This window comes from Triturus cristatus, chromosome 1_1, assembly GCF_964204655.1.
Source record: "Triturus cristatus chromosome 1_1, aTriCri1.1, whole genome shotgun sequence".
Taxonomy (NCBI): domain Eukaryota; kingdom Metazoa; phylum Chordata; class Amphibia; order Caudata; family Salamandridae; genus Triturus; species Triturus cristatus.
In genome coordinates this window covers 997,305,195-997,377,283 of record NC_140579.1, presented here as the reverse complement: position 1 = coordinate 997,377,283, position 72,089 = coordinate 997,305,195, and positions in this window count along the sequence as shown.

The following is a 72,089-nucleotide window of genomic DNA, read 5'->3' as shown; positions in this document are numbered from 1 at the left end:
AATCCGTCGAACTACGAATTCCGATTTACTAACCTGTTATCAGGAGAGAACCCAGGGCTGCATCTTTTAGCCCAGCACTGACCCTGGAAAGTAATTCTAAGCATACTTACCAGTAAATTGTATTTCCTTCCATGGGAATCCATTGTGTGGTTTTCAGCAGAAAAGTTTCTAAATGTCCATTTTTGAAACGTACAAATATTCCTCCAAAATTAGTCGAACTACGAATTCCGATTTACTCAATTGTTGTCAGGAGAGAACCCAGTTCTACATCATTTAGCCCAGCACTAACCCTGAAAAGTAATTCTAAGCGTACTTACCAGTAAATTGTATTTCCTTCCATGGGAATCCATTGTGTGGTTTTCAGCAGAAAAGTTTCTAAATGTCCATTTTTGAAACATACAAATATTCCTCCAAAATCAGTCGAACTACGAATTCCGATTTACTCACCTGTTATCAGGAGAGAACCCAGTGCTGCATTTTTTAGCCTAGCACTGACCCTGAAAAGTAATCCTAAGCGTACTTACCAGTAACTTGTCTTTCCTTCCATAAGAAGCCATTGTGTGGTTTTCAGCAGAAAACTTTCTAAGTGACCATTTTTGAAATGTACATATATTCCTCTAAAATCAGCCGAAGTACGAATTCCGATTTATTCACCTGCTATCAGGAGAGAACCCAGTGCTGCATCTTTTAGCCCAGCACTGACCCTGAAAAGTAATTCTAAGCGTACTTACCAGTAACTTGTAAATCCTTTCATAGGAATCCATTGTGTGGTTTTCACCAGAAAAGTTTCCAAGTGTCCATTTTTGAAACATACAAATATTCCTCTAAAATCAGCCGAACTACGAATTCTGATTTACTCACCTGTTATCAGGAGAGAACCCAGTGCTGCATCTTTTAGCCCAGCACTGACCCTGAAAAGTAATTCTAAGTGTACTTACCAGTAACTTTTATTTCCTTCCATAGGAATCCATTGTGTGGTTTTCTCCAGAAAATATTCTAAGTGTCCATTTTTGAAACGTACAAATATTCCTCTAAAATCAGCCGAACTACGAATTACGATTTACTCTTCTGTTATCAGGAGAGAACCCAGTTCTACATCTTTTAGCTCAGCACTGACCCTGAAAAGTAAATTTAAGCGTACTGACCAGTAACTTGTATTTCCTTCCATAGGAATCCATTGTGTGGTTTTCTCCAGAAAATATTCTAAGTGTCCATTTTTGAAACGTACAAATATTCCTCTAAAATCAGCCGAACTACGAATTCTGATTTACTCACCTGTTATCAGGAGAGAACCCAGTGCTGCATCTTTTAGCCCAGCACTGACCCTGGAAAGTAATTCTAAGCGTACTTACCAGTAACTTGTATTTCCTTCCATAGGAATCCATTGTGTAGTTTTCAGCAGTTAAGTTTCTAAGTGTCCATTTTTGAAACGTACAAATAATCCTCTAAAATCAGCTGAACTCCAAATTTCGATTTACTCACCTGTTATCAGGAGAGAACCCCGAGCTGCATCTTTTAGCACAGCGCTGACCCTGGAAAGCAATTCGAAGCGTACTTACCAGTACCTTGTATTTCCTTCCATAGTAATCCATTGTGTGGTTTTCAGCAGAAAACTTTCTAAGTGACCATTTTTGAAATGTACATATATTCCTCTAAAATCAGCCGAACTACGAATTCCGATTTATTCACCTGCTATCATGAGAGAACGCAGTGCTGCATCTTTTAGCCCAGCACTGACCCTGAAAAGTAATTCTAAGCGTTCTTACCAGTAACTTGTATTTCCTTCCATTGGAATCCATTGTGTGTGTTTCAGCAGAAAAGTTTCTAAGTGTCCATTTTTGAAACGTGCAAATATTCCTCCAAAATCCTTCGAACTACGAATTCCGATTTACTAACCTGTTATCAGGAGAGAACCCAGGGCTGCATCTTTTAGCCCAGCACTGACCCTGGAAAGTAATTCTAAGCATGCTTACCAGTAAATTGTATTTCCTTCCATGGGAATCCATTGTGTGATTTTCAGCAGAAAAGTTTCTAAATGTCCATTTTTGAAACGTACAAATATTCCTCCAAAATTAGTCGAACTACGAATTCCGATTTACTCAATTGTTGTCAGGAGAGAACCCAGTGCGGCATCATTTAGCCCAGCACTAACCCTGAAAAGTAATTCTAAGCGTACTTACCAGTAAATTGTATTTCCTTCCATGGGAATCCATTGTGTGGTTTTCAGCAGAAAAGTTTCTAAATGTCCATTTTTGAAACATACAAATATTCCTCCAAAATCAATCGAACTACGAATTCCGATTTACTCACCTGTTATCAGGAGAGAACCCAGTGCTGCATTTTTTAGCCTAGCACTGACCCTGAAAAGTAATCCTAAGCGTACTTACCAGTAACTTGTCTTTCCTTCCATAAGAAGCCGTTGTGTGGTTTTCAGCAGAAAACTTTCTAAGTGACCATTTTTGAAATGTACATATATTCCTCTAAAATCATCCGAAGTACGAATTCCGATTTACTAACCTGTTATCAGGAGAGAACCCAGGGCTGCATCTTTTAGCCCAGCACTGACCCTGGAAAGTAATTCTAAGCGTACTTACCAGTAACTTGTATTTCCTTCCATAGGAATCCATTGTGTGGTTTTCTCCAGAAAATATTCTAAATGTCCATTTTTGAAACGTACAAATATTCCTCTAAAATCAGCCGAACTACGAATTCCAATTTACTCTTCTGTTATCAGGAGAGAAACCAGTTCTACATCTTTTAGCTCAGCACTGACCCTGAAAAGTAAATTTAAGCGTACTTACCAGTAACTTGTAAATCCTTTCATAGGAATCCATTGTGTGGTTTTCACCAGAAAAGTTTCCAAGTGTCCATTTTTGAAACATACAAATATTCCTCTAAAATCAGCAGAACTACGAATTCTGATTTACTCACCTGTTATCAGGAGAGAACCCAGTGCTGCATCTTTTAGCCCAGCACTGACCCTGAAAAGTAATTCTAAGTGTACTTACCAGTAACTTTTATTTCCTTCCATAGGAATCCATTGTGTGGTTTTCTCCAGAAAATATTCTAAGTGTCCATTTTTGAAACGTACAAATATTCCTCTAAAATCAGCCGAACTACGAATTACGATTTACTCTTCTGTTATCAGGAGAGAACCCAGTTCTACATCTTTTAGCTCAGCACTGACCCTGAAAAGTAAATTTAAGCGTACTTACCAGTAACTTGTAAATCCTTTCAAATGAATCCATTGTGTGGTTTTCACCAGAAAAGTTTCCAAGTGTCTATATTTGAAACGTACAAATATTCCTCTAAAATCAGCCGAACTACGAATTCCGATTTACTCACCTGTTATCAGGAGAGAACCCAGTGCTACATCTTTTAGCTCAGCACTGACCCTGAAAAGTAAATCTAAGCCTACTTACCAGTAACTTATAAATCCTTTCATAGTAATCCATTGTGTGTTTTTTACCAGAAAAGTTTCCAAGCGTCCATTTTTGAAACGTACAAATATTCCTCTAAAATCAGCCAAACTACGAATTCCGATTTACTCACCTGTTATCAGGAGAGAACCCAGTGCTGCATCTTTTAGCCCAGCACTGACTCTGGAAAGTAATTCTAAGCGTACTTACCAGTAACATATAAATCCTTTCATAGGAATCCATTGTGTGGTTTTTACCAGAAAAGTTTCCAAGCGTCCATTTTTGAAACGTACAAATATTCCTCTAAAATCAGCCAAACTACGAATTCCGATTTACTCACCTGTTATCAGGAGAGAACCCAGTGCTACATCTTTTAGCTCAGCACTGACCCTGAAAAGTAAATCTAAGCGTACTTACCAGTAACTTATAAATCCTTTCATAGGAATCCATTGTGTGGTTTTCACCAGAAAAGTTTCCAAGTGTCCATTTTTGAAACGTACAAATATTTCTCTAAAATCAGTCGAACTATGAATTCCAATTTACCCACCTGTTATCAGGAGAGAACCCAGTGCTGCATTTTTTAGCCCAGCACTGACCCTGGAAAGTAATTCTAAGCGTACTTACCAGTAACTTGTATTTCCTTCCATATGAATCCATTGTGTAGTTTTCAGCAGTTAAGTTTCTAAGTGTCCATTTTTGAAACGTACAAATAATCCTCTAAAATCAGCTGAACTCCAAATTTCGATTTACTCACCTGTTATCAGGAGACAACCCAGTGCTGCATCTTTTAGCACAGCGCTGACCCTGGAAAGCAATTCGAAGTGTACTTACCAGTACATTGTATTTCCTTCCATAGTAATCCATTGTGTGGTTTTCAGCAGAAAAGTTTCTAAGTGACCATTTTTGAAACGTACATATATTCCTCTAAAATCAGCTGAACTACGAATTCCGATTTATTCACCTGCTATCATGAGAGAACGCAGTGCTGCATCTTTTAGCCCAGCACTGACCCTGAAAAGTAATTCTAAGCGTTCTTACCAGTAACTTGTATTTCCTTCCATAGGAATCCATTGTGTGGTTTTCTCCAGAAAATATTCCAAGTGTCCATTTTTGAAACGTACAAATATTCCTCTAAAATCAGCCGAACTACGAATTCCGATTTACTCTTCTGTTATCAGGAGATAACCCAGTGCTACATCTTTTAGCTCAGCACTGACCCTGAAAAGTAAATCTAAGCGTACTTACCAGTAACTTATAAATCCTTTCATAGGAATCGATTGTGTGGTTTTCACCAGAAAAGTTTCCAAGCGTCCATTTTTGAAACGTACAAATATTCCAATAAAATCAGCCGAACTAAGAATTCCGATTTACTCACCTGTTGTCAGGAGAGAACCCTGTGCTGCATTTTTTAGTCCAGCACTGACCCTGAAAAGTAATTTTAAGCGTACTTACCAGTAACTTGTATTTCCTTCCATAGGAAACCATTCTGTGGTTTTCAGCAGAAAAGTTTCTAAGTGTCCATTTTTGAAACGTCCAAATATTCCTCTAAAATTAGTCGAACTACGAATTCCGATTTACTCAATTGTTGTCAAGAGAGAACCCAGTGCTGCATCATTTAGCCCAGCACTAACCCTGAAAAGTAATTCTAAGCGTACTTACCAGTAAATTGTATTTCCTTCCATGGGAATCGATTGTGTTTTTCAGCAGAAAAGTTTCTAAATGTCCATTTTTGAAACGTACAAATATTCCTCCAAAATCAGTCGAACTACGAATTCTGATTTACTCACCTGTTATCAGGAGAGAACCCAGTGCTGCATTTTTTAGCCTAGCACTGACCCTGAAAAGTAATCCTAAGCGTACTTACCAGTAACTTTTCTTTCGTTCCATAAGAAGCCATTGTGTGGTTTTCAGCAGAAAAGTTTCCAAGTGTCCATTTTTGAAAAGTACAAATATTCCTCTAAAATCAGCCGAACTACGAATTCCGATTTACTCAATTGTTGTCAGGAGAGAACCCAGTGCTGCATCATTTAGCCCAGCACTGACCCTGAAAAGTAATTCGAAGCGTACTTACCAGTACCTTGTATTTCCTTCCATAGTAATCCATTGTGTGGTTTTCAGCAGAAAACTTTCTAAGTGACCATTTTTGAAATGTACATATATTCCAGTAAAATCAGCCGAACTACGAATTCCAATTTACTCTTCTGTTATCAGGAGAGAACCCAGTGCTAAATCTTTTAGCTCAGCACTGACCCTGAAAAGTAAATTTAAGCGTACTTACCAGTAACTTGTAAATCCTTTCATAGGAATCGATTGTGTGGTTTTCACCAGAAAAGTTTCCAAGCGTCCATTTTTGAAACGTACAAATATTCCAATAAAATCAGCCGAACTAAGAATTCCGATTTACTCACCTGTTGTCAGGAGAGAACCCTGTGCTGCATTTTTTAGTCCAGCACTGACCCTGAAAAGTAATTTTAAGCGTACTTACCAGTAACTTGTATTTCCTTCCATAGGAAACCATTCTGTGGTTTTCAGCAGAAAAGTTTCTAAGTGTCCATTTTTGAAACGTCCAAATATTCCTCTAAAATTAGTCGAACTACGAATTCCGATTTACTCAATTGTTGTCAAGAGAGAACCCAGTGCTGCATCATTTAGCCCAGCACTAACCCTGAAAAGTAATTCTAAGCGTACTTACCAGTAAATTGTATTTCCTTCCATGGGAATCGATTGTGTTTTTCAGCAGAAAAGTTTCTAAATGTCCATTTTTGAAACGTACAAATATTCCTCCAAAATCAGTCGAACTACGAATTCTGATTTACTCACCTGTTATCAGGAGAGAACCCAGTGCTGCATTTTTTAGCCTAGCACTGACCCTGAAAAGTAATCCTAAGCGTACTTACCAGTAACTTTTCTTTCGTTCCATAAGAAGCCATTGTGTGGTTTTCAGCAGAAAAGTTTCCAAGTGTCCATTTTTGAAAAGTACAAATATTCCTCTAAAATCAGCCGAACTACGAATTCCGATTTACTCAATTGTTGTCAGGAGAGAACCCAGTGCTGCATCATTTAGCCCAGCACTGACCCTGAAAAGTAATTCGAAGCGTACTTACCAGTACCTTGTATTTCCTTCCATAGTAATCCATTGTGTTTTTCAGCAGAAAACTTTCTAAGTGACCATTTTTGAAATGTACATATATTCCAGTAAAATCAGCCGAACTACGAATTCCAATTTACTCTTCTGTTATCAGGAGAGAACCCAGTGCTAAATCTTTTAGCTCAGCACTGACCCTGAAAAGTAAATTTAAGCGTACTTACCAGTAACTTGTAAATCCTTTCATAGGAATCCATTGTGTGGTTTTCACCAGAAAAGTTTCCAAGTGTCCATTTTTGAAACGTACAAATATTCCTCTAAAATCATCCGAACTACGAATTCCGATTTACTCACCTGTTATCAGGAGAGAACCCAGTGCTGCATCTTTTAGCCCAGCACTGACCCTGAAAAGTAATTCTAAGCGTACTTACCAGTAACTTGTATTTCCTTCCATAGGAATCCATTGTGTGGTTTTCTCCAGAAAATATTCTAAGTGTCCATTTTTGAAACATACAAATATTCCTCTGAAATCAGCCGAACTACGAATTCCCATTTACTCTTCTGTTATCAGGAGAGAACCCAGTGCTAAATCTTTTAGCTCAGCACTGACCCTGAAAAGTAAATTTAAGCGTACTTACCAGTAACTTGTAAATCCTTCCATAGGAATCCATTGTGTGGTTTTCTCCAGAAAATATTCTCAGTGTCCGTTTTTGAAACGTACAAATATTCCTCTAAAATCAGCCGAACTACGAATTCCGATTTATTCACCTGCTATCATGAGAGAATGCAGTGCTGCATCTTTTAGCCCAGCACTGACTCTGAAAAGTAATTCTAAGCGTTCTTACCAGTAACTTGTATTTCCTTCAATTGGAATCCATTGTGTGTGTTTCAGCAGAAAAGTTTCTAAGTGTCCATTTTTGAAACGTGCAAATATTCCTCCAAAATCCGTCGAACTACGAATTCCGATTTACTAACCTGTTATCAGGAGAGAACCCAGGGCTGCATCTTTTAGCCCAGCACTGACCCTGGAAAGTAATTCTAAGCATACTTACCAGTAAATTGTATTTCCTTCCATGGGAATCCATTGTGTGGTTTTCAGCAGAAAAGTTTCTAAATGTCCATTTTTGAAACGTACAAATATTCCTCCAAAATTAGTCGAACTACGAATTCCGATTTACTCAATTGTTGTCAGGAGAGAACCCAGTGCTGCATCATTTAGCCCAGCACTAACCCTGAAAAGTAATTCTAAGCGTACTTACCAGTAAATTGTATTTCCTTCCATGGGAATCCATTGTGTGGTTTTCAGCAGAAAAGTTTCTAAATGTCCATTTTTGAAACATACAAATATTCCTCCAAAATCAGTCGAACTACGAATTCCGATTTACTCACCTGTTATCAGGAGAGAACCCAGTGCTGCATTTTTTAGCCTAGCACTGACCCTGAAAAGTAATCCTAAGCGTACTTACCAGTAACTTGTCTTTCCTTCCATAAGAAGCCATTGTGTGGTTTTCAGCAGAAAACTTTCTAAGTGACCTTTTTTGAAATGTACATATATTCCTCTAAAATCAGCCGAAGTACGAATTCCGATTTATTCACCTGCTATCAGGAGAGAACCCAGTGCTGCATCTTTTAGCCCAGCACTGACCCTGAAAAGTAATTCTAAGCGTACTTACCAGTAACTTGTAAATCCTTTCATAGGAATCCATTGTGTGGTTTTCACCAGAAAAGTTTCCAAGTGTCCATTTTTGAAACGTACAAATATTCCTCTAAAATCAGCCGAACTACGAATTACGATTTACTCTTCTGTTATCAGGAGAGAACCCAGTTCTACATCTTTTAGCTCAGCACTGACCCTGAAAAGTAAATTTAAGCGTACTTACCAGTAACTTGTATTTCCTTCCATAGGAATCCATTGTGTGGTTTTCTCCAGAAAATATTCTAAGTGTCCATTTTTGAAACGTACAAATATTCCTCTAAAATCAGCCGAACTACGAATTCTGATTTACTCACCTGTTATCAGGAGAGAACCCAGTGCTGCATCTTTTAGCCCAGCACTGACCCTGAAAAGTATTTCTAAGTGTACTTACCAGTACCTTTTATTTCCTTCCATAGGAATCCATTGTGTGGTTTTCACCAGAAAAGTTTCCAAGTGTCTATTTTTGAAATGTACAAATATTCCTCTAAAATCAGCCGAACTACGAATTCCGATTTACTCACCTGTTATCAGGAGAGAACCCAGTGCTACATCTTTTAGCTCAGCACTGACCCTGAAAAGTAAATCTAAGCGTACTTACCAGTAACTTATAAATCCTTTCATAGGAATCCATTGTGTGGTTTTTACCAGAAAAGTTTCCAAGCGTCCATTTTTGAAACGTACAAATATTCCTCTAAAATCAGCCAAACTACGAATTCCGATTTACTCACCTGTTATCAGGAGAGAACCCAGTGCTGCATCTTTTAGCCCAGCACTGACTCTGGAAAGTAATTCTAAGCGTACTTACCAGTAACATATAAATCCTTTCATAGGAATCCATTGTGTGGTTTTTACCAGAAAAGTTTCCAAGCGTCCATTTTTGAAACGTACAAATATTCCTCTAAAATCAGCCGAACTACGAATTCCAATTTACTCTTCTGTTATCAGGAGAGAACCCAGTGCTACATCTTTTAGCTCAGCACTGACCCTAAAAAGTAAATTTAAGCGTACTTACCAGTAACTTTTAAATACTTTCATAGGAATCCATTGTGTGGTTTTCACCAGAAAAGTTTCCAAGTGTCCATTTTTGAAACGTACAAATATTCCTCTAAAATCAGCCGAACTACGAATTCCGATTTACTCACCTGTTATCAGGAGAGAACCCAGTGCTGCATCTTTTAGCCCAGCACTGACTCTGGAAAGTAATTCTAAGCGTACTTACCAGTATCTTGTATTTCCTTCCTTAGGATTCCATTGTGTGGTTTTCAGCAGAAAAGTTTCTAAGTGGCCATTTTTGAAACGTAGAAATATTTCTCTAAAATCAGTCGAACTATGAATTCCAATTTACCCACCTGTTATCAGGAGAGAACCCAGTGCTGCATCTTTTAGCCCAGCACTGACCCTGGAAAGTAATTCTAAGCGTACTTTCCAGTAACTTGTATTTCCTTCCATAGGAATCCATTGTGTAGTTTTCAGCAGTTAAGTTTCTAAGTGTCCATTTTTGAAACGTACAAATAATCCTCTAAAATCAGCTGAACTCCAAATTTCAATTTACCACCTGTTATCAGGAGAGAACCCAGTGCTGCATCTTTTAGCACAGCGCTGACCCTGGAAAGCAATTCGAAGCGTACTTACCAGTACCTTGTATTTCCTTCCATAGTAATCCATTGTGTGGTTTTCAGCAGAAAACTTTCTAAGTGACCATTTTTGAATCGTACATCTATTCCTCTAAAATCAGCTGAACTACGAATTCCGATTTACTAACCTGTTATCAGGAGAGAACCCAGGGCTGCATCTTTTAGCCCAGCACTGACCCTGGAAAGTAATTCTAAGCATACTTACCAGTAAATTGTATTTCCTTCCATGGGAATCCATTGTGTGGTTTTCAGCAGAAAAGTTTCTAAATGTCAATTTTTGAAACGTACAAATATTCCTCCAAAATCAACCGAACTACGAATTCCGATTTACTCAATTGTTGTCAGGAGAGAACCCAGTGCTGCATCATTTAGCCCAGCACTGACCCTGAAAAGTAATTCGAAGCGTACTTACCAGTACCTTGTATTTCCTTCCATTGGAATCCATTGTGTGTGTTTCAGCAGAAAAGTTTCTAAGTGTCCATTTTTAAAACGTACATATATTCCTCTAAAATCAGCCGAACTACGAGTTCCGATTTATTCACCTGCTAGCATGAGAGAACGCAGTGCTGCATCTTTTAGCCCAGCACTGACCCTGAAAAGTAATTCTAAGCGTTCTTACCAGTAACTTGTATTTCCTTCTATAGGAATCCATTGTGTGGTTTTCTCCAGAAAATATTCCAAGTGTCCATTTTTGAAACGTACAAATATTCCTCTAAAATCAGCCGAACTACGAATTCCGATTTACTCTACTGTTATCAGGAGAGAACCCAGTGCTACATCTTTTAGCTCAGCACTGACCCTGAAAAGTAAATCTAAGCGTACTTACCAGTAACTTATAAATCCTTTCATAGGAATCCATTGTGTGGTTTTCACCAGAAAAGTTTCCAAGTGTCCATTTTTGAAACGTACAAATATTCCTCTAAAATCAGCCGAACTAAGAATTCCGATTTACTCACCTGTTATCAGGAGAGAACCATGTGCTGCATCTTTTAGCCCAGCACTGACCCTGAAAAGTAATTTTAAGCGCACTTACCAGTAACTTGTATTTCCTTCCATAGGAAACCATTCTGTGGTTTTCAGCAGAAAAGTTTCTAATTGTCCATTTTTGAAACGTACAAATATTCCTCTAAAATCAGCCGAACTACGAATTCCGATTTAATCACCTGTTTTCAGGAGAGAACCCAGAGCTGCATCTTTTAGCCTAGCACTGGCCCTGAAATGTAATTCTAAGCGTACTTACCAGTAACTTGTATTTCCTTCCATTGGAATCCATTGTGTGTGTTTCAGCAGAAAAGTTTCTAAGTGTCCATTTTTAAAATGTACAAATATTCCTCCAAAATCCGTCGAACTACGAATTCCGATTTACTAACCTGTTATCAGGAGAGAACCCAGGGCTGCATCTTTTAGCCCAGCACTGACCCTGGAAAGTAATTCTAAGCATACTTACCAGTAACTTGTATTTCCTTCTATAGGCAACCATTGTGTGGTTTTCACCAGAAAAGTTTTTAAGTGTCCATTTTTGAAACGTACAAATATTCCTCTAAAATCAGCCGAACTACGAATTCCAATTTACTCTTCTGTTATCAGGAGAGAACCCAGTGCTACATCTTTTAGCTCAGCACTGACCCTGAAAAGTAAATTTAAGCGTACTTACCAGTAACTTGTAAATCCTTTCATAGGAATCCATTGTGTGGTTTTCACCAGAAAAGATTCCAAGTGTCCATTTTTGAAACGTACAAATATTCTTCAAAAATCAGCCGAACTACGAATTCCGATTTACTCACCTGTCATCAGGAGAGAACCCAGTGCTGCATCTTTTAGCCCAGCACTGACCCTGAAAAGTAATTCTAAGTGTACTTACCAGTAACTTTTATTTCCTTCCATAGGAATCCATTGTGTGGTTTTCTCCAGAAAATATTCTAAGTGTCCATTTTTGAAACGTACAAATATTCCTCTAAAATCAGCCAAACTACGAATTCCAATTTACTCTTCTGTTATCAGGAGAGAACCCAGTGCTACATCTTTTAGCTCAGCACTGACCCTGAAAAGTAAATGTAAGCATACTTACCAGTAACTTGTAAATCCTTTCATAGGAATCCATTGTGTGGTTTTCACCAGAAAAGTTTCCAAGTGTCCATTTTTGAAACGTACAAATATTCCTCTAAAATCAGCCGAACTACGAATACCGATTTACTCACCTGTTATCAGGAGAGAACCCAGTGCTGCATCTTTTAGCCCAGCACTGACCCTGAAAAGCAATTCTAAGCGTACTTACCAGTATCTTGTATTTCCTTCCATAGAAATCCATTGTGTGGTTTTCAGCAAAAAAGTTTATAAGTGTCCATTTTTGAAACGTCCAAATATTCCTCTAAAATTAGTCGAACTACGAATTCCGATTTACTCAATTGTTGTCAGGAGAGAACCCAGTGCTGCATCATTTAGCCCAGTACTGACCCTGAAAAGTAATTCTAAGCATACTTACCAGTAACTTGTATTTCCTTCCATGGGAATCCATTGTGTGGTTTTCAGCAGAAAAGTTTCTAAGTGTCCATTTTTGAAACGTACAAATATTCCTCCAAAATCAGTCGAACTACGAATTCCGATTTACTCACCTGTTATCAGGAGAGAACCCAGTGCTGCATCTTTTCGCCTAGCACTGACCCTGAAAAGTAATCCTAAGCATACTTACCAGTAACTTGTCTTTCCTTCCATAAGAATCCTTTGTGTGGTTTTCAGCAGAAAAGTTTCTAAGTGTCCATTTTTGAAAAGTACAAATATTCCACTAAAATCAGCCGAACTATGAATTCCGATTTACTCACCTGTTATCAGGAAAGAACCCAGAGCTGCATCTTTTAGCCCAGCATTGACCCTGAAAAGTAATTCTAAGCATACTTACAAGTAACTTGTATTTCCTTCCATAGGAAACCATTGTGTGGTTTTCAGCAGAAAAGTTTCTAACTGTCCATTTTTGAAACGTACAAATATTCCTCTAAAATTAGTCGAATTACGATTTCCTATTTACTCACCTGTTATCAGGAGAGAACCCAGGGCTGCATCTTTTAGCCCAGCACTGACCCTGAAAAGTAATTCTAAGCGTACTTACCAGCAACTTGTATTTCCTTCCATAGGAATCCATTGTGTGGTTTTCACCAGAAACGTTTCTAAGTGTCCATTTTTGAAACGTACAAATATTCTTCTAAAATCAGCCGAACTACAAATTCCTATTTAGTCACTTGTTATCAGGAGAGAACCCAATGCTGCATCTATTAGCCCAGCACTGACCCTGAAAAGCAATTCTAAGCATTCTTACCAGTATCTTCTATTTCCTTCCTAAGGAATCCATTGTGTGGTTTTCAGCAGAAAAGTTTCTAATTGTCCATTTTTGAAACGTACAAATATTCCTCTAAAATCAGCCGAACTAAGAATTCCTATTTACTCACCTGTTATCAGGAGAGAACCCAGGGCTGCATCTTTTAGCCCAGCACTGACCCTAGAAAGTAATTCTAAGCGTACTTACCAGTAACTTGTATTTCCTTCCATAGGAATCCATTGTGTGGTTTTCAGCAAAAAAGTTTTTAAGTGTCCATTTTTGAAACGTACAAATATTCCTCTAAAATAAGTCGAACTACGAATTCCAACTTAATCACCTGTCATCTGGAGAGAACCCAGTGCTGCATCTTTTAGCCCAGCACTGACCCTGGAAAGTAATTCTAAGCGTACTTACCAGTAACTTGTATTTCCTTCCATAGAAATCCATTGTGTAGTTTTCAGCAGTTAAGTTTCTAAGTGTCCATTTTTGAAACCTACAAATATTCCTCTAAAATCAGCCGAACTACGAATTTCGATTTACTCACCTGTTATCAGGAGAGAACCCAGTGCTGCATCTTTTAGCCCAGCACTGACCCTGAAAAGCAATTCTAAGCGTTCTTACCAGTAACTTCTATTTCCTTCCTAAGGAATCCATTGTGTGGTTTTCAGCAGAAAAGTTTCTAATTGTCCATTTTTGAAACGTACAAATATTCCTCTAAAATCAGCCGAACTAAGAATTCCTATTTACTCACCTGTTATCAGGAGAGAACCCAGGGCTGCATCTTTTAGCCCAGCACTGACCCTAGAAAGTAATTCTAAGCGTACTTACCAGTAACTTGTATTTCCTTCCATAGGAATCCATTGTGTGGTTTTCAGCAAAAAAGTTTTTAAGTGTCCATTTTTGAAACGTACAAATATTCCTCTAAAATAAGTCGAACTACGAATTCCAATTTAATCACCTGTCATCTGGAGAGAACCCAGTGCTGCATCTTTTAGCCCAGCACTGACCCTGGAAAGTAATTCTAAGCGTACTTACCAGTAACTTGTATTTCCTTCCATAGAAATCCATTGTGTAGTTTTCAGCAGTTAAGTTTCTAAGTGTCCATTTTTGAAACCTACAAATATTCCTCTAAAATCAGCCGAACTACGAATTTCGATTTACTCACCTGTTATCAGGAGAGAACCCAGTGCTGCATCTTTTAGCCCAGCACTGACCCTGAAAAGTAATTCTAAGCGTACTTACCATTAATTTATGAATCCTTTCATAGGAATCCATTGTGTGGTTTTCACCAGAAAAGTTTCCAAGTGTCCTTTTTTGAAACGTATAAATATTCCTCTAAAGTCAGCCGAACTACGAATTCCGATTTACTCATCTGTTATCAGGAGAGAACCCAGTGCTGCATCTTTTAGCCCAGCGCTGACCCTGGAAAGCAATTCGAAGCGTACTGACCAGTACCTTGTATTTCCTTCCATAGTAATCCATTGTGTGGTTTTCAGCAGAAAACTTTCTAAGTGACCATTTTTGAAACGTACATATATTCCTCTAAAATCAGCCGAAGTACGAATTCCGATTTATTCACCTGCTATCAGGAGAGAACCCAGTGCTGCATCTTTTAGCCCAGCACTGACCCTGAAAAGTAATTCTAAGCGTACTTACCAGTAACTTGTATTTCCTTCCATAGGAATCCATTGTGTGGTTTTCTCCAGAAAATATTCTAAGTGTCCATTTTTGAAACGTACAAATATTCCTCTAAAATCAGCCGAACTACGAATTCCAATTTACTCTTCTGTTATCAGGAGAGAACCCAGTGCTACATCTTTTAGCTCAGCACTGACCCTGAAAAGTAAATTTAAGCGTACTTACCAGTAACTTGTAAATCCTTTCATAGGAATCCATTGTGTGGTTTTCACCAGAAAAGATTCCAAGTGTCCATTTTTGAAACGTACAAATATTCTTCTAAAATCAGCCGAACTACGAATTCCGATTTACTCACCTGTCATCAGGAGAGAACCCAGTGCTGCATCTTTTAGCCCAGCACTGACCCTGAAAAGTAATTCTAAGTGTACTTACCAGTAACTTTTATTTCCTTCCATAGGAATCCATTGTGTGGTTTTCTCCAGAAAATATTCTAAGTGTCCATTTTTGAAACGTACAAATATTCCTCTAAAATCAGCCAAACTACGAATTCCAATTTACTCTTCTGTTATCAGGAGAGAACCCAGTGCTACATCTTTTAGCTCAGCACTGACCCTGAAAAGTAATTCTAAGCATACTTACCAGTAACTTGTATTTCCTTCCATGGGATTCCATTGTGTGGTTTTCAGCAGAAAAGTTTCTAAGTGTCCATTTTTGAAACGTACAAATATTCCTCCAAAATCAGTCGAACTACGATTTCCGATTTATTCACCTGTTATCAGGAGAGAACCCAGTGCTGCATCTTTTAGCCTAGCACTGACCCTGAAAAGTAATCCTAAGCATACTTACCAGTAACTTGTCTTTCCTTCCATAAGAATCCTTTGTGTGGTTTTCAGCAGAAAAGTTTCTAAGTGTCCATTTTTGAAAAGTACAAATATTCCACTAAAATCAGCCGAACTACGAATTCCGATTTACTCTCCTGTTATTAGGAGAGAACCCAGTGCTACATCTTTTAGCCCAGCACTGACCCTGAAAAGTAATTCTAAGCGTACTTACCAGTAACTTGTAAATCCTTTCATAGGAATCCATTGTTTGGTTTTCACCAGAAAAGTTTCCAAGTGTCCATTTTTGAAACGTACAAATATTCCTCTAAAATCAGCCGAACTACGAATTCCGATTTACTCACCTGTTATCAGGATAGAACCCAGTGCTGCCTCTTTGAGCCCAGCACTGACACTGAAAAGTAATTCTAAGCATACTTGCCAGTAACTTGTATTTTCTTCCATATGAATCCATTGTGTGGTTTTCAGCTGAAAAGTTTGTAATAGTCCATTTTTGAAACGTAGAAATATTCCTCTAAAATCAGCCGAACTACGAATTCCGATTTAATCACCTGTTTTCAGGAGAGAACCCAGTGCTGCATCTTTTAGCCTAGCACTGACCCTGAAATGTAATTGTAAGCGTACTTGCCATTAACTTGTATTTCCTTCCATTGGAATCGATTGTGTGGGTTTCAGCAGAAAAGTTTCTAAGTGTCCATTTTTGAAACGTACAAATATTCCATCAAAATCCTTCGAACTACGAATTCCGATTTACTAACCTGTTATCAGGAGAGAACCCGGGGCTGCATCTTTTAGCCCAGCACTGACCCTGGAAAGTAATTCTAAGCATACTTACCAGTAACTTGTATTTCCTTCCATGGGATTCCATTGTGTGGTTTTCAGCAGAAAAGTTTCTAAGTGTCCATTTTTGAAACGTACAAATATTCCTCCAAAATCAGTCGAACTACGATTTCCGATTTATTCACCTGTTATCAGGAGAGAACCCAGTGCTGCATCTTTTAGCCTAGCACTGACCCTGAAAAGTAATCCTAAGCATACTTACCAGTAACTTGTCTTTCCTTCCATAAGAATCCTTTGTGTGGTTTTCAGCAGAAAAGTTTCTAAGTGTCCATTTTTGAAAGGTACAAATATTCCTCTAAAATCAGCCGAACTACGAATTCCGATTTACTCACCTGTTATCAGGAGAGAACCCAGTGTTGCCTCTTTGAGCCCAGCACTGACCCTGAAAAGTAATTCTAAGCATACTTGCCAGTAACTTGTATTTTCATCAATATGAATCCATTGTGTGGTTTTCAGCTGAAAAGTTTCTAATTGTCCATTTTTCAAACGTACAAATATTCCTCTAAAATCAGCCGAACTACGAATTCCGATTTAATCACCTGTTTTCAGGAGAGAACCCAGAGCTGCATCTTTTAACCCAGCATTGACCCTGAAAAGTAATTCTAAGCGTACTTACAAGTAACTTGTATTTCCTTCCATAGGAATCCATTGAGTAGTTTTCACCAGAAAAGTTTCCAAGTGTCCATTTTTGAAACGTACAAATATTCCTCTTAAATCAGCCGAACTACGAATTCCGATTTACTCACCTGTTATCAGGAGAGAACCCAGTGCTGCATCTTTTAGCCCAGCACTGACTCTGAAAAGTAATTCTAAGCGTACTTACCAGTAACTTGTATTTCCTTCCATAGGAAACCATTGTGTGGTTTTCAGCAGAAAAGTTTCTAAGTGTCCATTTTTGAAACGTAAAAATATTCCTCTAAAATTAGTTGAACTACGATTTCCTATTTACTCACCTGTTATCAGGAGAGAACCCAGGGCTGCATCTTTTAGCCCAGCACTGACCCTAGAAAGTAATTCTAAGCATACTTACCAGTAACTTGTATTTCCTTCCTAAGGAATCCATTGTGTGGTTTTCACCAGAAAAGTTTCCAAATGTCCATTTTTGAAAGGTCCAAATACTCCTCTGAAATCAGTCGAATTACGAATGCCAATTTACTCATCTGTTATCAGGAGAGAACCCAGTGCTGCATCTTTTAGCCCAGCACTGACCCTGAAAAGCAATTCTAAGCATACTTACCAGTAACTTGTATTTCCTTCCATAGGCAATCATTGTGTGGTTATCACCAGAAATGTTTCTAAGTGTCCATTTTTGAAAGGTACAAATATTCCTCTAAAAGCAGCCGAACTACGAATTCCGATTTACTCACCTGTTATCAGGAGAGAACCCAGAGCTGCATCTTTTAGCCCAGCATTGACCCTGAAAAGCAATTCTAAGCGTTCTTACCAGTAACTTCTATTTCCTTCCTAAGGAATCCATTGTGTGGTTTTCAGCAGAAAAGTTTCTAACTGTCCAGTTTTGAAACGTACAAATATTCCTCCAAAATCAGTCGAACTACGAATTCCGATTTACTCACCTGTTATCAGGAGAGAACCCAGTGCTGCATCTTTTCGCCTAGCACTGACCCTGAAAAGTAATCCTAAGCATACTTACCAGTAACTTGTCTTTCCTTCCATAAGAATCCTTTGTGTGGTTTTCAGCAGAAAAGTTTCTAAGTGTCCATTTTTGAAAAGTACAAATATTCCACTAAAATCAGCCGAACTATGAATTCCGATTTACTCACCTGTTATCAGGAAAGAACCCAGAGCTGCATCTTTTAGCCCAGCATTGACCCTGAAAAGTAATTCTAAGCATACTTACAAGTAACTTGTATTTCCTTCCATAGGAATCCATTGAGTGGTTTTCACCCGAAAAGTTTCCAAGTGTCCATTTTTGAAACGTACAAATATTCCTCTAAAATCAGCCGAACTACGAATTCCGATTTACTCACCTGTTATCAGGAGAGAACCCAGTGCTGCATCTTTTAGCCCAGCACTGACCCTGGAAAGTAATTCTAAGCGTACTTACCAGTATCTTGTATTTCCTTCCATAGAAATTCATTGTGTGGTTTTCAGCAAAAAAGTTTGTGTCCATTTTTGAAATGTACAAATATTCCTCTAAAATCAGCCGAACTAAGAATTCCGATTTACTCACCTGTTATCAGGAGAGAACCCTGTGCTGCATCTTTTAGCCCAGCACTGACCCTGGAAAGTAATTCTAAGCGTACTTACCAGTATCTTGTATTTCCTTCCATAGAAATCCATTGTGTGGTTTTCAGCAAAAAAGTTTATGTGTCCATTTTTGAAACGTACAAATATTCCTCCAAAATCAGTCTAACTACGAATTCCGATTTACTCACCTGTTATCAGGAGAGAACCCAGTGCTGCATCTTTTAGCCCAGCACTGACCCTGAAAAGTAATTCTAAGCGTACTTACCAGTAACTTGTAAATCCTTTCATAGGAATCCATTGTGTGGTTTTCAGCTGAAAAGTTTCTAATTGTCCATTTTTGAAATGTACAAATAATCCTCTAAAATCAGCCAAACTACGAATTCCGATTTAATCACCTGTTTTCAGGAGAGAACCCAGTGTTGCATCTTTTAGCCTAGCACTGACCCTGAAATGTAATTCTAAGCGTACTTACCAGTAACTTGTATTTCCTTCCATTGGAATCAATTGTGTGGGTTTCAGCAGAAAAGTTTTTAAGTGTCCATTTTTGAAACGTACAAATATTCCTCTAAAATCAGTCGAACTACAAAATTCCGATTTACTCTCCTGTTATAAGGAGAGAACCCAGTGCTATATCTTTTAATACAGCACTGACCCTGAAAAGTAATTCTAAGCATACTTACCAGTAACTTGAAAATCCTTTCATAGGAATCCATTGTGTGGTTTTCACCAGAAAAGTTTCCAAGTGTCCATTTTTGAAACGTACAAATATTCCTCTAAAATCAGCCGAACTACGAATTCCGATTTACTCACCTGTTATCAGGAGAGAACCCAGTGCTGCATCTTTTAGCCCAGCACTGACCCTGAAAAGTAATTCTAAGCGTACTTACCAGTAACTTGTCTTTACTTCCATAAGAATCCATTGTGTGGTTTTCACCAGAAAAGTTTCTAAGTGTCCATTTTTGAAACGTACAAATATTCCTCTTAAATCAGCCGAACTACGAATTCCGATATACTCACCTGTTATCAGGAGAGAACCCAGTGCTGCCTCTTTTAGCCCAGCACTGACCCTGAAAACTAATTCTAAGTATACTTAACAGTAACTTGTATTTCCTTCCATAGGAATCCATTGTGTGGTTTTCAGCAGTTAAGTTTCTAAGTGTCCATTTTTGAAACGTACAAATATTTCTCTAAAATAAGTCGAACCACGAATTCCAATTTACTCACCTGTTATCAGGAGAGAACCCAGTGTTGCATCTTTTAGCCCAGCACTGACCCTGAAAAGTAATTCTAAGCATACTTACCAGTAACTTATAAATCCTTTCATAGAAATCCATTGTGTGGTTTTCACCAGAAAAGTATCCAAGTGTCAATTTTTGAAACGTACAAATATTCCTCTAAAATCAGCGGAACTACGCATTCCGATTTACTCACCTGCTATCAGGAGAGAACACAGGGCTGCATCATTTAGCCCAGCACTGACCCTGAAAATTAATTCTAAGCGTACTTACCAGTAACTTGTATTTCCTTCCATAGGAATCCATTGTGTAGTTTTCAGCAGAAAAGTTTCTAAGTGTCCATTTTTGAAACGTTCAAATATTCCTCTAAAATCAGCCGAACTACGAATTTCGATTTACTCACCTGTTATCAGGAGAGAACCCAGTGCTGCATCTTTTAGCCCAGCACTGACCCTGAAAAGTATTTCTAAGCGTACTTACCAGTAACTTGTGAATCATTTCATAGTAATCCATTGTGTGGTTTTCACCAGAAAAGTTTCCAAGTGTCCATTTTTGAAACGTACAAATATTCCTCTAAAATTAGCCGAACTACGAATTCCGATTTACTCACCTGTTATCAGGAGAGAACCCAGTGTTGCATCTTTTAGCCCAGCAGTGACCCTGGAAAGTAATTCTAAGCGTACTTACCAGTAACTTGTATTTCCTTCCATAGGAATCCATTGTGTAGTTTTTAGCAGAAAAGTTTCTAAGTGTCCATTTTTGAAACGTACAAATATTCCTCTAAAATCAGCCGAACTACGAATTCCGATTTACTCACCTGTTTTCAGGAGAGAACCCAGTGCTGCCTCTTTGAGCCCAGCACTGACCCTGAAAAGTAATTCTAAGCATACTTGCCAGTAACTTGTATTTTCTTCCATATGAATCCATTGTGTGGTTTTCAGCTGAAAAGTTTCTAATTGTCCATTTTTGAAATGTACAAATATTCCTCTAAAATAAGTCGAACCACGAATTCCAATTTACTCACCTGTTATCAGGAGAGAACCCAATGTTGCATCTTTTAGCCCAGCACTGACCCTGAAAAGTAATTCTAAGCGTACTTACCAGTAACTTGTGAATCATTTCATAGTAATCCATTGTGTGGTTTTCACCAGAAAAGTTTCCAAGTGTCCATTTTTGAAACGTACAAATAATCCTCTGAAATCAGCCGAACTAAGAATTCCGATTTACTCACCTGTTATCAGGAGAGAACCCTGTGCTGCATCTTTTAGCCCAGCACTGACCCTGAAAAGTAATTTTAAGCGTTCTTACCAGTAACTTGTATTTCCTTCCATAGGAAACCATTTTGTGGTTTTCAGCAGGAAAAGTTTCTAAGTGTCCATTTTTGAAACGTCCAAATATTCCTCTAAAATTAGTCAAACTACGAATTCCGATTTACTCAATTGTTGTCAGGAGAGAACCCACTGCTGCATCATTTAGCCCAGCACTGACCCTGAAAAGTAATTCTAAGCGTACTTACCAGTATCTTGTATTTCCTTCCATAGGAAACCATTCTGTGGTTTTCAGCAGAAAAGTTTCCAAGTGTCCATTTTTGAAATGGACAAATATTCCTCCAAAATCAGTCGAACTACTAATTCCGATTTATTCACCTCTTATCAGGAGAGAACCCAGTGCTGCATCTTTTAGCCTAGCACTGACCCTGAAAAGTTATCCTAAGCGTACTTACCAGTAACTTGTCTTTCCTTCCATAAGAATCCATTGTGTGGTTTTCATCAGAAAAGTTTCTAAGTGTCCATTTTTGAAAAGTACAAATATTCCACTAAAATCAGCCGAACTACGAATTCCGATTTACTCTCCTGTTATTAGGAGAGAACCCAGTGCTACATCTTTTAGCCCAGCACTGACCCTGAAATGTAATTCTAAGCGTACTTACCAGTAACTTGTAAATCAATTCATAGTAATCCATTGTGTGGTTTTCACCAGAAAAGTTTCCAAGTGTCCATTTTTGAAACGTACAAATATTCCTCTAAAATCAGGCAAACTACGAATTCCGATTTACTCACCGGTTATCAGGAGAGAACCCAGTGTTGCATCTTTTAGCCCAGCACTGACCCTGGAAAGTAATTCTAAGCGTACTTACCAGTATCTTGTATTTCCTTCCATAGAAATCCATTGTGTGGTTTTCAGCAAAAAAGTTTGTGTCCATTTTTGAAATGTACAAATATTCCTCTAAAATCAGCCGAACTAAGAATTCCGATTTACTCACCTGTTATCAGGAGAGAACCCTGTGCTGCATCTTTTAGCCCAGCACTGACCCTGGAAAGTAATTCTAAGCGTACTTACCAGTATCTTGTATTTCCTTCCATAGAAATCCATTGTGTGGTTTTCAGCAAAAAAGTTTATAAGTGTCCATTTTTGAAACGTACAAATATTCCTCCAAAATCAGTCGAACTACGAATTCCGATTTACTCACCTGTTATCAGGAGAGAACCCAGTGCTGCATCTTTTAGCCCAGCACTGACCCTGAAAAGTAATTCTAAGCGTACTTACCAGTAACTTGTAAATTCTTTCATAGGAATCCATTGTGTGGTTTTCAGCTGAAAAGTTTCTAATTGTCCATTTTTGAAATGTACAAATAATCCTCTAAAATCAGCCAAACTACGAATTCCGATTTAATCACCTGTTTTCAGGAGAGAACCCAGTGCTGCATCTTTTAGCCTAGCACTGACCCTGAAATGTAATTCTAAGCATACTTACCAGTAACTTGTATTTCCTTCCATTGGAATCAATTGTGTGGGTTTCAGCAGAAAAGTTTTTAAGTGTCCATTTTTGAAACGTACAAATATTCCTCTAAAATCAGTCGAACTACAAAATTCCGATTTACTCTCCTGTTATCAGAAGAGAACCCAGTGCTACATCTTTTAACACAGCACTGACCCTGAAAAGTAATTCTAAGCATACTTACCAGTAACTTGAAAATCCTTTCATAGGAATCCATTGTGTGGTTTTCACCAGAAAAGTTTCCAAGTGTCCATTTTTGAAACGTACAAATATTCCTCTAAAATCAGCCGAACTACGAATTTCGATTTACTCACCTGTTATCAGGAGAGAACCCAGTGCTGCATCTTTTAGCCCAGAACTGACCCTGAAAAGTAATTCTAAGCATACTTACCAGTAACTTGTGAATCATTTCATAGTAATCCATTGTGTGGTTTTCACCAGAAAAGTTTCCAAGTGTCCATTTTTGAAACGTACAAATATTCCTCTAAAATCAGCCGAACTACGAATTCCGATTTACTCACCTGTTATCAGGAGAGAACCCAGTGTTGCATCTTTTAGCCCAGCAGTGACCCTGGAAAGTAATTCTAAGCGTACTTACCAGTATCTTGTATTTCCTTCCATAGGAATCCATTGTGTAGTTTTCAGCAGAAAAGTTTCTAAGTGTCCATTTTTGAAACGTACAAATATTCCTCTAAAATCAGCCGAACTAAGAATTCCGATTTACTCACCTGTTATCAGGAGAGAACCCTGTGCTGCATCTTTTAGCCCAGCACTGACCCTGAAAAGTAATTTTAAGCGTTCTTACCAGTAACTTGTATTTCCTTCCATAGGAAACCATTTTGTGGTTTTCAGCAGGAAAAGTTTCTAAGTGTCCATTTTTGAAACGTCCAAATATTCCTCTAAAATTAGTCAAACTACGAATTCCGATTTACTCAATTGTTGTCAGGAGAGAACCCACTGCTGCATCATTTAGCCCAGCACTGACCCTGAAAAGTAATTCTAAGCGTACTTACCAGTATCTTGTATTTCCTTCCATAGGAAACCATTCGGTGGTTTTCAGCAGAAGAGTTTCCAAGTGTCCATTTTTGAAACGGACAAATATTCCTCCAAAATCAGTCGAACTACTAATTCCGATTTACTCACCTCTTATCAGGAGAGAACCCAGTGCTGCATCTTTTAGCCTAGCACTGACCCTGAAAAGTTATCCTAAGCGTACTTACCAGTAACTTGTCTTTCCTTCCATAAGAATCCATTGTGTGGTTTTCAGCAGAAAAGTTTCTAAGTGTCCATTTTTGAAAAGTACAAATATTCCACTAAAATCAGCCGAACTACGAATTCCGATTTACTCTCCTGTTATTAGGAGAGAACCCAGTGCTACGTCTTTTAGCCCAGCACTGACCCTGAAATGTAATTCTAAGCGTACTTACCAGTAACTTGTAAATCATTTCATAGTAATCCATTGTGTGGTTTTCACCAGAAAAGTTTCCAAGTGTCCATTTTTGAAACGTACAAATATTTATCTAAAATCAGGTGAACTACGAATTCCGATTTACTCTCCTGTTATCAGGAGAGAACCCAGTGTTGCATCTTTTAGCCCAGCACTGACCCTGGAAAGTAATTCTAAGCGTACTTACCAGTATCTTGTATTTCCTTCCATAGAAATCCATTGTGTGGTTTTCAGAAAAAAAGTTTGTGTCCATTTTTGAAATGTACAAATATTCCTCTAAAATCAGCCGAACTACGAATTCTGATTTAATCACCTGTTTTCAGGAGAGAACCCAGTGCTGCATCTTTTAGCCTAGCACTGACCCTGAAATGTAATTCTAAGCGTACTTACCAGTAACTTGTATTTCCTTCCATTGGAATCAATTGTGTGGGTTTCAGCAGAAAAGTTTTTAAGTGTCCATTTTTGAAACGTACAAATATTCCTCTAAAATCAGCCGAACTACGAATTCCGATTTACTCACCTGTTATCAGGAGAGAACCCAGTGCTGCATCTTTTAGCCCAGCACTGACCCTGAAAAGTAATTCTAAGCGTACTTACCAGTAACTTGTCTTTACTTCCATAAGAATCCATTGTGTGGTTTTCACCAGAAAAGTTTCTAAGTGTCCATTTTTGAAACGTACAAATATTCCTCTTAAATCAGCCGAACTTTGAATTCCGATATACTCACCTGTTATCAGGAGAGAACCCAGTGCTGCCTCTTTTAGCCCAGCACTGACCCTGAAAAGTAATTCTAAGCGTACTTACCAGTAACTTGTCTTTACTTCCATAAGAATCCATTGTGTGGTTTTCACCAGAAAAGTTTCTAAGTGTCCATTTTTGAAACGTACAAATATTCCTCTTAAATCAGCCGAACTTTGAATTCTGATATACTCACCTGTTATCAGGAGAGAACCCAGTGCTGCCTCTTTTAGCCCAGCACTGACCCTGAAAACTAATTCTAAGTGTACTTACCAGTAACTTGTATTTCCTTCCATAGGAATCCATTGTGTGGTTTTCAGCAGTTAAGTTTCTAAGTGTCCATTTTTGAAACGTACAAATATTTCTCTAAAATAAGTCGAACCACGAATTCCAATTTACTCACCTGTTATCAGGAGAGAACCCAGTGCTGCATCTTTTAGCCCAGCACTGACCCTGAAAAGTAATTCTAAGCGTACTTACCAGTAACTTGTAAATCCTTTCATAGGAATCCATTGTGTGGTTTTCAGCTGAAAAGTTTCTAATTGTCCATTTTTGAAATGTACAAATAATCCTCTAAAATCAGCCAAACTACGAATTCCGATTTAATCACCTGTTTTCAGGAGAGAACCCAGTGTTGCATCTTTTAGCCTAGCACTGACCCTGAAATGTAATTCTAAGCGTACTTACCAGTAACTTGTATTTCCTTCCATTGGAATCAATTGTGTGGGTTTCAGCAGAAAAGTTTTTAAGTGTCCATTTTTGAAACGTACAAATATTCCTCTAAAATCAGTCGAACTACAAAATTCCGATTTAGTCTCCTGTTATCAGGAGAGAACCCAGTGCTATATCTTTTAATACAGCACTGACCCTGAAAAGTAATTCTAAGCATACTTACCAGTAACTTGAAAATCCTTTCATAGGAATCCATTGTGTGGTTTTCACCAGAAAAGTTTCCAAGTGTCCATTTTTGAAACGTACAAATATTCCTCTAAAATCAGCCGAACTACGAATTCCGATTTACTCACCTGTTATCAGGAGAGAACCCAGTGCTGCATCTTTTAGCCCAGCACTGACCCTGAAAAGTAATTCTAAGCATACTTACCAGTAACTTGTCTTTACTTCCATAAGAATCCATTGTGTGGTTTTCACCGGAAAAGTTTCTAAGTGTCCATTTTTGAAACGTACAAATATTCCTCTTAAATCAGCCGAACTAGGAATTCCGATATACTCACCTGTTATCAGGAGAGAACCCAGTGCTGCCTCTTTTAGCCCAGCACTGACCCTGAAAACTAATTCTAAGTGTACTTACCAGTAACTTGTATTTCCTTCCATAGGAATCCATTGTGTGGTTTTCAGCAGTTAAGTTTCTAAGTGTCCATTTTTGAAACGTACAAATATTTCTCTAAAATAAGTCGAACCACGAATTCCAATTTACTCACCTGTTATCAGGAGAGAACCCAGTGTTGCATCTTTTAGCCCAGCACTGACCCTGAAAAGTAATTCTAAGCATACTTACCAGTAACTTGTAAATCCTTTCATAGAAATCCATTGTGTGGTTTTCACCAGAAAAGTATCCAAGTGTCAATTTTTGAAACGTACAAATATTCCTCTAAAATCAGCGGAACTACGCATTCCGATTTACTCACCTGCTATCAGGAGAGAACACAGGGCTGCATCATTTAGCCCAGCACTGACCCTGAAAATTAATTCTAAGCGTACTTACCAGTAACTTGTATTTCCTTCCATAGGAATCCATTGTGTAGTTTTCAGCAGAAAAGTTTCTAAGTGTCCATTTTTGAAACGTTCAAATATTCCTCTAAAATCAGCCGAACTACGAATTTCGATTTACTCACCTGTTATCAGGAGAGAACCCAGTGCTGCATCTTTTAGCCCAGCACTGACCCTGAAAAGTAATTCTAAGCGTACTTACAAGTAACTTGTGAATCATTTCATAGTAATCCATTGTGTGGTTTTCACCAGAAAAGTTTCCAAGTGTCCATTTTTGAAACGTACAAATATTCCTCTAAAATTAGCCGAACTACGAATTCCGATTTACTCACCTGTTATCAGGAGAGAACCCAGTGTTGCATCTTTTAGCCCAGCAGTGACCCTGGAAAGTAATTCTAAGCGTACTTACCAGTAACTTGTATTTCCTTCCATAGGAATCCATTGTGTAGTTTTTAGCAGAAAAGTTTCTAAGTGTCCATTTTTGAAACGTACAAATATTCCTCTAAAATCAGCCGAACTACGAATTCCGATTTACTCACCTGTTTTCAGGAGAGAACCCAGTGCTGCCTCTTTGAGCCCAGCACTGACCCTGAAAAGTAATTCTAAGCATACTTGCCAGTAACTTGTATTTTCTTCCATATGAATCCATTGTGTGGTTTTCAGCTGAAAAGTTTCTAATTGTCCATTTATGAAATGTACAAATATTCCTCTAAAATAAGTCGAACCACGAATTCCAATTTACTCACCTGTTATCAGGAGAGAACCCAATGTTGCATCTTTTAGCCCAACACTGACCCTGAAAAGTAATTCTAAGCGTACTTACCAGTAACTTGTAAATCCTTTCATAGGAATCCATTGTGTGGTTTTCACCAGAAAAGTATCCAAGTGTCAATTTTTGAAACGTACAAATATTCCTCTAAAATCAGCGGAACTACGGATTCCGATTTACTCACCTGTTATCAGGAGAGAACACAGGGCTGCATCATTTAGCCCAGCACTGACCCTGAAAAGTAATTCTAAGCGTACTTACCAGTAACTTGTATTTCCTTCCATAGGAATCCATTGTGTAGTTTTCAGCAGAAAAGTTTCTATGTGTCCATTTTTTAAACGTACAAATATTCCTCTAAAATCAGCCGAACTACGAATTCCGATTTACTCACCTGTCATCAGGAGAGAACCCAGTGTTGCATCTTTTAGCCCAGCACTGACCCTGGAAAGTAATTCTAAGTGTACTTACTAGTATCTTGTATTTCCTTCTATAGGAATCCATTGTGTAGTTTTCAGCAGAAAAGTTTCTAAGTGTCCATTTTTGAAACGTACAAATATTCCTCTAAAATCAGCCGAACTACGAATTTCGATTTACTCACCTGTTATCAGGAGAGAACCCAGTGCTGCATCTTTTAGCCCAGAACTGACCCTGAAAAGTAATTCTAAGCGTACTTACCAGTAACTTGTGAATCATTTCATAGTAATCCATTGTGTGGTTTTCACCAGAAAAGTTTCCAAGTGTCCATTTTTGAAACGTACAAATATTCCTCTAAAATCAGCCGAACTACGAATTCCGATTTACTCACCTGTTATCAGGAGAGAACCCAGTGTTGCATCTTTTAGCCCAGCAGTGACCCTGGAAAGTAATTCTAAGCGTACTTACCAGTATCTTGTATTTCCTTCCATAGGAATCCATTGTGTAGTTTTCAGCAGAAAAGTTTCTAAGTGTCCATTTTTGAAACTTACAAATATTCCTCTAAAATCAGCCGAACTAAGAATTCCGATTTACTCACCTGTTATCAGGAGAGAACCCTGTGCTGCATCTTTTAGCCCAGCACTGACCCTGAAAAGTAATTTTAAGCGTTCTTACCAGTAACTTGTATTTCCTTCCATAGGAAACCATTTTGTGGTTTTCAGCAGGAAAAGTTTCTAAGTGTCCATTTTTGAAACGTCCAAATATTCCTCTAAAATTAGTCAAACTACGAATTCCGATTTACTCAATTGTTGTCAGGAGAGAACCCACTGCTGCATCATTTAGCCCAGCACTGACCCTGAAAAGTAATTCTAAGCGTACTTACCAGTATCTTGTATTTCCTTCCATAGGAGACCATTCTGTGGTTTTCAGCAGAAAAGTTTCCAAGTGTCCATTTTTGAAACGGACAAATATTCCTCCAAAATCAGTCGAACTACTAATTCCGATTTATTCACCTCTTATCAGGAGAGAACCCAGTGCTGCATCTTTTAGCCTAGCACTGACCCTGAAAAGTTATCCTAAGCGTACTTACCAGTAACTTGTCTTTCCTTCCATAAGAATCCATTGTGTGGTTTTCATCAGAAAAGTTTCTAAGTGTCCATTTTTGAAAAGTACAAATATTCCACTAAAATCAGCCGAACTACGAATTCCGATTTACTCTCCTGTTATTAGGAGAGAACCCAGTGCTACATCTTTTAGCCCAGCACTGACCCTGAAATGTAATTCTAAGCGTACTTACCAGTAACTTGTAAATCATTTCATAGTAATCCATTGTGTGGTTTTCACCAGAAAAGTTTCCAAGTGTCCATTTTTGAAACGTACAAATATTCCTCTAAAATCAGGCAAACTACGAATTCCGATTTACTCACCTGTTATCAGGAGAGAACCCAGTGTTGCATCTTTTAGCCCAGCACTGACCCTGGAAAGTAATTCTAAGCGTACTTACCAGTATCTTGTATTTCCTTCCATAGAAATCCATTGTGTGGTTTTCAGCAAAAAAGTTTGTGTCCATTTTTGAAATGTACAAATATTCCTCTAAAATCAGCCGAACTAAGAATTCCGATTTACTCACCTGTTATCAGGAGAGAACCCTGTGCTGCATCTTTTAGCCCAGCACTGACCCTGGAAAGTAATTCTAAGCGTACTTACCAGTATCTTGTATTTCCTTCCATAGAAATCCATTGTGTGGTTTTCAGCAAAAAAGTTTATAAGTGTCCATTTTTGAAACGTACAAATATTCCTCCAAAATCAGTCGAACTACGAATTCCGATTTACTCACCTGTTATCAGGAGAGAACCCAGTGCTGCATCTTTTAGCCCAGCACTGACCCTGAAAAGTAATTCTAAGCGTACTTACCAGTAACTTGTAAATCCTTTCATAGGAATCCATTGTGTGGTTTTCAGCTGAAAAGTTTCTAATTGTCCATTTTTGAAATGTACAAATAATCCTCTAAAATCAGCCAAACTACGAATTCCGATTTAATCACCTGTTTTCAGGAGAGAACCCAGTGCTGCATCTTTTAGCCTAGCACTGACCCTGAAATGTAATTCTAAGCGTACTTACCAGTAACTTGTATTTCCTTCCATTGGAATCAATTGTGTGGGTTTCAGCAGAAAAGTTTTTAAGTGTCCATTTTTGAAACGTACAAATATTCCTCTAAAATCAGTCGAACTACAAAATTCCGATTTACTCTCCTGTTATCAGAAGAGAACCCAGTGCAACATCTTTTAACAAAGCACTGACCCTGAAAAGTAATTCTAAGCATACTTACCAGTAACTTGAAAATCCTTTCATAGGAATCCATTGTGTGGTTTTCACCAGAAAAGTTTCCAAGTGTCCATTTTTGAAACGTACAAATATTCCTCTAAAATCAGCCGAACTACGAATTTCGATTTACTCACCTGTTATTAGGAGAGAACCCAGTGCTGCATCTTTTAGCCCAGAACTGACCCTGAAAAGTAATTCTAAGCATACTTACCAGTAACTTGTGAATCATTTCATAGTAATCCATTGTGTGGTTTTCACCAGAAAAGTTTCCAAGTGTCCATTTTTGAAACGTACAAATATTCCTCTAAAATCAGCCGAACCACGAATTCCGATTTACTCACCTGTTATCAGGAGAGAACCCAGTGTTGCATCTTTTAGCCCAGCAGTGACCCTGGAAAGTAATTCTAAGCGTACTTACCAGTATCTTGTATTTCCTTCCGTAGGAATCCATTGTGTAGTTTTCAGCAGAAAAGTTTCTAAGTGTCCATTTTTGAAAAGTACAAATATTCCTCTAAAATCAGCCGAACTAAGAATTCCGATTTACTCACCTGTTATCAGGAGAGAACCCTGTGCTGCATCTTTTAGCCCAGCACTGACCCTGAAAAGTAATTTTAAGCGTTCTTACCAGTAACTTGTATTTCCTTCCATAGGAAACCATTTTGTGGTTTTCAGCAGGAAAAGTTTCTAAGTGTCCATTTTTGAAACGTCCAAATATTCCTCTAAAATTAGTCAAACTACGAATTCCGATTTATTCAATTGTTGTCAGGAGAGAACCCACTGCTGCATCATTTAGCCCAGCACTGACCCTGAAAATTAATTCTAAGCGTACTTACCAGTATCTTGTATTTCCTTCCATAGGAAACCATTCGGTGGTTTTCAGCAGAAAAGTTTCCAAGTGTCCATATTTGAAACGGACAAATATTCCTCCAAAATCAGTTGAACTACTAATTCCGATTTACTCACCTCTTATCAGGAGAGAACCCAGTGCTGCATCTTTTAGCCTAGCACTGACCCTGAAAAGTTATCCTAAGCGTACTTACCAGTAACTTGTCTTTCCTTCCATAAGAATCCATTGTGTGGTTTTCAGCAGAAAAGTTTCTAAGTGTCCATTTTTGAAAAGTACAAATATTCCACTAAAATCAGCCGAACTACGAATTCCGATTTACTCTCCTGTTATTAGGAGAGAACCCAGTGCTACATCTTTTAGCCCAGCACTGACCCTGAAATGTAATTCTAAGCGTACTTACCAGTAACTTGTAAATCATTTCATAGTAATCCATTGTGTGGTTTTCACCAGAAAAGTTTCCAAGTGTCCATTTTTGAAACGTACACATATTCATCTAAAATCAGGCGAACTACGAATTCCGATTTACTCACCTGTTATCAGGAGAGAACCCAGTGTTGCATCTTTTAGCCCAGCACTGACCCTGGAAAGTAATTCTAAGCGTACTTACCAGTATCTTGTATTTCCTTCCATAGAAATCCATTGTGTGGTTTTCAGCAAAAAAGTTTGTGTCCATTTTTGAAATGTACAAATATTCCTCTAAAATCAGCCGAACTACGAATTCTGATTTAATCACCTGTTTTCAGGAGAGAACCCAGTGCTGCATCTTTTAGCCTAGCACTGACCCTGAAATGTAATTCTAAGCGTACTTACCAGTAACTTGTATTTCCTTCCATTGGAATCAATTGTGTGGGTTTCAGCAGAAAAGTTTTTAAGTGTCCATTTTTGAAACGTACAAATATTCCTCTAAAATCAGTCGAACTACAAAATTCCGATTTACTCTCCTGTTATCAGAAGAGAACCCAGTGCTACATCTTTTAACACAGCACTGACCCTGAAAAGTAATTCTAAGCATACTTACCAGTAACTTGAAAATCCTTTCATAGGAATCCATTGTGTGGTTTTCACCAGAAAAGTTTCCAAGTGTCCATTTTTGAAACGTACAAATATTCCTCTAAAATCAGCCGAACTACGAATTCCGATTTACTCACCTGTTATCAGGAGAGAACCCAGTGCTGCATCTTTTAGCCCAGCACTGACCCTGAAAAGTAATTCTAAGCGTACTTACCAGTAACTTGTCTTTACTTCCATAAGAATCCATTGTGTGGTTTTCACCAGAAAAGTTTCTAAGTGTCCATTTTTGAAACGTACAAATATTCCTCTTAAATCAGCCGAACTTTGAATTCCGATATACTCACCTGTTATCAGGAGAGAACCCAGTGCTGCCTCTTTTAGCCCAGCACTGACCCTGAAAAGTAATTCTAAGCGTACTTACCAGTAACTTGTCTTTACTTCCATAAGAATCCATTGTGTGGTTTTCACCAGAAAAGTTTCTAAGTGTCCATTTTTGAAACGTACAAATATTCCTCTTAAATCAGCCGAACTTTGAATTCTGATATACTCACCTGTTATCAGGAGAGAACCCAGTGCTGCCTCTTTTAGCCCAGCACTGACCCTGAAAACTAATTCTAAGTGTACTTACCAGTAACTTGTATTTCCTTCCATAGGAATCCATTGTGTGGTTTTCAGCAGTTAAGTTTCTAAGTGTCCATTTTTGAAACGTACAAATATTTCTCTAAAATAAGTCGAACCACGAATTCCAATTTACTCACCTGTTATCAGGAGAGAACCCAGTGTTGCATCTTTTAGCTCAGCACTGACCCTGAAAAGTAATTCTAGGCGTACTTACCAGTAACTTGTAAATCCTTTCATAGAAATCCATTGTGTGGTTTTCACCAGAAAAGTATCCAAGTGTCAATTTTTGAAACGTACAAATATTCCTCTAAAATCAGCGGAACTACGCATTCCGATTTACTCACCTGCTATCAGGAGAGAACACAGGGCTGCATCATTTAGCCCAGCACTGACCCTGAAAATTAATTCTAAGCGTACTTACCAGTAACTTGTATTTCCTTCCATAGGAATCCATTGTGTAGTTTTCAGCAGAAAAGTTTCTAAGTGTCCATTTTTGAAACGTTCAAATATTCCTCTAAAATCAGCCGAACTACGAATTTCGATTTACTCACCTGTTATCAGGAGAGAACCCAGTGCTGCATCTTTTAGCCCAGCACTGACCCTGAAAAGCAATTCTAAGCGTACTTACCAGTAACTTGTGAATCATTTCATAGTAATCCATTGTGTGGTTTTCACCAGAAAAGTTTCCAAGTGTCCATTTTTGAAACGTACAAATATTCCTCTAAAATCAGCTGAACTACGAATTCCTATTTACTCACCTGTTATCAGGAGAGAACCCAGTGTTGCATCTTTTAGCCCAGCAGTGACCCTGAAAAGTAATTCTAAGCGTACTTACCAGTATCTTGTATTTCCTTCCATAGGAATCCATTGTGTAGTTTTCAGCAGAAAAGTTTCTAAGTGTCCATTTTTGAAACGTACAAATATTCCTCTAAAATTAGTCAAACTACGAATTCCGATTTACTCAATTGTTGTCAGGAGAGAACCCACTGCTGCATCATTTAGCCCAGCACTGACCCTGAAAAGTAATTCTAAGCGTACTTACCAGTAACTTGTATTTCCTTCCATAGGAAACCATTCTGTGGTTTTCAGCAGAAAAGTTTCCAAATGTCCATTTTTGAAACGGACAAATATTCCTCCAAAATCAGTCGAACTACTAATTCCGATTTACTCACCTCTTATCAGGAGAGAACCCAGTGCTGCATCTTTTAGCCTAGCACTGACCCTGAAAAGTTATCCTAAGCGTACTTACCAGTAACTTGTCTTTCCTTCCATAAGAATCCATTGTGTGGTCTTCAGCAGAAAAGTTTCTAAGTGTCCATTTTTTAAAAGTACAAATGTTCCACTAAAATCAGCCGAACTACGAATTCCGATTTACTCTCCTGTTATTAGGAGAGAACCCAGTGCTACATCTTTTAGCCCAGCACTGACCCTGAAAAGTAATTCTAAGCGTACTTACCAGTAACTTGTAAATCCTTTCATAGGAATCCATTGTGTGGTTTTCACCAGAAAAGTTTCCAAGTGTCCATTTTTGAAAAGTACAAATATTCCACTAAAATCAGCCGAACTACGAATTCCGATTTGCTCACCTGTTATCAGGAGAGAACCCAGTGCTGCATCTTTTACCCCAGCACTGACCATGAAAAGTAATTCTAAGCGTACTTACCAGTAACTTGTCTTTACTTCCATAAGAATCCATTGTGTGGTTTTCACCAGAAAAGTTTCCAAGTGTCCATTTTTGAAACGTACAAATATTCCTCTTACATCACCCGAACTACGAATTCCGATATACTCACCTGTTATTAGGAGAGAACCCAGTGCTGCCTCTTTTAGCCCAACACTGACCCTGAAAACTAATTCTAAGTGTACTTACCAGTAACTTGTATTTCCTTCCATGGGAATCCATTGTGTGGTTTTCACCAGAAAAGTTTCCAAGTGTCCATTTTTGAAACGTACAAATATTCCTCTAAAGTCAGCCGAACTACGAATTCCGATTTACTCACCTGTTTTCAGGAGAGAACCCAGTGCTGCATCTTTTAGCCCAGCACTGACCCTGAAAAGTAATTCTAAGCGTACTTACCAGTAACTTGTCTTTACTTCCATAAGAATCCATTGTGTGGTTTTCACCAGAAAAGTTTCCAAGTGTCCATTTTTGAAACGTACAAATATTCCTGTTAAATCAGCCGAACTACGAATTCCGATATACTCACCTGTTATCAGGAGAGAACCCAGTGCTGCATCTTTTAGCCCAGCACTGACCCTGAAAAGTAATTCTAAGCGTACTTACCAGTAACTTGTCTTTACTTCCATAAGAATCCATTGTGTGGTTTTCACCAGAAAAGTTTCCAAGTGTCCATTTTTGAGACGTACAAATATTCCTGTTAAATCAGCCGAACTACGAATTCCGATATACTCACCTGTTATCAGGAGAGAACCCAGTGCTGCCTCTTTTAGCCCAACACTGACACTGAAAACTAATTCTAAGTGTACTTACCAGTAACTTGTATTTCCTTCCATAGGAATCCATTGTGTGGTTTTCAGCAGTTAAGTTTCTAAGTGTCCATTTTTGAAATGTACAAATATTCCTCTAAAATAAGTCGAACCACGAATTCCAATTTACTCACCTGTTATCAGGAGAGAACCCAGTGTTGCATCTTTTAGCCCAGCACTGACCCTGAAAAGTAATTCTAAGCGTACTTACCAGTAACTTGTAAATCTTTTCATAGGAATCCATTGTGTGGTTTTCACCAGAAAAGTATCGAAGTGTCAATTTTTGAAACGTACAAATATTCCTCTAAAATCAGCGGAACTACGGATTCCGATTTACTCACCTGTTATCAGGAGAGAACACAGGGCTGCATCATTTAGCCCAGCACTGACCCTGAAAACTAATTCTAAGTGTACTTACCAGTAACTTGCATTTCCTTCCATAGGAATCCATTGTGTAGTTTTCAGCAGAAAAGTTTCTAAGTGTCCATTTTTTAAATGTACAAATATTCCTCTAAAATCAGCCGAACTACGAATTCCGATTTACTCACCTGTTATCAGGAGAGAACCCAGTGTTGCATCTTTTAGCCCGGCACTGACCCTGGAAAGTAATTCTAAGCGTACTTACTAGTATCTTGTATTTCCTTCCATAGGAATCCATTGTTTAGTTTTCAGCAGAAAAGTTTTTAAGTGTCCATTTTTGAAACGTACAAATATTCCTCTAAATTCAGCCGAACTAAGAATTCCGATTTACTCACCTGTTATCAGGAGAGAACCCTGTGCTGCATCTTTTAGCCCAGCACTGACCATGAAAAGTAATTTTAAGCGTACTTACCAGTAACTTGTATTTCCTTCCGTAGGAAACCATTGTGTGGTTTTCAGCAGGAAAATTTCTAAGTATCCATTTTTGAAACGTCCAAATATTCCTCTAAAATTAGTCGTACTACGAATTCCGATTTACTCAATTGTTGTCAGGAGAGAACCCACTGCTGCATCATTTAGCCCAGCACTGACCCTGAAAAGTAATTCTAAGCGTACTTACCAGTAACTTGTATTTCCTTCCATGGGAATCCATTGTGTGGTTTTCAGCAGAAAAGTTTCTAAGTGTCCATTTTTGAAACGTACAAATATTCCTCCAAAATCAGTCGAACTACGAATTCCGATTTACTCACCTGTTATCAGGAGAGAACCCAGTGCTGCATCTTTTAGCCTAGCACTGACCCTGAAAAGTAATCCTAAGCGTACTTACCAGTAACTTGTCTTTCCTTCCATAAGAATACATTGTGTGGTTTTCAGCAGAAAAGTTTCTAAGTGTCCATTTTTGAAAAGTACAAATATTCCACTAAAATCAGCCGAACTACGAATTCCGATTTACTCTCCTGTTATTAGGAGAGAACCCAGTGCTACATCTTTTAGCTCAGCACTGACCCTGAAAAGCAATTCTAAGCGTAATTACCAGTAACTTGTAAATCTTTTCATAGGAATCCATTGTGTGGTTTTCACCAGAAAAGTTTCCATGTGTCCATTTTTGAAAAGTACAAATATTCCTCTAAAATCAGCCGAACTATGAATTCCGATTTACTCACCTGTTATCAGGAGAGAACCCATTGCTGCCTCTTTGAGCCCAGCACTGACCCTGAAATGTAATTTTAAGCATACTTGCCAGTAACTTGTGTTTTCTTCCATATGAATCCATTGTGTGGTTTTCAGCTGAAAAGTTTCTAATTGTCCATTTTTGAAACGTACAAATATTCCTCTAAAATCAGCTGAACTACGAATTCTGATTTAATCACCTGTTTTCAGGAGAGAACCCAGTGCTGCATCTTTTAGCCCAGCACTGACCCTGAAAAGTAATTCTAAGCGTACTTACCAGTAACTTGTAAATCCTTTCTTAGGAATCCATTGTGTGGTTTTCACCAGAAAAGTTTCCAAGTGTCCATTTTTGAAACGTACAAATATTCCTCTAAAGTCAGCCGAACTACGAATTCCGATTTACTCACCTGTTATCAGGAGAGAACCCATTGCTGCCTCTTTGAGCCTAGCACTGACCCTGAAAAGTAATTCTAAGCATACTTGCCAGTAACTTGTATTTTCTTCCATATGAATCCATTGTGTGGTTTTCAGCTTAAAAGTTTCTAATTGTCCATTTTTGAAACGTACAAATATTCCTCTAAAATCAGCCGAACTACGAATTCCGATTTAATCACCTGTTTTCAGGAGAGAACCCAGTGCTGCCTCTTTTAGCCCAACACTGACCCTGAAAACTAATTCTAAGTATACTTACCAGTAACTTGTATTTCCTTCCATAGGAATCCATTGTGTGGTTTTCAGCAGTTAAGTTTCTAAGTGTCCATTTTTGAAACGTACAAATATTCCTCTAAAATAAGTCGAACCACGAATTCCAATTTACTCACCTGTTATGAGGAGAGAACACAGTGTTGCATCTTTTAGCCCAGCACTGACCCTGAAAAGTAATTCTAAGCGTACTTACCAGTAACTTGTAAATCCTTTCATAGGAATCCATTGTGTGGTTTTCACCAGAAAAGTATCCAAGTGTCAATTTTTGAAACGTACAAATATTCCTCTAAAATCAGCGGAACTACGGATTCCGATTTACTCACCTGTTATCAGGAGAGAACCCAGTGTTGCATCTTTTGGCCCAGCACTGACCCTGGAAAGTAATTCTAAGCGTACTTACCAGTATCTTGTATTTCCTTCCATAGGAATCCATTGTGTAGTTTTCAGCAGAAAAGTTTCTAAGTGTCCATTTTTGAAACGTACAAATATTCCTCTAAAATCAGCTGAACTTAGAATTCCGATTTACTCACCTGTTATCAGGAGAGAACCCTGTGCTGCATCTTTGAGCCTAGCACTGACCCTGAAAAGTAATTCTAAGCATACTTGCCAGTAACTTGTATTTTCTTCCATATGAATCCATTGTGTGGTTTTCAGCTTAAAAGTTTCTAATTGTCCATTTTTGAAACGTACAAATATTCCTCTAAAATCAGCCGAACTACGAATTCCGATTTAATCACCTGTTTTCAGGAGAGAACCCAGTGCTGCATCTTTTAGCCTAGCACTGACCCTGAAATGTAATGCTAAGTGTACTTACCAGTAACTTGTATTTCCTTCCATTGGAATCCATTGTGTGGGTTTCAGCAGAAAAGTTTCTAAGTGTCCATTTTTGAAACGTACAAATATTCCACTTAAATCAGCCGAACTACGAATTCAGATATACTCACCTGTTATCAGGAGAGAACCCAGTGCTGCCTCTTTTAGCCCAACACTGACCCTGAAAACTAATTCTAAGTGTACTTACCAGTAACTTGTATTTCCTTCCATAGGAATCCATTGTGTGGTTTTCACCAGAAAAGTTTCCAAGTGTCCATTTTTGAAACGTACAAATATTCCTCTAAAATCAGCCGAACTACGAATTCCGATTTGCTCACCTGTTATCAGGAGAGAACCCAGTGCTGCATCTTTTATCCCAGCACTGACCCTGAAAAGTAATTCTAAGAGTACTTACCAGTAACTTGTCTTTACTTCCATAAGAATCCATTGTGTGGTTTTCACCAGAAAAGTTTCCAAGTGTCCATTTTTGAAACTTACAAATATTCCTCTTACATCAGCCGAACTACGAATTCCGATATACTCACCTGTTATCAGGAGAGAACCCAGTGCTGCCTCTTTTAGCCCAACACTGACCCTGAAAACTAATTCTAAGTATACTTACCAGTAACTTGTATTTCCTTCCATAGGAATCCATTGTGTGGTTTTCAGCAGTTAAGTTTCTAAGTGTCCATTTTTGAAACGTACAAATATTCCTCTAAAATAAGTCGAACCACGAATTCCAATTTACTCACCTGTTATGAGGAGAGAACACAGTGTTGCATCTTTTAGCCCAGCACTGACCCTGAAAAGTAATTCGAAGCGTACTTACCAGTAACTTGTAAATCCTTTCATAGGAATCCATTGTGTGGTTTTCACCAGAAAAGTATCCAAGTGTCAATTTTTGAAACGTACAAATATTCCTCTAAAATCAGCGGAACTACGGATTCCGATTTACTCACCTGTTATCAGGAGAGAACCCAGTGTTGCATCTTTTGGCCCAGCACTGACCCTGGAAAGTAATTCTAAGCGTACTTACCAGTATCTTGTATTTCCTTCCATAGGAATCCATTGTGTAGTTTTCAGCAGAAAAGTTTCTAAGTGTCCATTTTTGAAACGTACAAATATTCCTCTAAAATCAGCTGAACTAAGAATTCCGATTTACTCACCTGTTATCAGGAGAGAACCCTGTGCTGCATCTTTTAGCCCAGCACTGACCCTGAAAAGTAATTTTAAGCGTACTTACCAGTAACTTGTATTTCCTTCCATAGGAAACCATTGTGTGGTTTTCAGCAGGAAAAGTTTTTAAGTGTCCATTTTTGAAACGTCCAAATATTCCTCTAAAATTAGTCGAACTACAAATTCCGATTTACTCAATTGTTGTCAGGAGAGAACCCACTGCTGCATCATTTAACCCAGCACTGACCCTGAAAAGTCATTCTAAGCGTACTTACCAGTAACTTGTTTTTCCTTCCATGGGAATCCAATGTGTGGTTTTCAGCAGAAAAGTTTCTAAGTGTCCATTTTTGAAACGTACAATTATTCCTCCAAAATCAGTCGAACTACGAATTCCGATTTACTCACCTGTTATCAGGAGAGAACCCAGTGCTGCATCTTTTAGCCTAGCACTGACCCTGAAAAGTAATCCTAAGCGTACTTACCAGTAACTTGTCTTTCCTTCCATAAGAATCCATTGTGTGGTTTTCAGCAGAAAAGTTTCTAAGTGTCCATTTTTGAAAAGTACAAATATTCCACTAAAATCAGCCGAACTACGAATTCCGATTTACTCTCCTGTTATTAGTAGAGAACCCAGTGCTACATCTTTTATCCCAGCACTGACCCTGAAAAGTAATTCTAAGCATACTTACCAGTAACTTGTAAATCCTTTCATAGGAATCCATTGTGTGGTTTTCACCAGAAAAGTTTCCAAGTGTCCATTTTTGAAAAGTACAAATATTCCTCTAAAATCAGCCGAACTACGAATTCCGATTTACTCACTGTTATCAGGAGAGAAACCATTGCTGCCTCTTTGAGCCCAGCACTGACCCTGAAAAGTAATTCTAAGCATACTTGCCAGTAACTTGTATTTTCTTCCATATGAATCCATTATGTGGTTTTCAGCTGAAAAGTTTCTAATTGTCCATTTTTGAAACGTTCAAATATTCCTCTAAAATCAGCTGAACTACGAATTCCGATTTAATCACCTGTTTTCAGGAGAGAACCCAGTGCTGCATCTTTTAGCCCAGCACTGACCCTGAAAAGTAATTCTAAGCGTACTTACCAGTAACTTGTAAATCCTTTCATAGGAATCCATTGTGTGGTTTTCACCAGAAAAGTTTCCAAGTGTCCATTTTTGAAACGTACAAATATTCCTCTAAAATCAGCCGAACTACGAATTCCGATTTACTCACCTGTTATCAGGAGAGAACCCATTGCTGCCTCTTTGAGCCCAGCACTGACACTGAAAAGTAATTCTAAGCATACTTGCCAGTAACTTGTATTTTCTTCCATATGAATCCATTGTGTGGTTTTCAGCTGAAAAGTTTCTAATTGTCCATTTTTGAAACGTACAAATATTCCTCTAAAATAAGTCGAACCACGAATTCCAATTTACTCACCTGTTATCAGGAGAGAACACAGTGTTGCATCTTTTAGCCCAGCACTGACCCTGAAAAGTAATTCTAAGCGTACTTACCAGTAACTTGTAAATCCTTTCATAGGAATCCATTGTGTGGTTTTCACCAGAAAAGTATCCAAGTGTCAATTTTTGAAACGTACAAATATTCCTCTAAAATCAGCGGAACTACGGATTCCGATTTACTCACCTGTTATCAGGAGAGAACCCAGTGTTGCATCTTTTGGCCCAGCACTGACCCTGGAAAGTAATTCTAAGCGTACTTACCAGTATCTTGTATTTCCTTCCATAGGAATCCATTGTGTAGTTTTCAGCATAAAAGTTTCTAAGTGTCCATTTTTTAAACGTACAAATATTCCTCTAAAATCAGCTGAACTAAGAATTCCGATTTACTCACCTGTTATCAGGAGAGAACCCTGTGTTGCATCTTTTAGCCCAGCACTGACCCTGAAAAGTAATTTTAAGCGTACTTACCAGTAACTTGTATTTCCTTCCATAGGAAACCATTGTGTGGTTTTCAGCAGGAAAAGTTTTTAAGTGTCCATTTTTGAAACATCCAAATATTCCTCTAAAATTAGTCGAACTACAAATTCCGATTTACTCAATTGTTGTCAGGAGAGAACCCACTGCTGCATCATTTAACCCAGCACTGACCCTGAAAAGTAATTCTAAGCGTACTTACCAGTAACTTGTTTTTCCTTCCATGGGAATCCATTGTGTGGTTTTCAGCAGAAAAGTTTCTAAGTGTCCATTTTTGAAACGTACAATTATTCCTCCAAAATCAGTCGAACTACGAATTCCGATTTACTCACCTGTTATCAGGAGAGAACCCAGTGCTGCATCTTTTAGCCTAGCACTAACCCTGAAAAGTAATTCTAAGCATACTTACCAGTAACTTGTAAATCCTTTCATAGGAATCCTTTGTGTGGTTTTCACTAGAAAAGTTTCCAAGTGTCCATTTTTGAAAAGTACAAATATTCCTCTAAAATCAGCCGAACTACGAATTCCGATTTACTCACTGTTATCATGAGAGAAACCATTGCTGCCTCTTTGAGCCCAGCACTGACCCTGAAAAGTAATTCTAAGCATACTTGCCAGTAACTTGTATTTTCTTCCATATGAATCCATTATGTGGTTTTCAGCTGAAAAGTTTTTAATTGTCCATTTTTGAAATGTTCAAATATTCCTCTAAAATAGGTCGAACTACGAATTCCAATTTACTCACCTGTTATCAGGAGAGAACCCAGTGTTGCATCTTTTAGCCCAGCACTGACCCTGAAAAGTAATTCTAAGCGTACTTTCCAGTAACTTGTAAATCCTTTCATAGGAATCCATTGTGTGGTTTTCACCAGAAAAGTATCCAAGTGTCCATTTTTGAAACGTACAAATATTCCTCTAAAATCAGCCCTACGAATTCCGATTTACTCACCTGTTATCAGGAGAGAACCCAGTGTTGCATCTTTTAGCCCAGCACTGACCCTGGAAAGTAATTATAAGCGTACTTACCAGTATCTTGTATTTCCTTCCATAGAAATCCATTGTGTGGTTTTCAGCAAAAAAGTTTATAAGTGTCCATTTTTGAAATGTACAAATATTCCTCTAAAATCAGCCGAACTAAGAATTCCGATTTACTCACCTGTTATCAGGAGAGAACCCTGTGATGCATCTTTTAGCCCAGCACTGACCCTGAAAAGTAATTTTAAGCGTACTTACCAGTAACTTGTATTTCCTTCCATAGGAAGCCATTGTGTGGTTTTCAGCAGGAAAAGTTTTTAAGTGTCCATTTTTGAAACGTCCAAATATTCCTCTAAAATTAGTCGAACTACAAATTCCGATTTACTCAATTGTTGTCAGGAGAGAACCCACTGCTGCATCATTTAACCCAGCACTGACCCTGAAAAGTAATTCTAAGCGTACTTACCAGTAACTTGTTTTTCCTTCCATAGGAAACCATTGTGTGGTTTTCAGCAGGAAAAGTTTTTAAGTGTCCATTTTTGAAACGTACAAATATTCCTCCAAAATCAGTCGAACTAGGAATTCTGATTTACTCACCTGTTATCAGGAGAGAACCCAGTGCTGCATCTTTTAGCCTAGCACTGACCCTGAAAAGTAATCCTAAGCGTACTTACCAGTAACTTGTCTTTCCTTCCATAAGAATCCATTGTATGGTTTTCAGCAGAAAAGTTTCTAAGTGTCCATTTTTGAAAAGTACAGATATTCCACTAAAATCAGCCGAACTACGAATTCCGATTTACTCTCCTGTTATTAGGAGAGAACCCAGTGCTACATCTTTTAGCCCAGCACTGACCCTGAAAAGTAATTCTAAGCATACTTACCAGTAACTTGTAAATCCTTTCATAGGAATCCATTGTGTGGTTTTCACCAGAAAAGTTTCCAAGTGTCCATTTTTGAAAAGTACAAATATTCCTCTAAAATCAGCCGAACTACGAATTCCGATTTACTCACTGTTATCAGGAGAGAAACCATTGCTGCCTCTTTGAGCCCAGCACTGACCCTGAAAAGTAATTCTAAGCATACTTGCCAGTAACTTGTATTTTCTTCCATATGAATCCATTATGTGGTTTTCAGCTGAAAAGTTTCTAATTGTCCATTTTTGAAACGTTCAAATATTCCTCTAAAATCAGCCGAACTACGGATTCCGATTTACTCACCTGTTATCAGGAGAGAACCCATTGCTGCCTTTTTGAGCCCAGCACTGACACTGAAAAGTAATTCTAAGCATACTTGCCAGTAACTTGTATTTTCTTCCATATGAATCCATTGTGTGGTTTTCAGCTGAAAAGTTTCTAATTGTCCATTTTTGAAACGTACAAATATTCCTCTAAAATAGGTCGAACTACGAATTCCAATTTACTCACCTGTTATCAGGAGAGAACCCATTGCTGCCTCTTTGAGCCCAGCACTGACACTGAAAAGTAATTCTAAGCATACTTGCCAGTAACTTGTATTTTCTTCCATATGAATCCATTGTGTGGTTTTCACCAGAAAAGTATCCAAGTGTCCATTTTTGAAACGTACAAATATTCCTCTAAAATCACCCCTACGAATTCCGATTTACTCACCTGTTATCAGGAGAGAACCCAGTGTTGCATCTTTTAGCCCAGCACTGACCCTGGAAAGTAATTATAAGCGTACTTACCAGTATCTTGTATTTCCTTCCATAGAAATCCATTGTGTGGTTTTCAGCAAAAAAGTTTGTGTCCATTTTTGAAACGTACAAATATTCCTCTAAAATCAGCTGAACTAAGAATACTGATTTACTCACCTGTTATCAGGAGAGAACCCTGTGCTGCATCTTTTAGCCCAGCACTGACCCTGAAAAGTAATTTTAAGCATACTTACCAGTAACTTGTATTTCCTTCCATAGGAAACCATTGTGTGGTTTTCAGCAGGAAAAGTTTTTAAGTGTCCATTTTTGAAACGTCCAAATATTCCTCTAAAATTAGTCGAACTACAAATTCCGATTTACTCAATTGTTGTCAGGAGAGAACCCACTGCTGCATCATTTAACCCAGCACTGACCCTGAAAAGTAATTCTAAGCGTACTTACCAGTAACTTGTTTTTCCTTCCATGTGAATCCATTGTGTGGTTTTCAGCAGAAAAGTTTCTAAGTGTCCATTTTTGAAATGTACAAATATTCCTCCAAAATCAGTCGAACTACGAATTCTGATTTACTCACCTGTTATCAGGAGAAAACCCAGTGCTGCATCTTTTAGCCTAGCACTGACCCTGAAAAGTAATCCTTAGCATACTTACCAGTAACTTGTCTTTCCTTCCATAAGAATCCATTGTGTGGTTTTCAGCAGAAAAGTTTCTAAGTGTCCATTTTTGAAAAGTACAAATATTCCACTAAAATCAGCCGAACTACGAATTCCGATTTACTCTCCTGTTATTAGGAGAGAACCCAGTGCTACATCTTTTAGTCCAGCATTGACCCTGAAATGTAATTCTAAGCGTACTTTTTTATATATTTTTTTTTTATTTTAGGTTTTTATAGAGCGCGTAGTCACCCTCGAGTATCCCAGTGCTGAAACCTCGGACTCCTAAGGAGGGGGCAAAGAGAGGCTGCTGACGAATCAGGGGAAAAGAAGAGTTTTGAGGGACTTTCTGAATCGTAGGAGGTTTGGTTCAGCTCTGAGATTCGGGGGGAGCGTGTTCCATTTTCTAGCTGTGTTGACGGAGAAGCGGCGGCCGCCTATGCGGGCCTTCTTCACCCTGGGGATAATGATAAGGTTTCCCTGTTCTGACCGGAGCGCTCTCGTTGGTCTGTATGGAGTGATCCAATTATTCAGAATAGGGGGGCCGGCGTTGTGCAAAACCTTGTGGGTCAGGCAAAGGGCTTTGAAAACGACTATTTCCCTCACGGGGAGCCAATGAAGTTTCCTCAGAGCTGGTTTGGCTGATGTTCTAGCTGGGGTGTTCGTGAGTAGGCGCGCTGCGGCATTCTGAGTTTTTTGCAATATTTGGAGAGTGGCTTCCGGTGCTCCGAGGTAAATGGCATTGCTATAGTCCAGTCTGGATAGAACTAAGCCTTGAATCAGCAGAAGACGGGACTGGGATGGTAGTAGCGGGAGCACCTTTCTACAAGATCTAAGTAGGCCATAGCAGATGCCAGCTGTTTTCCTAGCCTGAGTCCTGAAGGTGAGATCTGTCTCCAGCCATACTCCCAGACTCTTAACCTCTGTCTTGGGAGTAGGGGGTTCACCCATACAAGCGGGCCAGAGATTGGAGGGAAGGCTCCTAGTTTTGTGGCCTAGGAGCAAGATCTCTGTTTTTGACCCGTTTAGTTTGAGGTCTGAGTCATTCATCCATTGATGGACGTTGGAGAGGCAGTCTCGAAGATTGGCGGGCTCTAGCTTGGGGTGGGAAAGTGTCACCACCAGCTGAGTGTCGTCAGCATAGCTGACGATAGTGATTCCGAATGGTGAGACCAGCTCCTCCAGTGGGGCCATATACACGTTGAAAAGCGTGGGGCTCAATGAGGAGCCCTGAGGCACTCCACACCGGAAGGGGATAGAGGGGGAGCGGCTTTCTCCTTCCCAGACTTGGAAGGAGCGTCGGGAGAGGAAGGATGCGAGCCATTTCAGCGCGCTGTCTTTCACGCCGATGTTATCCAGGCGCTGGGCTAGGACCTGGTGGCTGACAGTGTCAAATGCCGCGCTTAGGTCTAGGAGGACCACTGCCACTGATCCTCCGGTGTCGATAATTTCTCTTGCCCTCTCTACGGCAGCCAGGAGGGCGGTGTCAGTGCCCTGGCCTGGTCTAAAGCCTGTCTGGGAGTTTTTAAGGAGGTGGTTTGCTTCTAGGAAGTGAGATAGCTTTTTGTTTACAAGCTTCTCCGCGACCTTACCTATCCAGGGGAGGAGCGAGATGGGTCTGTAGTTGGATAGGTCCGCGGAGTCTAACGAAGGCTTCTTGAGTAGACCTTTGACGACAGCCTCCTTCCAACTTTGTGGGACTTCTCCTTGGACAAGCGAGGTGTTAATGAGGGCAGTAAGTTTAGCTGTGATGGTCCGAGTGATGTCTTTAGCGAACCGTACGGGAACTGAGTCACTGGGGGCACCACTCTTAGTAGATGCTAGGGTTACTGCCACTTCCTCCTCGGTGACTGGTCCGAATGACACTAAATGAGGTGTGTCGGGTTTATCAGGGGCGTTCCCTAACGCAGGGGATGAATCCTTTACTTTGTCTGGGGTAGCGGAGTTGGTAGCAGGAAGGGAGGCGAGAATTTTTTTAATCTTATCGTCGAAAAAAATTGGCGAGGTTGGTACATTTTTCTACGGCTGCTTTGGGGTCCATGGGTATCTGCGGGGGGGCTGGAACATGGAGAAGCTCTTTGAGGATAGAAAAAGTCTCTTTGGCTGAGCAAGAGGAGTTCTTTATTTTTTCCTCATAAAAAGAGCTTTTTGCGTTATGGAGGGCTTGTTTATAAGCTTTCATAGCTGTTTGATAGGCGCTTTTCTCCGTCGCCGATTTGTTTTTTCTCCATGTACGCTCTGTCTTTTTGCACTCCTTCCTTAGCATGTTCAAGGGCGGGTTGTACCAAGGAGCATGGTTGATCCTTTTTACATGCTTAAGGGAGCTGGTTAGCGGGACAAGGCTGTCTAGGGGGTTGGAGAGCCAGCTGTTGAATTCTCTATCGGCGGTGTTAGGGTCGGTTGAGAGGGGGCCAACGGATTCCCGTAGCTTTGCTTCCCATTCTTCTGGTATTAACTTATGCCATCGTCTAGTTTGTATCCTAGTTTTCTGTTTGGGGACAGGGGTGGACTGGAGGGACCAATGCATAGGGACCAGTAAATGGTCGGTCCATGGGAGGGGAGTGGGATTTTGGGTTTGGAAGTTCCTAATGTTGGTGAAGACAGGATCAAGGAGCTGTCCTTTCTCGTGGGTGGCTTTAGAATTCAGAAGCAGGAGGTCAGCTGACATAAGGTCTGCTAGTAGGTTGGCGGCTGTGTTATCCGCTGGGTCAAGGAAGTGTAGGTTCAGGTCCCCTAAGAGGAGAAAGTTGGGGGTTGATATTGTTTTTAGGAGGATGTGGTCCATCAGGGTACTTGAGAAGTCTCCTAGCGGGCCTGGTGGTCGGTATATCAGTAGTCCCGATATTGAAGTGGTTGGGGAGATCTGGAGGGTGAAATTGCAGTTTTCACAGTCCTTGACCGTGCCGCCGTCGATTCTGCAGCTGAGATGATCTTTATAGAGTATGACGATCCCGCCACCTCTTCCGACCGGTCTATTCAGACAGCGGATTTGGTAGCCGGGGGGGGTTGCATTGACCAGGTCGGAGTCGTTGTTGGGGGTTAGCCATGTTTCGGTCAGAAACAGGGCATCTAGCGAGAGGGTTTGGGTGAGGAGGTTTATCTCGTGGGAGTGTTTTACCAGAGATCTACAGTTCAGGAGGCCGAGTCGAAGCGTTTGGCTAAGTTCCGTGGCTTCAGGGGGATTACAGAGGGTGCATCCTGTGAACGGGGTATCCTCCTTAAGGGTGTATTCACACTGCGGATGTTTTTTGGTGTTCCAGTTTCTGAGTGTATCCGAGGTGTAGGATATGCGAATCTGTGAGTTGGGCATAGTGTCTGGGCCTGAGGCCGTTTGGGCCCGGACGGGCGCAGACGGGCTTGACTTTGGCTCGACTTCGGCGCGATGCCGGCGCTCCCGCTGCGCTCGGCCGCTGCGCGTCCGGAAGTGGCACATTGATAGAGGACGGAGAGGCGTGTCCTCGCTAGTGGGCGTGTCAGCAGTAGCGGGCGCGCGAAGGGCTCAGCGCGTTTCCTCACTGCAACAACGCTCGGGATAGCAGAGCGGAGCTTGGCGATTTCACAAAGGCAGCAGGTCAGTGGGTGCTCAGGGTGAAAGTGCACAGTTAAAAGCAAACGAAAACAAAGTTTTTTTTAAAAGGTAACAGACAGACCTGCCGGCTTCCGCCTCAGGAGTGCTTACGAGATAATGGCGCGCTTGTCAGTCAGCACGCTTATGTAGGCGGCAAAAGGGGCGTGGCCTAAGTAGGCGTGTCCTCGCTCGAGGGCGTGTCAGCAGTAGCGGGCGCGCGAAGGGCTCAGCGCGTTTCCTCACTGCAACAGCGCTCGGGATAGCAGAGCGGAGCTTGGCGATTTCACAAAGGCAGCAGGTCAGTGGGTGCTCAGGGTGAAAGTGCACAGTTAAAAGCAAACGAAAACAAAGTTTTTTTTTAAAAGGTAACAGACAGACCTCCCGGCTTCCGCCTCAGGAGTGCTTACAAGATAATGGCGCGCTTGTCAGTCAGCGCGCTTATGTAGGCGGCAAAAGGGGCGTGGCCTAAGTAGGCGTGTCCTCGCTAGAGGGCGTGTCAGCAGTAGCGGGCGCGCGAAGGGCTCAGCGCGTTTCCTCACTGCAACAACGCTCGGGATAGCAGAGCGGAGCTTGGCGATTTCACAAAGGCAGCAGGTCAGTGGGTGCTCAGGGTGAAAGTGCACAGTTAAAAGCAAACGAAAACAAAGTTTTTTATTTTTTTTTTAAAAGGTAACAGACAGACCTCCCGGCTTCCGCCTCAGGAGTGCTTACGAGATAATGGCGCACTTGTCAGTCAGCGCGCTTATGTAGGCGGCAAAAGGGGCGTGGCCTAATTAGGCGTGTCCTCGCTAGAGGGCGTGTCAGCAGTAGCGGTCGCGTGAAGGGCTCAGCGCGTTTCCTCACTGCAACAACGCTCGGGATAGCAGAGCGGAGCTTGGCGATTTCACAAAGGCAGCAGGTCAGTGGGTGCTCAGGGTGAAAGTGCACAGTTAAAAGCAAACGAAAACAAAGTTATTTTAAAAGGTAACAGACAGACCTCCCGGCTTCCGCCTCAGGAGTGCTTACGAGATAATGGCGCGCTTGTCAGTCAGCGCGCTTATGTAGGCGGCAAAAGGGGCGTGGCCTAAGTAGGCGTGTCCTCGCTAGTGGGCGTGTCAGCAGTAGCGGGCGCGCGAAGGGCTCAGCGCGTTTCCTCACTGCAACAACGCTCGGGATAGCAGAGCGGAGCTTGGCGATTTCACAAAGGCAGCAGGTCAGTGGGTGCTCAGGGTGAAAGTGCACAGTTAAAAGCAAACGAAAACAAAGTTTTTTTTAAAAGGTAACAGACAGACTTCCCGGCTTCCGCCTCAGGAGTGCTTACGAGATACTTACCAGTAACTTGTAAATCCTTTCAGAGGAATCCATTGTGTGGTTTTCACCAGAAAAGTTTCCAAGTGTCCATTTTTGAAAAGTACAAATATTCCTCTAAAATCAGCCGAACTATGAATTCCGATTTACCTACCTGTTATCAGGAGAACCCATTGCTGCCTCTTTGAGCCCAGCACTGACCCTGAAAAGTAATTCTAAGCATACTTGCCAGTAACTTGTATTATCTTCCATATGAATCCATTGTGTGGTTTTCAGCTGAAAAGTTTCTAATTGTCCATTTTTGAAACGTACACATATTCCTCTAAAATCAGCTGAACTACGAATTCCGATTTAATCACCTGTTTTCAGGAGAGAACCCAGTGCTGCATCTTTTAGCCCAGCACTGACCCTGAAAAGTAATTTTGAGCTTACTTACCAGTAACTTGTATTTCCTTCCTTAGGAATCCATTGTGTGGTTTTCAGTAGAAAAATTTCTAAATGTCCATTTTTGAAAAGTACAAATATTCCTCTAAAATCAGCCGAACTACGAATTCTGATTTACTCACCTGTTATCAGGAGAGAACCCAGTGCTGCATCTTTTAGCCCAGCACTGACCCTGAAAAGTAATTCTAGGTGTACTTACCAGTAACTTGTCTTTCCTTCCATATGAATCCATTGTGTGGTTTTCACCAGAAAAGTTTCCAAGTGTCCATTTTTGAAACGTAAAAATATTCCTCTTAAATCAGCCAAACTACGAATTCTGATATACTGACCTGTTATCATTAGAGAACCCAGTGCTGCATCTTTTAGCCCATCACTGACCCTTAAAACTTATTCTAAGCGTACTTACCAGTAACTTGTATTTCCTTCCATAGGCATCCATTGTGTGGTTTTCACCAGAAAAATTTCTAAGTGTCCATTTTGCAAATGTAAAGATATTCCTCTCAAATCAGCCGAACTACGAATTCCGATTTACTTACCTGTTATCAAGAGAGAACCCAGTGCCGCATCTTTTAGCCTAGCACTGACCCTGAAAAGTAATTCTAAGCGTACTTACCAGTAACTTGTCTTTCCTTCCATAAGAATCCATTGTGTGGTTTTCAGCAGAAAAGTTTCCAACTGTTCATTTTTGAAAAGTACAAATATTCCTCTAAAATCAGCTGAACTACGAATTCCGATTTACTCACCTGTTATCAGGAGAGAATCCAGTGCTGCATCTTTTAGCCCAGCACTGACCCTGAAAAGTAATTCTAAGCATACTTACCAGTAACTTGTTAATCCTTTCATAGGAATCCATTGTGTGGTTTTTACCAGAAAAGTTTCCAAGTGTCCATTTTTGAAACGTACAAATATTCCTCTAAAATCAGCCGAACCACGAATTCCGATTTACTCACCTGTTATCAGGAGAGAACCCAGTGCTGCATCTTTTAGCCCAGCACTGACCCTGAAAACTAATTCTAAGCGTACTTACCAGTAACTTGTATTTTCTTCCATAGGAATCCATTGTGTGGTTTTCAGCAAAAAAGTTTCTAAGTGTCCATTTTTGAAACGTACAAATATACCTCCAAAATCAGCCGAACTACGAATTCCTATTTGCTCACTTGTTATCAGGAGAGAACCTAGTGCTGCATCTTTTAGCCCAGCACTGACCCTGAAAAGTATTTCTAAGCGTACTTACCAGTAACTTGTATTTCCTTCCGTAGGAATCCATTGTGTGGTTTTCACCAGAAACGTTTCTAAGTGTCCATTTTTGAAACGTACAAATATTCCTCCAAAATCAGTGGAACTACGAATTCCGATTTACTCACCTGTTATTAGGAGAGAACCCAGTGCTGCATCTTTTAGCCCAGCACTGACCCTGAAAAGTAATTCTAGGCGTACTTACCAGTAACTTGTCTTTCCTTCTATAAGAATACATTGTGTGGTTTTCACCAGAAAAGTTTCCAAGTGTCCATTTTTGAAACGTAAAAATATTCCTCTTAAATCAGCCAAACTACGAATTCCGATATACTCACCTGTTATCATTAGAGAACCCAGTGCTGCATCTTTTAGCCCATCACTGACCCTGAAAACTAATTCTAAGCGTACTTACCAGTAACTTGTGAATCCTTTCATTGGAATCCATTGTGTGGTTTTCACAAGAAACGTTTCTAAGTGTCCATTTTTGAAACGGACAAATATTCCTCCAAAATCAGTGGAACTACGAATTCCGATTTACTCACCTGTTATCAGGAGAGAACCCACTGCTGCATCTTTTAGCCCAGCACTGACCCTGGAAAATAATTCTAAGCGTACTTACCAGAACTTGTATTTCCTTCCATAGGCATCCATTGTGTGGTTTTCACCAGAAAAATTTCTAAGTGCCCATTTTGCAAATGTAAAAATATTCCTCTAAAATCAGCCGAACTACTAATTCCGATTTACTTACCTGTAAGCAAGAGAGAACCCAGTGCCGCATCTTTTAGCCCAGCACTGACCCTGGAAAATAATTCTAAGCGTACTTACCAGTAACTTGTATTTCCTTCCATAGGCATCCATTGTGTGGTTTTCACCAGAAACGTTTCTAAGTGTCCATTTTTGAAATGTACAAATATTCCTATAAAATCAGCCGAACTACGAATTTCGATTTACTCACCTGTTATCGGGAGAGAACCCAGAGCTGCATCTTTTAGCCCAGCACTGACCCTGCAAAGTAATTCTAAGCGTACTTACCAGTAACTTGTATTTCATTCCATAGGCATCCATAGTGTGGTTTTCACCAGAAACGTTTCTAAGTGTCCATTTTTGAAATGTACAAATATTCCTCTAAAATCAGCCGAACTACGAATTCCGATTTACTCACCTGTTATCAGGAGAGAACCCAGGGCTGCATCTTTTAGCCCAGCACTGACCCTGAAAAGTAATTCTAAGCGTACTTACCAGTAACTTGTATTTCCTTCCATAGGAATCCATTCTGTGGTTTTCACCAGAAATGTTTCTAAGTGTCCATTTTTGAAACGTACAAATATTCCTCTAAAATCAGCCGAACTACGAATTCCTATTTGCTAACCTGTTATCAGAGAGAACCCAGTGCTGCATCTTTTGGCCCATCACTGACACTGAAAACTAATTCTAAGCGTACTTCCCAATAACTTGTATTTCCTTCCATAGGAATACATTCTGTGGTTTTCACCAGAAACGTTTCTAAGTGTCCATTTTTGAAACGTACAAATATTCCTCCAAAATCAGTCGAACTACGAATTCCGATTTACTCACCTGTTATCAGGAGATAACCCAGGGCTACATCGTTTAGCCCAGCAATGACCCTGAAAAGTATTTCTAAGCGTACTTACCAGTAACTTGTTTTTCCTTCCGTAGGAATCCATTGTGTGGTTTTCACCAGAAACGTTTCTAAGTGTCTATTTTTGAAACGTACAAATATTCCTCCAAAATCAGTGGAACTACGAATTCCGATTTACTCACCTGTTATCAGGAGAGAACCCAGTGCTGCATCTTTTAGCCCAGCACTGACCCTGAAAAGTAATTTTGAGCTTACTTACCAGTAACTTGTATTTCCTTCCTTAGGAATCCATTGTGTGGTTTTCAGTAGAAAAAATTCTAAATGTACATTTTTGAAAAGTACAAATATTCCTCTAAAATCAGCCGAACTACGAATTCCGATTTACTCACCTGTTATCAGGAGATAACCCAGTGCTGCATCTTTTAGCCCAGCACTGACCCTGAAAAGTAATTCTAGGCGTACTTACCAGTAACTTGTCTTTCCTTCCATAAGAATCCATTGTGTGGTTTCAACCAGAAAAGTTTCCAAGTGTCCATTTTTGAAACGTAAAAATATTCCTCTTAAATCAGCCAAACTACGAATTCCGATATACTCACCTGTTATCATTAGAGAACCCAGTGCTGCATCTTTTAGCCCATCACTGACCCTGAAAACTAATTCTAAGCGTACTTACCAGTAACTTGTGAATCCTTTCATTGGAATCCATTGTGTGGTTTTCACAAGAAACGTTTCTAAGTGTCCATTTTTGAAACGGACAAATATTCCTCCAAAATCAGTGGAACTACGAATTCCGATTTACTCACCTGTTATCAGGAGAGAAGCCAGAGCTGCATCTTTTAGCCCAGCACTGACCCTGGAAAATAATTCTAAGCGTACTTACCAGTAACTTGTATTTCCTTCCATAGGCATCCATTGTGTGGTTTTCACCAGAAAAATTTCTAAGTGTCCATTTTGCAAATGTAAAAATATTCCTCTAAAATCAGCCGAACTACGAATTCCGATTTACTTACCTGTTATCAAGAGAGAACCCAGTGCCGCATCTTTTAGCCCAGCACTGACCCTGGAAAATAATTCTAAGCGTACTTACCAGTAACTTGTATTTCCTTCCATAGGCATCCATAGTGTGGTTTTCACCAGAAACGTTTCTAAGTGTCCATTTTTGAAATGTACAAATATTCCTCTAAAATCAGCCGAACTACGAATTCCGAATTACTCACCTGTTGTCAGGAGAGAACCCAGAGCTGCATCTTTTAGCCCAGCACAGACCCTGAAAAGTAATTCTAAGCATACTTACCAGAAACTTGTATTTCCTTCCATATGAATCCATTGTGTGGTTTTCAGCTGAAAAGTTTCTAATTGTCCATTTTTGAAACGTACAAATATTCCTCTAAAATCAGCCGAACTACGAATTCCGATTTACTCACCTGTTATCAGGAGAGAACCCAGGGCTGCATCTTTTAGCCAAGCACTGACCCTGAAAAGTAATTCTAAGCGTACTTACCAGTAACTTGTATTTCCTTCCATAGGAATCCATTCTGTGGTTTTCACCAGAAATGTTTCTAAGTGTCCATTTTTGAAACGTACAAATATTCCTCTAAAATCAGCCGAACTACGAATTCCTATTTGCTCACCTGTTATCAGAGAGAACCCAGTGCTGCATCTTTTGGCCCATCACTGACACTGAAAACTAATTCTAAGCGTACTTCCCAATAACTTGAATTTCCTTCCATAGGAATACATTCTGTGGTTTTCACCAGAAACGTTTCAAAGTGTCCATTTTTGAAACGTACAAATATTCCTCCAAAATCAGTCGAAGTACGAATTCCGATTTACTCACCTGTTATCAGGAGATAACCCAGGGCTACATCGTTTAGCCCAGCAATGACCCTGAAAAGTATTTCTAAGCGTACTTACCAGTAACTTGTTTTTCCTTCCGTAGGAATCCATTGTGTGGTTTTCACCAGAAACGTTTCTAAGTGTCTATTTTTGAAACGTACAAATATTCCTCCAAAATCAGTGGAACTACGAATTCCGATTTACTCACCTGTTATCAGGAGAGAACCCAGTGCTGCATCTTTTAGCCCAGCACTGACCCTGAAAAGTAATTTTGAGCTTACTTACCAGTAACTTGTATTTCCTTCCTTAGGAATCCATTGTGTGGTTTTCAGTAGAAAAATTTCTAAATGTCCATTTTTGAAAAGTACAAATATTCCTCTAAAATCAGCCGAACTACGAATTCCGACTTACTCACCTGTTATCAGGAGAGAACCCAGTGCTGCATCTTTTAGCCCAGCACTGACCCTGAAAAGTAATTCTAGGCGTACTTACCAGTAACTTGTCTTTCCTTCCATATGAATCCATTGTGTGGTTTTCACCAGAAAAGTTTCCAAGTGTCCATTTTTGAAACGTAAAAATATTCCTCTTAAATCAGCCAAACTACGAATTCTGATATACTGACCTGTTATCATTAGAGAACCCAGTGCTGCATCTTTTAGCCCATCACTGACCCTTAAAACTTATTCTAAGCGTACTTACCAGTAACTTGTATTTCCTTCCATAGGCATCCATTGTGTGGTTTTCACCAGAAAAATTTCTAAGTGTCCATTTTGCAAATGTAAAGATATTCCTCTCAAATCAGCCGAACTACGAATTCCGATTTACTTACCTGTTATCAAGAGAGAACCCAGTGCCGCATCTTTTAGCCTAGCACTGACCCTGAAAAGTAATTCTAAGCGTACTTACCAGTAACTTGTCTTTCCTTCCATAAGAATCCATTGTGTGGTTTTCAGCAGAAAAGTTTCCAACTGTCCATTTTTGAAACGTACAAATATTCCTCTAAAATCAGCCGAACCACGAATTCCGATTTACTCACCTGTTATCAGGAGAGAACCCAGTGCTGCATCGTTTAGCCCAGCACTGACCCTGAAAACTAATTCTAAGCGTACTTACCAGTAACTTGTATTTTCTTCCATAGGAATCCATTGTGTGGTTTTCAGCAAAAAAGTTTCTAAGTGTCCATTTTTGAAACGTACAAATATACCTCCAAAATCAGCCGAACTACGAATTCCTATTTGCTCACTTGTTATCAGGAGAGAACCTAGTGCTGCATCTTTTAGCCCAGCACTGACCCTGAAAAGTATTTCTAAGCGTACTTACCAGTAACTTGTATTTCCTTCCGTAGGAATCCATTGTGTGGTTTTCACCAGAAACGTTTCTAAGTGTCCATTTTTGAAACGTACAAATATTCCTCCAAAATCAGTGGAACTACGAATTCCGATTTACTCACCTGTTATTAGGAGAGAACCCAGTGCTGCATCTTTTAGCCCAGCACTGACCCTGAAAAGTAATTCTAGGCGTACTTACCAGTAACTTGTCTTTCCTTCTATAAGAATACATTGTGTGGTTTTCACCAGAAAAGTTTCCAAGTGTCCATTTTTGAAACGTAAAAATATTCCTCTTAAATCAGCCAAACTACGAATTCCGATATACTCACCTGTTATCATTAGAGAACCCAGTGCTGCATCTTTTAGCCCATCACTGACCCTGAAAACTAATTCTAAGCGTACTTACCAGTAACTTGTGAATCCTTTCATTGGAATCCATTGTGTGGTTTTCACAAGAAACGTTTCTAAGTGTCCATTTTTGAAACGGACAAATATTCCTCCAAAATCAGTGAAACTACGAATTCCGATTTACTCACCTGTTATCAGGAGAGAACCCACTGCTGCATCTTTTAGCCCAGCACTGACCCTGGAAAATAATTCTAAGCGTACTTACCAGAACTTGTATTTCCTTCCATAGGCATCCATTGTGTGGTTTTCACCAGAAAAATTTCTAAGTGCCCATTTTGCAAATGTAAAAATATTCCTCTAAAATCAGCCGAACTACTAATTCCGATTTACTTACCTGTAAGCAAGAGAGAACCCAGTGCCGCATCTTTTAGCCCAGCACTGACCCTGGAAAATAATTCTAAGCATACTTACCAGTAACTTGTATTTCCTTCCATAGGCATCCATTGTGTGGTTTTCACCAGAAACGTTTCTAAGTGTCCATTTTTGAAATGTACAAATATTCCTATAAAATCAGCCGAACTACGAATTTCGATTTACTCACCTGTTATCGGGAGAGAACCCAGAGCTGCATCTTTTAGCCCAGCACTGACCCTGCAAAGTAATTCTAAGCGTACTTACCAGTAACGTGTATTTCATTCCATAGGCATCCATAGTGTGGTTTTCACCAGAAACGTTTCTAAGTGTCCATTTTTGAAATGTACAAATATTCCTCTAAAATCAGCCGAACTACGAATTCCGATTTACTCACCTGTTATCAGGAGAGAACCCAGGGCTGCATCTTTTAGCCCAGCACTGACCCTGAAAAGTAATTCTAAGCGTACTTACCAGTAACTTGTATTTCCTTCCATAGGAATCCATTCTGTGGTTTTCACCAGAAATGTTTCTAAGTGTCCATTTTTGAAACGTACAAATATTCCTCTAAAATCAGCCGAACTACGAATTCCTATTTGCTAACCTGTTATCAGAGAGAACCCAGTGCTGCATCTTTTGGCCCATCACTGACACTGAAAACTAATTCTAAGCGTACTTCCCAATAACTTGTATTTCCTTCCATAGGAATACATTCTGTGGTTTTCACCAGAAACGTTTCAAAGTGTCCATTTTTGAAACGTACAAATATTCCTCCAAAATCAGTCGAACTACGAATTCCGATTTACTCACCTGTTATCAGGAGATAACCCAGGGCTACATCGTTTAGCCCAGCAATGACCCTGAAAAGTATTTCTAAGCGTACTTACCAGTAACTTGTTTTTCCTTCCGTAGGAATCCATTGTGTGGTTTTCACCAGAAACGTTTCTAAGTGTCTATTTTTGAAACGTACAAATATTCCTCCAAAATCAGTGGAACTACGAATTCCGATTTACTCACCTGTTATCAGGAGAGAACCCAGTGCTGCATCTTTTAGCCCAGCACTGACCCTGAAAAGTAATTTTGAGCTTACTTACCAGTAACTTGTATTTCCTTCCTTAGGAATCCATTGTGTGGTTTTCAGTAGAAAAAATTCTAAATGTCCATTTTTGAAAAGTACAAATATTCCTCTAAAATCAGCCGAACTACGAATTCCGATTTACTCACCTGTTATCTGGAGATAACCCAGTGCTGCATCTTTTAGCCCAGCACTGACCCTGAAAAGTAATTCTAGGCGTACTTACCAGTAACTTGTCTTTCCTTCCATAAGAATCCATTGAGTGGTTTCAACCAGAAAAGTTTCCAAGTGTCCATTTTTGAAACGTAAAAATATTCCTCTTAAATCAGCCAAACTACGAATTCCGATATACTCACCTGTTATCATTAGAGAACCCAGTGCTGCATCTTTTAGCCCATCACTGACCCTGAAAACTAATTCTAAGCGTACTTACCAGTAACTTGTGAATCCTTTCATTGGAATCCATTGTGTGGTTTTCACAAGAAACGTTTCTAAGTGTCCATTTTTGAAACGGACAAATATTCCTCCAAAATCAGTGGAACTACGAATTCCGATTTACTCACCTGTTATCAGGAGAGAAGCCAGAGCTGCATCTTTTAGCCCAGCACTGACCCTGGAAAATAATTCTAAGCGTACTTACCAGTAACTTGTATTTCCTTCCATAGGCATCCATTGTGTGGTTTTCACCAGAAAAATTTCTAAGTGTCCATTTTGCAAATGTAAAAATATTCCTCTAAAATCAGCCGAACTACGAATTCCGATTTACTTACCTGTTATCAAGAGAGAACCCAGTGCCGCATCTTTTAGCCCAGCACTGACCCTGGAAAATAATTCTAAGCGTACTTACCAGTAACTTGTATTTCCTTCCATAGGCATCCATAGTGTGGTTTTCACCAAAAACGTTTCTAAGTGTCCATTTTTGAAATGTACAAATATTCCTCTAAAATCAGCCGAACTACGAATTCCGAATTACTCACCTGTTGTCAGGAGAGAACCCAGAGCTGCATCTTTTAGCCCAGCACAGACCCTGAAAAGTAATTCTAAGCATACTTACCAGAAACTTGTATTTCCTTCCATATGAATCCATTGTGTGGTTTTCAGCTGAAAAGTTTCTAATTGTCCATTTTTGAAACGTACAAATATTCCTCTAAAATCAGCCGAACTACGAATTCCGATTTACTCACCTGTTATCAGGAGAGAACCCAGGGCTGCATCTTTTAGCCAAGCACTGACCCTGAAAAGTAATTCTAAGCGTACTTACCAGTAACTTGTATTTCCTTCCATAGGAATCCATTCTGTGGTTTTCACCAGAAATGTTTCTAAGTGTCCATTTTTGAAACGTACAAATATTCCTCTAAAATCAGCCGAACTACGAATTCCTATTTGCTCACCTGTTATCAGAGAGAACCCAGTGCTGCATCTTTTGGCCCATCACTGACACTGAAAACTAATTCTAAGCGTACTTCCCAATAACTTGAATTTCCTTCCATAGGAATACATTCTGTGGTTTTCACCAGAAACGTTTCAAAGTGTCCATTTTTGAAACGTACAAATATTCCTCCAAAATCAGTCGAAGTACGAATTCCGATTTACTCACCTGTTATCAGGAGATAACCCAGGGCTACATCGTTTAGCCCAGCAATGACCCTGAAAAGTATTTCTAAGCGTACTTACCAGTAACTTGTTTTTCCTTCCGTAGGAATCCATTGTGTGGTTTTCACCAGAAACGTTTCTAAGTGTCTATTTTTGAAACGTACAAATATTCCTCCAAAATCAGTGGAACTACGAATTCCGATTTACTCACCTGTTATCAGGAGAGAACCCAGTGCTGCATCTTTTAGCCCAGCACTGACCCTGAAAAGTAATTTTGAGCTTACTTACCAGTAACTTGAATTTCCTTCCTTAGGAATCCATTGTGTGGTTTTCAGTAGAAAAATTTCTAAATGTCCATTTTTGAAAAGTACAAATATTCCTCTAGAATCAGCCGAACTACGAATTCCGATTTACTCACCTGTTATCAGGAGAGAACCCAGTGCTGCATCTTTTAGCCCAGCACTGACCCTGAAAAGTAATTCTAGGCGTACTTACCAGTAACTTGTCTTTCCTTCCATAAGAATCCATTGTGTGGTTTTAACCAGAAAAGTTTCCAAGTGTCCATTTTTGAAACGTAAAAATATTCCTCTTAAATCAGCCAAACTACGAATTCCGATATACTCACCTGTTATCATTAGAGAACCCAGTGCTGCATCTTTTAGCCCAGCACTGACCCTGGAAAATAATTCTAAGCGTACTTACCAGTAACTTGTATTTCCTTCCATAGGCATCCATTGTGTTGTTTTCACCAGAAAAATTTCTAAGTGTCCATTTTGAAAATGTAAAAATATTCCTCTAAAATCAGCCGAACTACGAATTCCGATTTACTTACCTGTTATCAAGAGAGAACCCAGTGCCACATCTTTTAGCCCAGCACTGACCCTGGAAAATAATTCTAAGCGTACTTACCAGTAACTTGTATTTCCTTCCATAGGCATCCATTGTGTGGTTTTCACCAGAAACGTTTCTAAGTGTCCATTTTTTAAATGTACAAATATTCCTATAAAATCAGCCGAACTACGAATTGCGATTTACTCACCTGTTATCGGGAGAGAACCCAGAGCTGCATCTTTTAGCCCAGCACTGACCCTGCAAAGTAATTCTAAGCGTACTTACCAGTAACTTGTATTTCATTCCATAGGCATCCATAGTGTGGTTTTCACCAGAAACGTTTCTAAGTGTCCATTTTTGAAATGTACAAATATTCCTCTAAAATCAGCCAAACTACGAATTCCGAATCACTCACCTGTTGTCAGGAGAGAACCCAGAGCTGCATCTTTTAGCCCAGCACAGACCCTGAAAAGTAATTCTAAGCATACTTACCAGAAACTTGTATTTCCTTCCATATGAATCTATTGTGTGGTTTTCAGCTGAAAAGTTTCTAATTGTCCATTTTTGAAATGTACAAATATACCTCTAAAATCAGCCGAACTACGAATTCCGAATTTCTCACCTGTTATCAGGAGAGAACCCAGTGCTGCATCTTTTAGCCCAGCACTGACCCTGAAAAGTAATTCTAAGCATACTTGCCAGTAACTTGTATTTCCTTCCATATGAATCCATTGTGTGGTTTTCAGTAGAAAAGTTTCTATTTGTCCATTTTTGAAACGTACAAATATTCCTCTAAAATCAGCCGAACTACGAATTCCGATTTACTCACCTGTTATCAGGAGAGAACCCAGGGCTGCATCTTTCAGCCCAGCACTGACCCTGAAAAGTAATTCTAAGCGTACTTACCAGTAACTTGTATTTCCTTCCATAGGATTCCATTCTGTGGTTTTCACCAGAAATGTTTCTAAGTGTCCATTTTTGAAACGTACAAATATTCCTCTAAAATCAGCCGAACTACGAATTCCTATTTGCTTACCTGTTATCAGAGAGAACCCAGTGCTGCATCTTTTGGCCCATCACTGACACTGAAAACTAATTCTAAGCGTACTTACCAATAACTTGTATTTCCTTCCATAGGAATACATTGTGTGGTTTTCAACAGAAACGTTTCTAAGTGTCCATTTTTGAAACTTACAAATATTCCTCTAAAATCAGCCGAACTACGAATTCCGATTTACTCACCTGTTATCAGGAGAGAAGCCAGAGCTGCATCTTTTAGCACAGCACTGACCCTGAAAAGTAATTGTAAGCGTACTTACTAGTAACTTGTATTTCATTCCATAGGAATTCATTGTGTGGTTTTCAGTTGAAAAGTTTCCAAGTGTCCATTTTTGAAACGTACAAATATTCCTCTAAAATCAGCCAAACTACGAATTCCGATTTACTCACCTGTTATCAGGAGAGAACCCAGTGCTGCATCTTTTAGCCCAGCACTGACCCTGAAAAGTAATTCTAGGCGTACTTACCAGTAACTTGTCTTTCCTTCCATAAGAATCCATTGTGTGGTTTTCACCAGAAAAGTTTCCAAGTGTCCATTTTTGAAATGTAAAAATATTCCTCTTAAATCAGCCAAACTACGAATTCCGATATACTGACCTGTTATCATTAGAGAACCCAGTGCTGCATCTTTTAGCCCATCACTGACCCTTAAAACTTATTCTAAGCGTACTTACCAGTAACTTGCATTTCCTTCCATAGGCATCCATTGTGTGGTTTTCACCAGAAAAATTTCTAAGTGTCCATTTTGCAAATGTAAAAATATTCCTCTCAAATCAGCCGAACTACGAATTCCAAATTACTTACCTGTTATCAAGAGAGAACCCAGTGCCGCATCTTTTAGCCTCGCACTGACCCTGAAAAGTAATTCTAAGCGTACTTACCAGTAACTTGTCTTTCCTTCCATAAGAATCCATTGTGTGGTTTTCAGCAGAAAAGTTTCCAAGTGTTCATTTTTGAAAAGTACAAATAGTCCTCTAAAATCAGCTGAACTACGAATTCCGATGTACTCACCTGTTATCAGGAGAGAATCCAGTGCTGCATCTTTTAGCCCAGCACTGACCCTGAAAAGTAATTCTAAGCATACTTACCAGTAACTTGTAAATCCTTTCATAGGAATCCATTGTGTGGTTTTCACCAGAGAAGTTTCCAAGTGTCCATTTTTGAAACGTACAAATATTCCTCTAAAATCAGCCGAACCACGAATTCCGATTTACTCACCTATTATCAGGAGAGAACCCAGTGCTGCATCTTTTAGCCCAGCACTGACCCTGAAAACTAATTCTAAGCGTACTTACCAGTAACTTGTATTTTCTTCCATAGGAATCCATTGAGTGGTTTTCAGCAAAAAAGTTTCTAAGTGTCCATTTTTGAAACGTACAAATATACCTCCAAAATCAGCCGAACTACGAATTCCTATTTGCTCACTTGTTATCAGGAGAGAACCCAGTGCTGCATCTTTTAGCCCAGCACTGACCCTGAAAAGTATTTCTAAGCGTACTTACCAGTAACTTGTATTTCCTTCCGTAGGAATCCATTGTGTGGTTTTCACCAGAAACGTTTCTAATTGTCCATTTTTGAAACGTACAAATATTCCTCCAAAATCAGTGGAACTACGAATTCCGATTTACTCACCTGTTATCAGGAGAGAACCCAGTGCTGCATCTTTTAGCCCAGCACTGACCCTGAAAAGTAATTCTAGGCGTACTTACCAGTAACTTGTCTTTCCTTCCATAAGAATCCATTGTGTGGTTTTCACCAGAAACGTTTCTAAGTGTCCATTTTTGAAACTTACAAATATTCCTCTAAAATCAGCCGAACTATGAATTCCGATTTACTCACCTGTTATCAGGAGAGAAGCCAGAGCTGCATCTTTTAGCCCAGCACTGACCCTAAAAAGTAATTTTGAGCTTACTTACCAGTAACATGTATTTCCTTCCTTAGGAATCCATTATGTGGTTTTCAGTAGAAAAATTTCTAAATGTCCATTTTTGAAAAGTACAAATATTCCTCTAAAATCAGCCGAATTATGAATTCCGATTTACTCACCTGTTATCAGGAGAGAACCCAGGGCTGCATCTTTTAACCCAGCACTGACCCTGGAAAGTAATTCTAAGCGTATTTACCAGTAACTTGTATTTCCTTCCATAGGCATCCATTGTGTGGTTTTCACCAGAAACGTTTCTAAGTGTCCATTTTTGAAACGTAAAAATATTCCTCTTAAATCAGCCAAACTACGAATTCCGATATACTGACCTGTTATCATTAGAGAACCCAGTGCTGCATCTTTTAGCCCATCACTGACCCTTAAAACTTATTCTAAGCGTACTTACCAGTAACTTGCATTTCCTTCCATAGGCATCCATTGTGTGGTTTTCACCAGAAACGTTTCTAAGTGTCCATTTTTTAAACTTACAAATATTCCTCTAAAATCAGCCGAACTACGAATTCCGATTTACTCACCTGTTATCAGGAGAGAAGCCAGAGCTGCATCTTTTAGCACAGCACTGACCCTGAAAAGTAATTGTAAGCGTACTTACTAGTAACTTGTATTTCATTCCATAGGAATTCATTGTGTGGTTTTCAGTTGAAAAGTTTCCAAGTGTCCATTTTTGAAACGTACAAATATTCCTCTAAAATCAGCCAAACTACGAATTCCGATTTACTCACCTGTTATCAGGAGAGAACCCAGTGCTGCATCTTTTAGCCCAGCACTGACCCTGAAAAGTAATTCTAGGCGTACTTACCAGTAACTTGTCTTTCCTTCCATAAGAATCCATTGTGTGGTTTTCACCAGAAAAGTTTCCAAGTGTCCATTTTTGAAACGTAAAAATATTCCTCTTAAATCAGCCAAACTACGAATTCCGATATACTGACCTGTTATCATTAGAGAACCCAGTGCTGCATCTTTTAGCCCATCACTGACCCTTAAAACTTATTCTAAGCGTACTTACCAGTAACTTGCATTTCCTTCCATAGGCATCCATTGTGTGGTTTTCACCAGAAAAATTTCTAAGTGTCCATTTTGCAAATGTAAAAATATTCCTCTCAAATCAGCCGAACTACGAATTCCGAATTACTTACCTGTTATCAAGAGAGAACCCAGTGCCGCATCTTTTAGCCTAGCACTGACCCTGAAAAGTAATTCTAAGCGTACTTACCAGTAACTTGTCTTTCCTTCCATAAGAATCCATTGTGTGGTTTTCAGCAGAAAAGTTTCCAAGTGTTCATTTTTGAAAAGTACAAATATTCCTCTAAAATCAGCTGAACTACGAATTCCGATGTACTCACCTGTTATCAGGAGAGAATCCAGTGCTGCATCTTTTAGCCCAGCACTGACCCTGAAAAGTAATTCTAAGCATACTTACCAGTAACTTGTAAATCCTTTCATAGGAATCCATTGTGTGGTTTTCACCAGAGAAGTTTCCAAGTGTCCATTTTTGAAACGTACAAATATTCCTCTAAAATCAGCCGAACCACGAATTCCGATTTACTCACCTATTATCAGGAGAGAACCCAGTGCTGCATCTTTTAGCCCAGCACTGACCCTGAAAACTAATTCTAAGCGTACTTACCAGTAACTTGTATTTTCTTCCATAGGAATCCATTGTGTGGTTTTCAGCAAAAAAGTTTCTAAGTGTCCATTTTTGAAACGTACAAATATACCTCCAAAATCAGCCGAACTACGAATTCCTATTTGCTCACTTGTTATCAGGAGAGAACCCAGTGCTGCATCTTTTAGCCCAGCACTGACCCTGAAAAGTATTTCTAAGCGTACTTACCAGTAACTTGTATTTCCTTCCGTAGGAATCCATTGTGTGGTTTTCAACAGAAACGTTTCTAATTGTCCATTTTTGAAACGTACAAATATTCCTCCAAAATCAGTGGAACTACGAATTCCGATTTACTCACCTGTTATCAGGAGAGAACCCAGTGCTGCATCTTTTAGCCCAGCACTGACCCTGAAAAGTAATTCTAGGCGTACTTACCAGTAACATGTATTTCCTTCCTTAGGAATCCATTATGTGGTTTTCAGTAGAAAAATTTCTAAATGTCCATTTTTGAAAAGTACAAATATTCCTCTAAAATCAGCCGAATTATGAATTCCGATTTACTCACCTGTTATCAGGAGAGAACCAGGGGCTGCATCTTTTAACCCAGCACTGACCCTGGAAAGTAATTCTAAGCGTATTTACCAGTAACTTGTATTTCCTTCCATAGGCATCCATTGTGTGGTTTTCACCAGAAACGTTTCTAAGTGTCCATTTTTGAAACTTACAAATATTCCTCTAAAATCAGCCGAACTATGAATTCCGATTTACTCACCTGTTATCAGGAGAGAAGCCAGAGCTGCATCTTTTAGCACAGCACTGACCCTGAAAAGTAATTGTAAGCGTACTTACTAGTAACTTGTATTTCATTCCATAGGAATTCATTGTGTGGTTTTCAGTTGAAAAGTTTCCAAGTGTCCATTTTTGAAACGTACAAATATTCCTCTAAAATCAGCCAAACTACGAATTCCGATTTACTCACCTGTTATCAGGAGAGAACCCAGTGCTGCATCTTTTAGCCCAGCACTGACCCTGAAAAGTAATTCTAGGCGTACTTACCAGTAACTTCTCTTTCCTTCCATAAGAATCCATTGTGTGGTTTTCACCAGAAAAGTTTCCAAGTGTCCATTTTTGAAACGTAAAAATATTCCTCTTAAATCAGCCAAACTACGAATTCCGATATACTGACCTGTTATCATTAGAGAACCCAGTGCTGCATCTTTTAGCCCATCACTGACCCTTAAAACTTATTCTAAGCGTACTTACCAGTAACTTGCATTTCCTTCCATAGGCATCCATTGTGTGGTTTTCACCAGAAACGTTTCTAAGTGTCCATTTTTGAAACTTACAAATATTCCTCTAAAATCAGCCGAACTACGAATTCCGATTTACTCACCTGTTATCAGGAGAGAAGCCAGAGCTGCATCTTTTAGCACAGCACTGACCCTGAAAAGTAATTGTAAGCGTACTTACTAGTAACTTGTATTTCATTCCATAGGAATTCATTGTGTGGTTTTCAGTTGAAAAGTTTCCAAGTGTCCATTTTTGAAACGTACAAATATTCCTCTAAAATCAGCCAAACTACGAATTCCGATTTACTCACCTGTTATCAGGAGAGAACCCAGTGCTGCATCTTTTAGCCCAGCACTGACCCTGAAAAGTAATTCTAGGCGTACTTACCAGTAACTTGTCTTTCCTTCCATAAGAATCCATTGTGTGGTTTTCACCAGAAAAGTTTCCAAGTGTCCATTTTTGAAACGTAAAAATATTCCTCTTAACTCAGCCAAACTACGAATTCCGATATACTGACCTGTTATCATTAGAGAACCCAGTGCTGCATCTTTTAGCCCATCACTGACCCTTAAAACTTATTCTAAGCGTACTTACCAGTAACTTGCATTTCCTTCCATAGGCATCCATTGTGTGGTTTTCACCAGAAAAATTTCTAAGTGTCCATTTTGCAAATGTAAAAATATTTCTCTCAAATCAGCCGAACTACGAATTCCGAATTACTTACCTGTTATCAAGAGAGAACCCAGTGCCGCATCTTTTAGCCTAGCACTGACCCTGAAAAGTAATTCTAAGCGTACTTACCAGTAACTTGTCTTTCCTTCCATAAGAATCCATTGTGTGGTTTTCAGCAGAAAAGTTTCCAAGTGTTCATTTTTGAAAAGTACAAATATTCCTCTAAAATCAGCTGAACTACGAATTCAGATGTACTCACCTGTTATCAGGAGAGAATCCAGTGCTGCATCTTTTAGCCCAGCACTGACCCTGAAAAGTAATTCTAAGCATACTTACCAGTAACTTGTAAATCCTTTCATAGGAATCCATTGTGTGGTTTTCACCAGAAAAGTTTCCAAGTGTCCATTTTTGAAACGTACAAATATTCCTCCAAAATCAGTGGAACTACGAATTCCGATGTACTCACCTGTTATCAGGAGAGAACCCAGTGCTGCATCTTTTAGCCCAGCACTGACCCTGGAAAATAATTCTAAGCGTACTTACCAGTAACTTGTATTTCCTTCCATAGGCATCCATTGTGTGGTTTTCACCAGAAAAATTTCTAAGTGTCCATTTTGCAAATGTAAAAATATTCCTCTAAAATCAGCCGAACTACGAATTCCGATTTACTTACCTGTTATCAAGAGAGAACCCAGTGCCGCATCTTTTAGCCCAGCACTGACCCTGGAAAATAATTCTAAGCGTACTTACCAGTAACTTGTAATACCTTCCATAGGCATCCATAGTGTGGTTTTCACCAGAAACGTTTCTAAGTGTCCATTTTTGAAATGTACAAATATAACTCTAAAATCAGACGAACTACGAATTCCGAATTTCTCACCTGTTATCAGGAGAGAACCCAGTGCTGCATCTTTAGCTCAGCACTGACCCTGAAAAGTAATTTTAAGCTTACTTACCAGTAACTTGTATTTCCTTCCTTAGGAATCCATTGTGTGGTTTTCAGTAGAAAAATTTCTAAGTGTCCATTTTTGAAAAGTACAAATATTCCTCTAAAATCAGCCGAACTACGAATTCCGATTTACTCACCTGTTATCAGGAGAGAACCCAGGGCTGCATCTTTTAGCTCAACACTGACCCTGGAAAGTAATTCTAAGCGTATTTACCAGTAACTTGTATTTCCTTCCATAGGCATCCATTGTGTGGTTTTCACCTGAAACGTTTCTAAGTGTCCATTTTTGAAATGTACAAATATTCCTCTAAAATCAGCCGAACTACGAATTCCGATTTACTCACCTGTTATCAGGAGAGAAGCCAGAGCTGCATCTTTTAGCACAACACTGACCCTGAAAAGTAATTGTAAGCGTACTTACTAGTAACTTGTATTTCATTCCATAGGAATTCATTGTGTGGTTTTCAGCTGAAAAGTTTCCAAGTGTCCATTTTTGAAACGTACAAATATTCCTCTAAAATCAGCCGAACTACGAATTCCAATTTACTCACCTGTTATCAGGAGAGACCCCAGTGCTGCATCGTTTAGCCCAGCACTGACCCTGAAAAGTAATTCTAAGCATACTTGCCAGTAACTTGTATTTCCTTCCATATGAATCCATTGTGTGGTTTTCAGTAGAAAAGTTTCTATTTGGCCATTTTTGAAATGTACAAATATTCCTCTAAAATCAGCCGAACTACGAATTCCGATTTACTCACCTGTTATCAGAGAGAATCCAGTGCTGCATCTTTTGGCCCATCACTGACACTGAAAAGTAATTCCAAGCGTACTTACCAGTAACTTGTATTTCCTTCCATAGGAATCCATTCAGTGGTTTTCACCAGAAATGTTTCTAAGTGTCCATTTTTGAAACGTACAAATATTCCTCTAAAATCAGCCGAACTACGAATTCCTATTTGCTCACCTGTTATCAGAGAGAATCCAGTGCTGCATCTTTTGGCCCATCACTGACACTGAAAACTAATTCTAAGCGTACTTACCAATAACTTGTATTTCCTTCCATAGGAATACATTCTGTGGTTTTCACCAGAAACGTTTCAAAGTGTCCATTTTTGAAACGTACAAATATTCCTCCAAAATCAGTGGAACTACGAATTCCGATTTACTCACCTGTTATCAGGAGAGAACCCAGTGCTGCATCTTTTAGCCCAGCACTGACCCTGAAAAGTAATTTTGAGCTTACTTACCAGTAACTTGTATTTCCTTCCTTAGGAATCCATTGTGTGGTTTTCAGTAGAAAAATTTCTAAATGTCCATTTTTGAAAAGTACAAATATTCCTCTAAAATCAGCCGAACTACGAATTCCGATTTACTCACCTGTTATCAGGAGAGAACCCAGGGCTGCATCTTTTAACCCAGCACTGACCCTGAAAAGTAATTCTAAGCATACTTGCCAGTAACTTGTATTTCCTTCCATATGAATCCATTGTGTGGTTTTCAGTAGAAAAGTTTCTATTTGGCCATTTTTGAAATGTACAAATATTCCTCTAAAATCAGTCGAACTACGAATTCCGATTTACTCACCTGTTATCAGGAGATAACCCAGGGCTGCATCGTTTAGCCCAGCAATGACACTGAAAAGTAATTCTAAGCGTAATTACCAGTAACTTGTCTTTCCTTTCTTAAGAATCCATTGTGTGGTTTTCACCTGAAAAGTTTCCAAGTGTCCATTTTTGAAACGTAAAAATATTCCTCTTAAATCGGCCGTACTACGAATTTCGATATACTCACCTGTTATCAGGAGAGAACCCAGTGCTGCATCTTTTAGCCCAGCACTGACCCAGAATAGTAATTCTAATCGTACTTACCAGTACCTTGTATTTCCTTGCATTGGAATCCATTGTGTGGTTTTCAGCAGAAAAGTTTCTAAGTGTCCATTTTTGAAACGTACAAATATTCCTCCAAAATCAGTGGAACTACGAATTCCGATTTACTCACCTGTTATCAGGAGAGAACCCAGTGCTGCATCTTTTAGCCCAGCACTGACCCTGAAAAGTAATTCTAGGCGTACTTACCAGTAACTTGTCTTTCCTTCCATAAGAATCCATTGTGTGGTTTTCACCAGAAACGTTTCTAAGTGTCCATTTTTGAAACTTACACATATTCCTCTAAAATCAGCCGAACTATGAATTCCGATTTACTCACCTGTTATCAGGAGAGAAGCCAGAGCTGCATCTTTTAGCCCAGCACTGACACTGAAAAGTAATTTTGAGCTTACTTACCAGTAACATGTATTTCCTTCCTTAGGAATCCATTATGTGGTTTTCAGTAGAAAAATTTCTAAGTGTCCATTTTTGAAACGTACATATATTCCTCCAAAATCAGTGGAACTACGAATTCCGATGTACTCACCTGTTATCAGGAGAGAACCCAGTGCTGCATCTTTTAGCCCAGCACTGACCCTGGAAAATAATTCTAAGCGTACTTACCAGTAACTTGTATTTCCTTCCATAGGCATCCATTGTGTGGTTTTCACCAGAAAAATTTCTAAGTGTCCATTTTGCAAATGTAAAAATATTCCTCTAAAATCAGCCGAACTACGAATTCCGATTTACTTACCTGTTATCAAGAGAGAACCCAGAGCTGCATCTTTTAGCCCAGCACAGACCCTGAAAAGTAATTCTAAGCATACTTACCAGAAACTTGTATTTCCTTCCATATGAATCCATTGTATGGTGTTCAGCTGAAAAGTTTCTAATTGTTCATTTTTGAAATGTACAAATATACCTCTAAAATCAGCCGAACTACGAATTCCGAATTTCTCACCTGTTATCAGGAGAGAACCCAGTGCTGCATCTTTTAGCTCAGCACTGACCCTGAAAAGTAATTTTATGCTTACTTACCAGTAACTTGTATTTCCTTCCTTAGGAATCCATTGTGTGGTTTTCAGTAGAAAAATTTCTAAGTGTCCATTTTTGAAAAGTACAAATATTCCTCTAAAATCAGCCGAACTACGAATTCCGATTTACTCACCTGTTATCAGGAGAGAACCCAGGGCTGCATCTTTTAGCTCAACACTGACCCTGGAAAGTAATTCTAAGCGTATTTACCAGTAACTTGTATTTCCTTCCATAGGCATCCATTGTGTGGTTTTCACCTGAAACGTTTCTAAATGTCCATTTTTGAAAAGTACAAATATTCCTCTAAAATCAGCCGAACTACGAATTCCGATTTACTCACCTGTTATCAGGAGAGAACCCAGGGCTGCATCTTTTAACCCAGCACTGACCCTGAAAAGTAATTCTAAGCATACTTGCCAGTAACTTGTATTTCCTTCCATATGAATCCATTGTGTGGTTTTCAGTAGAAAAGTTTCTATTTGGCCATTTTTGAAATGTACAAATATTCCTCTAAAATCAGTCGAACTACAAATTCCGATTTACTCACCTGTTATCAGGAGATAACCCAGGGCTGCATCGTTTAGCCCAGCAATGACCCTGAAAAGTATTTCTAAGCGTACTTACCAGTAACTTGTTTTTCCTTCCGTAGGAATCCATTGTGTGGTTTTCACCAGAAACGTTTCTAAGTGTCCATTTTTGAAACGTACAAATATTCCTCCAAAATCAGTGGAACTACGAATTCCGATTTACTCACCTGTTATCAGGCGAGAACCCAGTGCTGCATCTTTTAGCCCAGCACTGACCCTGAAAAGTAATTCTAGGCGTACTTACCAGTAACTTGTCTTTCCTTCCATAAGAATCCATTGTGTGGTTTTCACCAGAAACGTTTCTAAGTGTCCATTTTTGAAACTTACAAATATTCCTCTAAAATCAGCCGAACTATGAATTCCGATTTACTCACCTGTTATCAGGAGAGAAGCCAGAGCTGCATCTTTTAGCCCAGCACTGACCCTGAAAAGTAATTTTGAGCTTACTTACCAGTAACATGTATTTCCTTCCTTAGGAATCCATTATGTGGTTTTCAGTAGAAAAGTTTCTAAATGTCCATTTTTGAAATATACAAATATTCCTCTAAAATCAGCCGAACTACGAATTCCGATATACTCACCTGTTATCAAGAGAGAACCCAGTGCCGCATCTTTTAGCCTAGCACTGACCCTGAAAAGTAATTCTAAGCGTACTTACCAGTAACTTGTCTTTCTTTCCATAAGAATCCATTGTGTGGTTTTCAGCAGAAAAGTTTCCAAGTGTTCATTTTTGAAAAGTACAAATATTCCTCTAAAATCAGCTGAACTACGAATTCCGATTTACTCACCTGTTATCAGGAGAGAACCCAGTGCTGCATCTTTTAGCCCAGCACTGACCCTGAAAAGTAATTCTAAGCGAACTTACCAGTAACTTGTAAATCCTTTCATAGGAATCCATTGTGTAGTTTTCACCAGAAAAGTTATCAAGTGTCCAT